At 51.3% G+C, this 68,542-nt stretch overlaps 4 protein-coding genes, 1 long non-coding RNA gene and 1 pseudogene across 13 annotated transcripts in view; 3 read left to right on the top strand and 3 right to left on the bottom strand.

Moving 5' to 3' along the window:
- OVOL1 (ovo like transcriptional repressor 1) overlaps positions 1 to 8,289 on the bottom strand; it is a 10,116-nt gene extending 1,827 nt beyond the window's left edge. Inside the window, exons 1-4 of the mRNA XM_003274203.3 lie at positions 7,875 to 8,289; positions 1,139 to 1,356; positions 662 to 851; positions 1 to 343 (exon numbers count right to left, since the gene is read on the bottom strand). The exon at positions 1 to 343 is cut by the window's left edge and continues 1,827 nt beyond it. Coding sequence (XP_003274251.1) covers positions 48 to 343; positions 662 to 851; positions 1,139 to 1,356; positions 7,875 to 7,974 — 804 coding nt within the window. The 5' untranslated portion in view covers positions 7,975 to 8,289 and the 3' untranslated portion in view covers positions 1 to 47. The remainder of the gene's footprint in view (positions 344 to 661; positions 852 to 1,138; positions 1,357 to 7,874) is intronic.
- LOC105740608 lies at positions 4,102 to 6,332 on the top strand. The gene is made up of 2 exons (XR_001116677.2): positions 4,102 to 4,617; positions 5,946 to 6,332. It is a non-coding gene; the product is annotated as an uncharacterized LOC105740608 (long non-coding RNA).
- Positions 8,290 to 14,403: 6,114 nt separating the features above from the next.
- Positions 14,404 to 17,758, top strand: AP5B1 (adaptor related protein complex 5 subunit beta 1). Its single transcript, XM_003274011.4, has 2 exons — positions 14,404 to 14,949; positions 15,049 to 17,758. Exons 1-2 carry the CDS (start codon positions 14,800 to 14,802, stop codon positions 17,533 to 17,535), a joined length of 2,637 nt encoding a protein of 878 aa, XP_003274059.3. The 5' UTR covers positions 14,404 to 14,799; the 3' UTR covers positions 17,536 to 17,758.
- Positions 17,759 to 41,876: 24,118 nt separating this feature from the next.
- On the bottom strand, positions 41,877 to 43,009 carry LOC100579984 (annotated as a pseudogene).
- A 7,148-nt stretch (positions 43,010 to 50,157) lies between these two features.
- RNASEH2C (ribonuclease H2 subunit C) lies at positions 50,158 to 53,418 on the top strand. 2 transcript variants are annotated; one of them, XM_003274200.4, is made up of 4 exons: positions 50,158 to 50,508; positions 50,677 to 50,852; positions 50,930 to 51,049; positions 51,285 to 53,418. In XM_003274200.4, the coding sequence occupies exons 1-4, from the start codon at positions 50,337 to 50,339 to the stop codon at positions 51,309 to 51,311; spliced, it is 495 nt and encodes a 164-aa protein (XP_003274248.1). In that variant the 5' UTR covers positions 50,158 to 50,336; the 3' UTR covers positions 51,312 to 53,418. The 2 variants fall into 2 exon arrangements, with proteins under 2 accessions (XP_003274248.1, XP_012353920.1); XM_012498466.2 differs by having other exon boundaries at positions 50,283 to 50,852; positions 51,285 to 51,413.
- Positions 51,493 to 59,324, bottom strand: KAT5 (lysine acetyltransferase 5). Of its 8 annotated transcripts, XM_030811218.1 has the most exons (14): positions 59,063 to 59,324; positions 58,897 to 58,963; positions 58,504 to 58,572; positions 58,280 to 58,416; positions 57,835 to 57,990; positions 57,671 to 57,745; positions 57,490 to 57,564; positions 56,591 to 56,839; positions 56,424 to 56,513; positions 54,283 to 54,423; positions 54,110 to 54,203; positions 52,350 to 52,509; positions 52,139 to 52,220; positions 51,493 to 52,046 (listed from the first exon to the last, which is right to left on the bottom strand). In XM_030811218.1, the coding sequence occupies exons 1-14, from the start codon at positions 59,072 to 59,074 to the stop codon at positions 51,912 to 51,914; spliced, it is 1,542 nt and encodes a 513-aa protein (XP_030667078.1). In that variant the 5' UTR covers positions 59,075 to 59,324; the 3' UTR covers positions 51,493 to 51,911. The 8 variants fall into 8 exon arrangements, with proteins under 8 accessions (XP_030667078.1, XP_030667075.1, XP_030667082.1 ...); XM_030811215.1 differs by having other exon boundaries at positions 51,493 to 52,220; XM_030811222.1 differs by lacking the exon at positions 57,835 to 57,990.
- Between the last annotated feature and the right edge of the window lie 9,218 nt (positions 59,325 to 68,542).

The following is a 68,542-nucleotide window of genomic DNA, read 5'->3' as shown; positions in this document are numbered from 1 at the left end:
CTGGACCCTCTCGGGGCCTCCAGGAGCACCCCCAGGGCTCGAGCCACTCACAGGTGGGGGCTGCCCTGCAGCAGGGAAGTGACAGTGTTCTGTAGTGCCACGGCCACCTTCTTGGAGGTCTTGCGCAGCAGCGGGCTGTCAGGGTGGTGTTCCTTCAGGTGCAGGACGTGGCCCTCCTGGCTCTCAGACGTGCAGCCGCACTCCTCACACACGTACAGCTTGGCCCGCCGCTCCTTGTACGCGTACTTCTGCTGCACGCCATGGATCTTCTTGAGGTGAGACTCCAGAGAGCAGCGCTGCGTGAAGGCCTTGTCACACAGGCTGCACTTGTAGGGCCGCACGCCTGTGGGGAGGACAGGGGCCAGCATCAGAGACCTGGCAGGGACTTTAGAGGCTGTCGGCTGCTTCCAGACACAGAAAGGACAGGACCCCTGCCTCTAGGGCCAAGGGATGGATGGAGGCCTGTCCAACACCAGCCTCCCGAGTGACTCTCAAATCAAAACTCCTAACTGATGAGCTCAGGAGGACTTTGGCCCTGAGCTCCGGGATGCCCTCCCGGGCTGCCTGTCACCGAGGGAGAGCAGGGGGTGCTGGACTTTTCCCACACGGCCGCGGCCAGGTGGATTCAGCGTGCTCCTCCCAGCCATGGGCTTCCACTTACCAGTGTGAGTTCGGACGTGTCTCTTGAGGTCGAAGGTGTCATTGAAGCCCTTCCCGCAGTACGTGCAAAGGTGCCTCTTGACATCGTTGTGACACTTCATGTGGCGGTTCAGCATGCGCTGGTAGGTGAAGGCCTTCTGGCAGATGTGGCAGGTGAACAGGTCTCCACTGGGACTGTCCCCAAGGGTCACCTGTGGGTGAGGACGGCATTGCTGACAGACATCCAGAAGTTGGGGCCACAGGCTGGCAGATTGGGAAGATGTGGATGCCAGCCCCCAGTGCCCGAGGAGGGTGGTGCCCACCTCCCAGAGACCACAGCTCTGTGCCATCTGCCCGGAGATTGGCATTCCTCTGCAGAAACCTTGGCCCAGGTCCCAGGTCAGTCTCTGCCTACATCTCATTTGTGCCATGTCTCATGAGCTGGACTCAGGTCTACACGCACGCCCCTGGCCCTCGGAGACAGCGTGACTGGCATTACCTTCATCTTGGTGCGCAGGAAGCCATGGTCTCTGCTCTGGGGGTCTGTCAAGTGGCCCATGTCTTCAGAGGGCAGCTGGGCCACCACACAGGGCCCAGGGGCCATACTGTAGCTAGAGTCTCGAAGGCTCATGTTCAAAGCCAGGGGGCAGGAAGGGGGTTCGGCCACAGAGGGTTCCGGCTCCCGGTAGGGCTGTGGTGGGCAGAAGCCCAGGCTGACTGGGGAGAGAACAGACAGGTGAGGGGCTTGTTAGAGAACAGAGGATCCAGCAGGTTTCTGGAAGCTACCCTAGCCGTGAGACGGCGGGAACCTGGAGACTCCGTCCCTCCCATCGCAGGCATGCAGCAGAGCGGGGCTGCCCCGACCACCACTGCTGCACCGCCCTCCCGCCCTATTAAGGTAATTGCAGGTGATGCCAGCCAAGCGCCACTGCCCGCTGAGTAATTTGTGTCTTAGCGGAACTGGGAGGACCGAGCTGCCCTGCCAATTATCCCTCCGGAGTTGTCTGCCTGCCCCACCTGGGCAGGTCCCTCTGAATTCCAGGCCTCATCCACTGTCCTGCAGGGACAAAGGGCACCAGTGGAGACCTTCTGCCCAGGGACAGCTCCTGGAGCCTCATCAGAAGGGTCCCTGGTGGTCTGGGCCACTCCAGGCCTCTCCTCCAACAGATTTGACTGCTAGCCTTGGGGGTTTGGGTGGTCCTTGCCCTGCCTCCCACACCCACCCCAGCAGGCCGGTCCCTGCTGTTGCACCCCAGGGCTCCAGGCTGTCCACTCCCAGCTGGTCCCAGCTCTGCAGGGAAACAGGCCAGGTGGGTGGAACAGGGAGGAGGTCAGGGAGCCGCAGGTGGATGCAGCCTAACAGTCTCGGCAGCCTGCCCAGGCTTATGCAACCCTCCCCCTCGGCAGGACCGCTCGCCGGGGCATGTTGGGCTGGGGCTCCCTCAGCAGCGGCAGCACCGATACCTGGCAGCCCTTGGATGCAGCCACGCCCCACAGCAGATACCTCACACCGAACGGGCCGGGGAGGCTTGGCTTCAGACCCTGAGCCCAGTGCTGACTAGAGAGAAGCAGAAAGAGAGCACTCTCGAGGGACACAGACAGACAATTCTCAAAGCCAACAGAGCTGGGGCAAATTTTTCAACTTAATATTTTTCTTCCAAAGAGCCTGAGCTCAGTACTTGAAACCTGTAAGCTAAGGACATCTTCCAAGCTTCAGAAGGAAAAATCACGAGGGGCCTATGACCAAAAGGATAAGTGAGCTTCCGAGGGAGGCTGATGTGGGATTGCAGAAGCAGGAGCACGGCCCTGTGCACCCTGCCATCCCGCAGCCGGCGAGACAGAGAACGGGCTTGGGCCCGGGCAGGAGGGCTGCCGCCCTCACCTCTTCTCCCAGGAGGACAGGGATGTGGGGGAAGCAGAGGAATGTGATTGTGGAGCAAGGGTGCGTTTGACAGTGCTGAAGTTTCGGGAGAGGCCCCAGCTCTCGCCCCCTCAAAACACAACAAAGGTCTGAGAGAGAAGAATGCACCCGCCGCCGCCCAGAACCCGTCCTGCAGGCACTGGCGTCCGTCTGTCCGGGGACCTTTAATGAGCCACCTCATTCCTAGGGTTGATTCACCAGTGCCTGGCCCCGGCCTGGCCTCTGGGCTGGCATTGCACCTTTCTCTGAGCCTGAATGTCAGGCTCAAGTTGTCGGGGTCTGGCTGTCTACCCAGGCCTGTTCCCCTGCCGCAGGAGCTGTCTGTGCCCACAGGGCTGGGGGTGTGCAGGGGCGATGGTGAGTTTCTGATGCAGGCTCACCAGCTATTGGAGACCTTGGCTGAGAATTCAAAGCTAGATGACAGCTTCCATTTCTCAGTCCAGGTGGAGACAAACAGGAACCTCTACCCTCCTCTGCCTGTCAGTACTGGATGGTGTGAGCGAGGTCCCCCAGCTACACCACAGCAGGGCAGGAGACAGCAGGTTAGGGACAGGCTGAGCCCACAAGGGTGGCTGCTCTGGGCTGCCTTGCTCCACGAGACAGGAGGCTCATGGTTAGGGTCCTGAGATCCATGCATTTGGGAGGAGACCTGTGTCCTTTGCCCGCCTCTGCTGTTCCACACAAACCTGGCTGAGCTGGTGCTGGGAGACCGGGGCCAGGGAGTGGGCCTGCCTGCTTTGGCTCTCTGGTCCACCTCCACCCTGAGCGAGGGGCAGAGGAGGCTGGATGGGCGGCCACCCGCTGCCAGGGTGGGGACGTTTGCCTCATCCCACCCACCCCGCCAAACCTGTCTCCCTGCCACCCCCATGAGCATGTCCCTTCTGTGGCCACACGCACAGGGAGTGCGCACTGGCGTGCCACCTGGCACTGAGTGTCGCTGAGTGGCAGGAGGCAGGAAGCAGAACTGGTTGGGCCCTGCTTGTGGTGCTCTCTGTCCCTAATTAGATGTTTCCGGCAAGGCGGTGGCGCTATGACCACTCATCACCCGCCCACAGCTGTGGAGTATGGCAAGGCCAAACTAGCTTGGCACTCTTCCTACTGCCTGGGGATTTATGGGTCCCCTCTGCTGGCCCAACTTGCCTCTACCTTGACAATATTGAGGGCCAGGCCCAGAGCAGAGGCACGGACACCAAGGGACCATGTCCAGGGCAGCTGCCCATCGAGGCCTGTCTCCTGCCTTAGCCTCTGTAAGTCCTCCATCTCTTGGATGGAAAGCTGCTGGCCCAGATGTTGGGGAAAGTGCTAGGTCCCCCATCTAAGGCCTCAGGACAGGGCTGGGCATGAGGCCTGTCCCTGGCTCTCTGGGGAGAGTAAGTGAAGCAGATGCAAGGATGACCCCCTCCTGGGCCCCACTGACCACATGGGTGCTGCCCCAGAGCATGAGGGTCAGCCCAGTTCTGAAGGTGAGATGGAGGCCCAGCATGTCAGCACAGTGCAGCTGGTTCTCAGCAGCCTTGCACCCTTATCAGGAAGGGCTGGTGCCCCCCGTGCCCATCTCCTCTGGTCCCTGTAAGTCAGCTAGCAATCATCCAAAAGGACCCAGCACCAGCCAGAGGCAGGCCGGCCTGGAGACACATGGGCCAGTCTCTTGGCCTTCTGTTTCCATGCTGTGACCTGTCACAGGTCCCCTCAGACAGTGTATTTTCCCTCTTTCCCAACCACTTTTCAGTGGGTATCCACAAAGAAGTTAACACTGTGCCTCGGCCCTCGCGCCAGGGTGCCCGCCCAGAACAGTGCTTCCTGTTGCAGCCCTCACCCGGCCAGGCACAGGCCCAGTGCCTCTGTGGGACTCTGTCCAGGACTTGTTGAAATGGCCGATGATACAAAAGAGCCCCGACTTCACCCATGGCCATCTTCCCTCGCCATCCTCCCTGCGGGCAAAGGACTCGCCCTCACCTGTTCTTTCTGAGACAAATCATCTGCCAGGTTTCCGCCTCAGGACACCCAAGCTCAGCACAGACAGCCTAGCAGCCTGGTGACAGGATCCCGGGGGACAGGTAGGAGTCTCATCTAGCTGGCTGCCCAGGCCCATGCTGCCCTTCTGTCTCTGTCCACTGTGTGGCTGTCCACTCTCCCAGCCCCGCTCCCTGGCGAGCGCAGCAAACATCTCCTTCACTGCCAAACACGGCCCAGGGATGACTATAGGGTAACCATCCCATCGGAGGCCGGAGCTCTCCCTATCCTCACCCCCGACACATCCTCGGGCCCCAAAGCTCACTCTCAGCCTTCCTGAACAGCTGGAAAGAAATCTGCCCAAGTGCCCACACTACCTAGTGGTAGAGCCAGGCTGGACCGCATTCCTTGAAGGAAGCTCCAGTGTCCCACCGCCCAGCCTGCTGGCCTCCCTGAGCTCGAGTGTCCACCAGGCGAGTGGCAGAGCAAACCGTGGCCAGCCCAGTGACAGAGGGGAGGCTGGGAAGCAGTGGTGGGAGGCCTGGAAGAGGCCCTGGGATGCTCCTTGACTCCAGCTTCCAGCCTCAGTCTGTCCTCAGGTGCTTTCCGGACCTGGAGATTTCACTCGGCATAGGGTGGGGCTCGGGGGAACCAGCTTCAACCCTGTTCCTGGAGCCCTTCCCTGGTCAGTCCAGGAGGTAGAATTTACCCCCTGGGTACAGGTGCCTGGGTTTATCCTCAAGGAACCAGCATTACTCCCTGTCACTCCAAGTCAATATTGACATAACAAAGGAAGGTGAGGAGAGGGTGGTTGGGGGGGCAGCGGGGGGAGCGGTTCAAGGTGGCTTCCTAGCCAGTAATCCTTTCAAGTCTCCAGGGTGCTTGGAACCATCTTCACCTCTTCCCAGGGGAAAGATTCTGCCCTGGGAGTGAGAAGCTCTAGAATTCTGCCTTGCGGGGAGAGGCTGATGCGATTGTCAAACTGGGGCCCCGGAATCAGTGCTGTCGGGCTGGGGCCCAGCGTCTCTGGCCAGTAAAACCTTCTCCTTCCAGGTGGTCTCTGGGAGGCTTTGAGGGTCTCAGAGGAACCTGGCAGGAAGGTCAGAACTCAAACACTCCCACGTTCCTGGGCCCTCCACTGGAAATGGGGTCAACGCTTAGCTGGTCACAACTTACCAGGAATCTGTGAGGTGAATGGAAACGTGCCCAGCTGGCTCTGGGGTCATGGTTGGCTGGTGATGGAATGGCCCAGCCAGGGGACAGGCCAGCACAAAACACACCCCCACTCTCCAGCCATCTGAGGCACCCAAGCGTGGACTGAGGACATTCCCTTTCTCATTGCCAAAAACTGTGGGAAAACTCTCCAGTGGGCCACATGACTCTCAGAGGTAAAATTAAGTTCTCTATCTTCTACCCTTTATTTGACCCACAGGATTCTCTCCTTGCCATGGGGATGAGGACAAATTCTCCCTTCATCCTTGAGATTGGACTCCCGCCACACATCCTGGAGGAGCCTACGGAGAAGCCGGCAGGTCTCCCTCACCTGGATGGTGGCAGCGGGTGGCCTGGACCACCCAGAGGCCCTCCCCTGCACCTGATGGGAAGCCCCTGGGGCATAAGTCTCCTCTGCCACTTCCACTGTGGCCACTAGAAGTGTGGCAGAGAAAATCGCTAGGACAAAAAGAAGTCAATGATTTCAACCAACGGAATTTCTTTGTCCTTTGTAAAAGTCAACACATGATCTGTTACTGATTGGGATGTAAAATAAAACTAAAAATAACAGCACACTGAGCCTGGCTCAGGGCTCAGCTCACCTTTACCACGGTCCAAGTTCAGTTTATCAGATCCCAAGGAGCAGCTAAGCAGCAAGTCAAACACAGGTGAGGGTGGAGGGCGGAGGGCGGAGCGGGGAGGGGGCTCTGGCCCTCTGTGTGCCCTCACCAACCCCCAGGTAGAGAACCAGCCAGCTCACCAGGGAGCGTGGCCAAGCAAGAAGCTATAAACAGAATTCTGAGCCCACACCCTAATATGCCTCAGGTGAGGAGGCCACTCACTTCCCTTTTTGCCTCAGTTTCCCCACTGGGGTTATCAGGGTCTTTTGGCACATTCCCTTGTTTTAAGGGACTGTGGAAGAGGGGTCCTCTTGAGATCAGGTTAAGCTGTGAAACATCCTGCCAGCGCCACGGGCCACTGGGTCCTGGAAGGTCAGGCCACAAAGACCTCACCAGGACACTGTCTCCAACAGCTTATTCAGGAGGGAAACTGAGCAAGAGCCCTCACAGGGCCCCTCACTGCTGCCCTAATTTCCCCACTTTCCTACAAGGCCTGGGGCGGTGCCAGGGAGTCTGCAGATCAAGGGTCAAAGTCAGTTGGTTAATTACTCCTCCCCTCCCCCCTCGGAGGGGCTGGGCTGGGCGTTCAGAGCGTCCCCGCCCCGCCCCCAAGGCCTGGGGAGGGGGCGTTCGGAAGGAAGCAGGCTTTCTCCAGACCAAAGACTTTGTTGGGGGTGGGGGAGGGCAGAAGGGGTAGGAGTGTTCTTGGGGCGTTCAGGGGAAGATGCCGCTGGAGGAAGAAGCAATTCTCACAGTCGACGCTGTCTAGGCGTCTGCCAAAAATAACTGGGTACACCAGCTTCCCCGGGCCTGGCCCTCTGCTGTGGGGTGGGCTCCCTGCAGCTGCTTTCCATGCAGTTGTGCCCTCCGCAAGGTGAAGGAAGTGCGTTTCTAGCAGAGGTGAGACCCGATCCCACCTCTGCTTTAAGGGCAAGCGGGGCGCAGCGGGCGCCTGCCCCACCGTCTCGGCTCACTGCGCGGGACCAGCAGCCGGAGCCCAACGAAAATTTGGGGGCCCAAGCCCCCCACTGGCCTGACCCTCACTCCGACCCGGCCACCAGTGTTGTGGGGGAGGAGGAAGGACCTGTGCGAGCGGCCGAAACTCCAGCTCGCTCCCCGCCCCCCAAAGTGGCATCGCTCCAGTGCCTTCCTCCCGCCTCATGCAAGTCCCGGTTTTCTGGATTTACGACGTCGGAGCCGAGGGTCGCCTGAGCAGTGACACACCCCGCTGCCTCCTCTGTGCCGCGGTTCAGGGGGCGGGGGTAGGCGTTTCCGCGCCCCCCGGCCCTGGGAGCGGCTCCCCTTCCACCATGCAGCCCCCGCCCCGACCGGCGCTTTTCCGCCGGCCCCGCCCCCGCCCCCCGAGTCCCGGGTCGGGAGCCGCGGGCCCACCCAGCCCAGGCCGCGGCCGCATTCAGCCCCGGCGCCCACACCGCGCCTGCCGCCTGGCTCCGCGGACCTGCGCCCGCCCGCCCGCAGCCTCGACGCCGCCGCGGGCGCCCCAGGCCGGAGGGCGGCTGGAGCCTCACCTGGCACGTAGATCTCGCCGCGCTCCTCGTCGGGGAGCTCGCTCCAGTTCCTCTTGCACGTGGAGACGCACGGCTTCTTCACCAGGAACGCGCGGGGCATTTTCGAACCCTCGTCGCTGGACACGGGCCGCTTCCGTAACTGAAACCGGGAGCCGTCCCACTTTTGCGGGGCCGGGCTGAACGCCGGGAACGGGGCACGGCAGGGAAGGAGTCGCTAAGGCGCCCCCACGTTCCGGGGAAGGTCCGAGCCCGGACGGCGCGCGCCGGTTCCAACTGCGCGGAGTGTCGCCGTCTTCCCTGCGAACGAGGTCCCTTGCGGCCAGGTGCACCCGGCGGCGCGGAGAAGCGGCAGGTAAGCGTCTCCCGGCTCGACTGGCGTCCCCGCGGCCGCTCGGGAAGTCTTAAAGTGCGAGCCGGACGGACGGGTTCACGCTTTATTGGCTCGCGGCGGTGTGTGTTGGTGGCTGGGGCGTGGGGGGTGGGGGTGGGGGGCGGTGATCTGATCTAATTAGCTTGGGGTGGCCCGGGGAGCGACGGCGCATGCGTTGGGAAATAACGGTGACAAACCACCTATTTGTTACCTGTCGAACCGGTTTCCATTCCGCTGCGGGTGAGGTGGCCTCGCGGCCCAGGCGGGGCGGCCGGGCGGGGCGGGGTCGGGGGGCGGGCTTCGGGCACTCAGCCCCTGGCTGCCCAGCTGGACCGGCCCCCGCGGGACCTCCTAGCCAGGCGTACTGGCGTTTGCAAACAGGAGTTTCGGAGCAAGCGGAGCAGGGAGGGAGGGGGCAACGTTATTTGCACCGGCGCTGGCACGCTCCGCGGGTGATGACACGAAACTCGTCCCACTAGGGCCGGCCCAACCCGGCGCGCCCGAGGCTCCTGGGGAGGCGCGAAGCCGCCGGGCGGGAACGGGCGGCCCGGTCCGCACTTGTTGAACCGGGCCTGGGCCCAGACGGCGCGGGATCCCAAAGGCTTGGCTGAGCAATTCGTGGCTCAGCAACTCGTGGCTCAGCCGGGGAGGTGTTTGCTGGGCGCCGGCTTTGTGCGAAAAGGCACGCAGGGCCGCAGGAACGGCCCCGGCCGGTGTGTGGGGAGGCGCGGACCGCGCGACCGAGTACCCGGCGGAGAACCCGCCTTCTGCCCGGAGGGCTTCACGGAGGAAGTGGCTTCAACTGCGCAGAGTGCGCCGAGAGCCCGACAGAACCCCGCGTCTTGGCCACTGGGACCTATGCATCCTCAAAAACTCTCCTCCTTGTCCCAAATGGGTGCATTTCAGGTGCAGCCAGGCTGGTGGAGCGCGGAGGGCTGGGGACCTCAGACCGGGAAAGGCCCAGCCGCCTTTGCCCTGCTGCGGCCACCGCGGAGAGCTTCCTACCCACGGCCTGCCCTGGGCTGAGGTTCAGCCTGGGACCTGCGCCCCCAGCCACTCTTCATACTCTCCTCAGGCCCCAGGCCCACGTGGAGGGATGCCCCCGCTCCTCAGAGGCCTCCATGAAGCCCACACTCTCATCGTGACACTTTGGCGCTGGCTGGGCTTCCTTCACTCGCTGACCTACTTAAGGGCAGGGATGGGGCGTTCGTGTTTGCCTCTTTCCCTGCCTTTCCAAGGGCTGTGACCTCCACCCTGATCCCAGCCAGACCTTTGAGTTCAACTGACATTAAGTGAACACTTGGTATGTGCCTATCTTTTGAGGTGAATCCAGGAGAAACAACCTTAAACACAATCTGTTTAGGAGAGAGGTTCAGTTAGTTCATTCATTCAACAAATATTGATTGAGCAGTTTTGTTGTGCCAAGCCCTGATGGGCTGGTACACAGAGGGTGCTCGGTGGATACTACGGTGAAGTCTTCACAGATGTCCCTAGACACAAGGGTCAGTCTTCCCTATCAAGGGAGCAACTCCAATGTCCAGAAGGACAGGACACTGGGTAAATAAAGTGAAGCCGGCCAGGGGATCCCCTCCCTGCACAAGTGAGTTACAGGATGTGGAATGGGGCCCCAGGTGGGAGGCGGTGTTGTCTACTGCTATATCTCCAGCATCTACAGCTGTGCCTGGCACAAAGTGGATTATCAATAAATGTTTGTTGAATGAATGAATATCCTCTTTTCTTGACTCCTGTGATCCATTCACCTTTCACAGTCCAACTTTTGGTAGAGACATAGATATGGGAAGACAATACTACAAATTCAGTGATAAAACACAACTGGCCCTGGCCGTCGGGGAGAACAGAGTGGGGGGGACAGGAGAGAATGTGCCTATCTAAATGGCAGTCACAATCCTGTCATTCAGGTGCACAAACCCCACGGGGCCACAGCTTTCCATTTTCCAAGAGAAGCCAGAAGTCCAGATTTGTAAGTGAAATCAACTAATTTTTAAATGTTAGCTCAATTTTTTTATTTTTAAAATAATTTTAAGAGTTGGGGTCTCACTAGGTTGCCTGGGCTGGAGCACAGTGGTGCAATCTCGAATTACTGGGCTCAAGTGATCGTCCTGCCTCAGCCTCCTGAGTAGCTGGGACTACAGGTGTTTGCCACCACACCCAGCTAATCAAAAAATTTTAAAACATGGAATGGGTCCAACAAAACACCTTTGTGGATTAGGTTTGACCCACAGGCCGCAGTGTGTGGTGTGGCTGTCTTCACGGGCAGCTCAGGAGACAGACGATGTATGTGACGGGGGGGAAACATGGAGTTGAACTGTGAGTGCCATGAAGGCTGGCGTCCTGTGCTCTGTTCACCACATCTAGCAGCACATCTCTGTTCATCTAGCAGCACAGTGCCAGCTAGATGGCGTACATTCATCCCTTAATTCATCCCTTAATTCTTGAGAATCTGCTGTGCCAGGCACTGAGATTCTACAAAGCAAGGCAGACAAAGAAATAGGAAACAAGTAAGCAGAAGCATAAAATGCACACAGAACATTTGGCGAGAGAATGTGATGGTGGCAGGTAGGGGTGCTGAGGCCTGAATGAGAGGGAGGAGCCAGCTGTGCAGAGTGGAGAAGACCATGACCAGCAGAAGGAACAGCTGATGCCAAGGCCCCTGAGCAGGAGTGAGTCTAGTGTGTACCGTGAACCCAAATGCAACCTGGCCGTGTAGTGGGGGGAAGAGAGGGTAGGGGAACTGAGGTTGGAGAGGCAGGTGGGCCACACGAGGTGCTGTTAAAATCCGGGCCAGGCCTCCCCTCAGCTAACACCCTCCAGTGGCTTCACTGCAGCTGGAATAAGAGCCTGAGGCCTGGCGTGCTGGGGCCACCGCTGACCTCCCAATTCCCTTCCAGCTGGGTCCCTGTATGCCAGCCACACTGCTGTCTCCTGCGTCCCCTGAACAAGCCTTGGCCTGTTCCCAGCTCTGGCCCCTCCTCCCGATGCTCCTTCTGCCTGGAACACTTTTCCCTACTGGATTACTGGCCATCTTTCTTCATTCAGGTTTCAACCAAATGTCCCCTCTTCTGAGGGGCCTCTCCATCCACCCCAGCTAAATCCTTGTCCCCTGCCACCTCTGTCCCACTATCCTATTTTCTTTGCCACAACTTTCATTCCATGGCGTTTTGTTTTGTCTTTCTTGTTTATTGTTGGTTCTCCTCCCCATCAGTGCAAGTTCTGAACTTGAGGGACCCCTTTTTATTTTTATTTTTATTTATTTATTTATTTATTTATTTATTTATTTTGAGACAGAGTCTGGCTGTCTCCCAGGCTGGAGTGCAGTGGCGTGATCTCGGCTCACTGCAAGCTCCGACCCCCTGGTTCACGCCATTCTCCTGCCTCAGCCTCCTGAGTAGCTGGGACTACAGGTGCCCGCCACCATGCCCGCCTAATTTTTTTTTGTATTTTTAGTAGAGACGGGGTTTCGCCGTGTTCTCCAGGATGGTCTTGATCTCCTGACCTCATGATCCGCCCGCCTCAGCCTCCCAAAGTTCTGGGATTACAGGCGTGAGTCACCACGCCTGGCCTTATTTTTTATTTTTACTTTTTGTGCCCCTGCTGGTCTGGGGTGGGACCCCTTTTTAAACACCATTTTAAATAGCTTTGTTTAGATAGAATTCATATACCATCAAATTCACCCTTTTATAAGATGTACAATTCACCAGTTTTTAGTAACCTCACAGAGCTGTACAACTGTCATCACTAAATCTCAGAACATCTTCATCGCCCCAAAGAAAACCCTGTACTCATTAGCTGTCACTGTGTCTCCCCTCCCCCTGGCCCAGCACCCACTATCTGCTCTATTTCCGTGGCTTTGCCTATTGACTCGTTCTTTCCTAAGCCTTCCTGTATCCCCAGCAGCCAGTGCTGCGAGGGTGTGTTTGCTGTAGCCCGATTTTACAGATGAGGAAACTGAGGCTTAGGACCCCTTGGGAAACTGACTTTTTTTCCTTTTACAAGCGTTGTATTTAGTGTCTGCCCACAACTGGGCTGCATGGGGAGGACAGAAACTCAGCAGGAGAAGAAATGAGGGAGGGCATGGAGTGGGGAATTCCCAGCTCAGCATCCGGCAGTGGCCCACACCTGGGCCCTCGGCTGGGATGTTGCTGTCCCGGGTGAGTCTGATGACGGTCTCAGCTCAGCTCCATGCCTGGCCTTGCCAGGGACAGAGCCAGCACCACCCACCCATAGGGGAGCAGACAGGTGAGAACAGGGCCCATCCAGGGACCTGGACACCCAAGAGGGCCGAGGGTACCTGGTGTTGGGGGAGGACCAGGTCAGATGCAACAAGGGGCTGTTTGTGGAAGTCGAGGCTCCACCTCTGAGGGACTCTGTGACTGAGAGACCGCACCTCTGTGGGCTTCCCTTTCCTCAACTGGTACCCACCCTCGGTACTTGGGGTTGCTGTGAGCCTCAGTAAGTCCATGCGGATTCGTCCATTGCAGTATTGGAGACCACAAGTGGGTTCCCTCCTTCCAGACCCTCAGCCTCAAGGAGCCAAGACTCAGGCAGGAGGTGTGCAGAGGCCACGCTGTCAGAGGCTGAGCCGGGGCTAGAGCCAGTGTCAGGCCCCCTGACCCTTGGAAGCCTGTCTCTTCAACTCTGCGAGGAGTTTAATAATCATTCCTGCCTCACCGTGAGGGTGCTGAGGGCCGGGGATGTGCAGTTACCAGCACCCTCTGGGCTCAGACAGAGAAACCAGACTGGCTCCTACTGCAGGCTGCCTCCCCTCCCCAGGGCTGTTCTCGTCCTGCCTCTTTCATCTTGGGTTTAATTAGCCGGGCTGCCTCACCCCACACACAGCCTCTTGGGTGGGAGTTATCACTCCCATTTTATAGATGGGGAAACTGAGGCACCTAGAGGGAAGTGGTTTGGGGCTGCCGCCTGTGAGTCAACTGTGGAGCCAGGGCCTAGAGGAGCCGGGACCGGGCCTTCTGGCTGGACCTGTCCCTCCGGGTGGGTCTCTATCTCTCCATCCCCAAGGGCACCCAGACAGCCTCCTTTTTGGCACTCTCCACCCCTCAACTCTCCACCACCTCCCATCTGGAGCAGGATGGGGTAGGGAGAGGCCAGCTGGCAGTGGCTTTCATGGGGGCTCAGGCCTGTTTCATCTTCAGAGCGGCTAATTGGAGCCAGAGGTGGGTGGTGGGGTTTGGGCGCCGGCGGTTCTGTGCCCTGCAAACCGGTGGTCTGTGGGGCACCTGCAACCTGGGCCTCTGGCCTAGGAGAGACCGCGGCCCAGACCCCCGAATGCCCCCAAACAGCCAGAATCCGGCCCACTGAAGTCAAGAGTGCTGGGTTCCGGCCCTGCTTGGCCCCAGGTCTCGGTTGGCAAGGCCGCCCTCCTCCCGGGCCTGTTTTCCCCATCGCTAGGCATGCCTCGAGCCCCGTGACCGGCCAGGCCCTGACAGCCCGCACTTCCCGAGTATGGATCCCGTTGTTTTCGACTTAGGGCCCCGCCCCGCCCTCGCCGTCACGACCCCTGCGGGCCGCCAGCGCGGCCTGGGGCAAACAAAGGTCAGAAGCTCCTGGCTGGCCGCAACCGCGGCGCCGGCTCCTCGCCCCCAAGCCGAGCGGGCTGGGGGCCCAGGCAGGCGTCAGGGAAGCGAAGCCAAGCCCTGCGGCGCCCGCCGGACCGGTTCAGCTGGGGCGCTCTTCCTGCGGGCGCCCTGCGACCGCACCTTGCTCACCCCCAGCGGCCACTCCGGGAGCCCCAGGACCCGCACCCACGCCCCCCGGGGCCGCGCGTCTGGCGCAGGGTGCGGTGTGCCCGAGCGCCGGCGGGGGGCGCGCTGGCTGCCGCCCTGAGCGGCTTGGCAGGCGCTGGTGGGGCCGGGCCGATGTCCGCCGAGGGCCGCGGGATCGCAGCCCTGCGCCGCGGGACCCTGCATCGGGGGCCCAGGCCCACCCCGCTCCGCCGCCCCTACCCACTCCCTTCCGCCTTTTCTGCCCGGGCCTGCGGCGGTTTCGGGGAAGGGGGCCTGAGCGGCGGGACAGTTAGTCAGCCCCCGCGAAACCGGCGAGTCGGCACCTGCGGGAGGCGGCGGCCCCGTTACGCCCCGCCCCTCCCCGCCCGGCCTCGGCCGCCCCCGCGCCGCGCCCCGCCCCGCGCCGCCAGCCCGGAAGGAGCCGGCCGGCCTGAGCGCCCGCGGCGGCTGAGTCAGGCGGCGAGCGCGGCCCGTTACCGCCGGCGCCGGGGGCCGGGGTGGCGCTGTGGTTTCGGTGCGGGCCGCGGGCGGGAGGGCGGCAGCCTAACGAGCTCTCGGCACGCACCCTCCCCCGCCCCGCTCCTGTCCCGTCCCGCGGGGGCCCCGGCGCCCAGCTCCGGCGTCGGCCCCGAGAGCCCTAGTTTCACCGTGGGAGCCGGGCGCGGGTCCCGCCGGCATCTGCGCGGCGGCCGGGGGTGACCGCAGCCCCTTGGGGTCGGCAGCGGGCCCCACGCTGCCGGTGGCTGCGGCCTGAGAGTCCCTCTCCCCTGCGCAGGGGCCCGCGCGCCTCACCATGGGGCCCCTGAGCCGGGACGCCTGGGCCCAGCGCTTGGGGGCCTTCCGGGCCAGCCCGTCCGCCTTCATGGCAGGTCCCGAGGGGGAGGATTTGGGTCGCGACCTGCTGGGCGACCTGAGAAGTGAGAAGCTGAGCGAACAGACCAAGGTAGGCCCCCACGCGTCCCCTGCCCCGGCCCGCAGGGTCACCCCAGCCCGCCGCGTCCTGAACCTCATCTTCGTGATTCCTTTCTAATTCCCCATCCAGGTTTCCCTGGTGGCCCTGAGCTTGGAGTACCCTGCGCAGCTGTGGCCCGACGCCTCTGCGGCCGAGGTGGCCGCCACCTCCCTGTTGGACACCTTGGTCCTCCTACCCCCGCGTCCCTCAGCTCTTCGTCGGCCACTGCTGCTGGCGGCCACCACTGCCCTGGCGGCGGGCGGCGCGCTGGGCCCCACCTCGGGCGCCTCCTGCCGGCTCCTGCCCCTACTGCTCGGCCTGGCCGCGGGCAGCGATCTGGGGCGAGGCTTTGTCCCCGCCTCGGAACAGCGCCCCTTGCGGGCTACCGCCTGCGAGTGCCTGCGAGAGCTAGAGAGCTGCAAACCTGGGCTGCTGGGGGGCTCCCTGGGGTTGCTGCGGGGCCTGCTGGGGCAGGAAGGCCCCGTCCAGCCACTCAGCCTGTTGCTGGCCCTTGCTTTGCGCAACACCTTGGTGCTCCAGTCCCGGGTTGGGGCTGGCCTGGGGGGACTGCTCACGGATAAGGTCTCCCCAACTGGGGGTGGTCCCTGGGATTGGACACTAGTGGAGGAGGGCGATGGACGCCTTCAGCCCCAGGCACCCAGCTGGCCGGCAGCTGAGGAGGGAGAGGGGGAGCGTAGTCTTACAGCACAAGAGCACAGCCCTGAGGAGGCGCGGGAGCTGCGGGCTGCGGTGATCCAGCTTCTGGACACCTCCTATCTGCTCACTCCTGTGGCCCAGGCCCAGCTCCTGTGGCTGCTGGGCTGGGCCCTGCGGGGTCTGCAGGGACAGCCACCGGCACTCTTCAAGCCGCAGCTGGTACGGCTGCTAGGCACAGCACAGCTGACACTGTTGCACGCCGTGCTTGCGCTCAAGGCGGCCTTTGGTGAGGCCCTGTTCACAGCCCAGGATGAAGCGCTGCTGCTCCGCCGGCTCACCTTGGCTGCCCAGCACCCTGCTCTGCCTCCGCCCACCCATCTCTTTTACCTGCACTGCCTCCTGAGCTTCCCTGAGAACTGGCCGCTGGGCCCTGAAGGTGAGGAGGCTGCCCCACTGCTGCTAGGGCCCCAGCTATGCCGTGGTCTCCTGCCCAGTCTCGTGCATGACCCAATGGCCCTCCTGGCCCGCCTGCATTTACTGTGCCTGCTCTGTGCCGAGGACGAAGAAGAGGAGAAAGGCCAGCTTCCAAGCCCACGGCACTACCTGGAAGAGCTGCTGGCTGGCTTGCGGCAGCGGGCAGCCCTGGATGGGGGCCCCCGGGCCTTGGCCACTCTCTGCTTCCAGGCCTCATATCTGGTGGCCCGCTGCCTGGCTGGGCAACCTACGGTGCTGACCCCCTTGATCCACGGACTGGCCCAGCTGTACCAAGCCCAGCCCATTCTGGCTCCCCACTTTGTGGACCTCTTGGATCAGGTGGACTCTGAGCTGAGGGAGCCCCTGAAGGTGGTGTTGCGGCAGGTGGTGGTGTCCAGGCCGGGCAGGGATGAAGCTCTTTGCTGGCACTTGCAAATGCTGGCAAAGGTGGCAGATGGAGATGCCCAGAGTGCTACCCTCAACTTTCTACAGGCCGCAGCTGCCCACTGCACGAACTGGGACCTACAGCAGGGCCTGCTGCGGGTCTGCCGGGCGCTGCTGCGGGCAGGGGTGAGGGGTGGCCTGGTCGACTTGCTGCAGGTGCTGGCCAGGCAGCTGGAGGACCCTGATGGGCGTGACCATGCCCGCCTCTACTACATCCTGCTGGCACACCTGGCAGCACCCAAGTTGGGGGTGGCCCTGGGCCCCTCACTTGCCGCACCTGCACTGGCGTCTTCACTGGTGGCCGAGAACCAGGGCTTTGTGGCAGCACTGATGGTGCAGGAGGCCCCGGCCCTGATACGGCTGAGCATGGGGTCCCATCGGGTCAAGGGCCCACTCCCAGTGCTGAAGCTCCAGCCGGAGGCGCTGGAGCCCATCTACTCTGTGGAGCTGCGCTTCCGTGTGGAAGGACAGCTATATGCACCCCTGGAGGCTGTCCATGTGCCCTGCCTGTGTCCTGGCCGCCCTGCCCGCCCTCTGCTCCTGCCGCTGCAGCCCCGATGCCCGGCCCCCGCACGGCTGGATGTCCACGCCCTTTACACCACATCCACTGGTTTCACGTGCCATGCCCACTTGCCACCCCTGTTCGTGAACTTTGCCGACCTCTTTCTGCCTTTCCCTCAGCCCCCAGCGGGGGCCGGGCTGGGCTTCTTTGAGGAGCTCTGGGATTCCTGCCTGCCAGAGGGTGCTGAGAGTCGTGTGTGGTGTCCACTTGGGCCACAGGGCCTGGAGGGCTTGGTGTCCCGCCACCTGGAGCCTTTCGTCATGGTGGCCCAGCCCCCTACCAGCTACTATGTAGCGATCCACTTGCCCCCGGACTCAAAGCTGCTGCTGCGGCTGGAGGCAGCCCTGGCAGATGGAGTGCCTGTGGCCCTGCGGACCGATGACTGGGCCGTGCTGCCCCTGGCAGGGGACTACCTCCGTGGGCTAGCGGCTGCTGTCTGAGCCCCGGGAGACCAGGTGGCAGGACTGTGGCCCTTGTGGGGGCCAAGTCACACTCCTGTAGCTCTTTCCCCAAAACCCTGCATTCTGCAGCGCCCTCGCTGGCTTGTTTTCTTGTGGGCCCCAGTTGGGAACAGGCTCATGGGGGTGAGGGTCTGTCTTAGTCTGTTTTTGCTGCTCTAGCAAGATACCTGAGACTGGGTAAGTTCTAATAAACAGAAATGTAGGCCGGGCGCGGTGGCTCACGCTTGTAATCCCAGCACTTTGGGAGGCCGAGGCGGGCGGATCACGAGGTCAGGAGATCGAGACCACGATGAAACCCCGTCTCTACTAAAAATACAAAAAATTAGCCGAGCGTGGTGGCGGGCGCCTGTAGTCCCAGCTGCTCGGAGAGGCTGAGGCAGGAGAATGGCGTGAAACCGGGAGGCGGAGCCTGCAGTGAGCCGAGATTGCGCCACTGCACTCCAGCCTGGGCGACAGAGCGAGACTCCGTCTCAAAAAAATAAATAAATAAAAAATAAATAAACAGAAATGTATTGGCTCAGAGCTCTGGAGGCTGAGAAGTCCACAGTTGAGGGCCCAGAGCCCAGTGAGGACCCTTCTGCATCATCCCATGACAGAGGACAGAATGGCAGGAGTGAGGGGAGAGAGCGAACCCACTCCCAAGATAACGGCCTGAGTCCACGCAGGAGGGCAGAGCCCTCGTGGCCTGACCACCTCTTAGGATCTAATCTTACACTGTTACAGTGGCAATTGCATTTCAACATGAATGTGGGAGGGGACAAACATTCAAACCATTGCAGGGTCATAGGCCCCAAGAAGGCTTCCAGACAGAACCCAGCACTGCAGAGCTACAGGGTTCCTTCTCACCCAGACACACTAGAGCTCTCCAGAAGCCCTGCCCAGGAGGCAGGGGAAAAACCTCCTTTCTGCTTCCCAGAGAGGGTCTGGCCTTGCCCAAGGCTGCTCAGTGATTTAGGAAGGCAGCTGGAGCTAGAGTGTGGACCTGACCTGTCGGACAGTACTTTTCTTTCTTTTTTTCGGGGTGGGGGGGGTTCAAGACAGGATCTCTGGCGCTCTGGAGTGCAGTGGTGTGATTAGGGATCGTTGCAGACGCTGCCTCCCAGGCTCAGGTGATCCTCCCATCTCAGCCTGCCTCCTGAGTAGCTGGGACTACAGGTGTGAGTCACCGCTGTATTTTTTACAGACAGGATCTCCCTGTTTCCTAGGCTGTTCTCGAACTCCTGGGCTTAAGCGACTCTTCTGCCTCAGCCTCACCAAAGTGTTGGGATTACTGGTGTGAGCCACCACACCCGGCCAAGCCAGCGCTTCTCAACTCCCAAGGTTTGCAGGCTCCCTACCCCAGGGAGCTCACGCCAGGCAGGCCAGTGGGCCTAAGCCAGAAACAGAAAGGCTGCAGTGGCCAGGTGGTTTCTTCTCCAGAGAGAGAGCTTCCCAAGCTGTGCCGATTAGAGCCAGCTCTAGGAAGGTCGTGCTAATAAGGTCTAGGGACTGAGACTAAGCTTTTTCTAATCTCAGCCCCTAAGAAACCTAATTTGTGCTTAGGAATCTTCCCAGGTAAGAAGAACTAGTTCCTCTAGTTGTTGTTTTTTTTCCAAACATGCACACACTGAGGATTGAGCTGTGTGGGGTCAGCTCTGCTGCCAGGCACATGTACATTGCCTCATTTCGTCCTTGCAACAGCTCTGCAGGGCCCCGCAGATGAGGAAATCTGTAGGCAGAAGCGGTTGAGTGATTTTCCTAAGGTCACCCAGCTGTTTGGTAATAGTGTTTTGTCATCTGGTAGCAGGTTTCCATTACCATGCCATCAGAGCAGACCTCAGCCAGGGCCACAGAGGTCCCAACCCTCTCTGCCCTCTTCTGCTGCCCTGCCTCATGGGGCTCCCAGCCACAGGTTCCCCATGGGCCAGCTTTACCCCTCCTGATCCTTCTGATTGGGGCAGGCTAGGAGAGGAAAGACGAGCCTGGGCTGGGTGCGGTGGCTCATGCCTGTAATCCTAGCACTTTGAGAGGCTGAGGTGGGTGGATCACCTGAGGCCAGGAGTTCGAGATCAGCCTGGCCAACATGGCGAAACCCTGTGTCTAATAAAAATACAAAAATTAGCCGGGTGTGATGGCATGTGCCTGTAATCCCAGCTACTTGGGAGGCTGAGGCAGGAGAATTGCTTGAACCCGGGAGGCAGAAGTTGCAGTGAGCCGAGATCACGCCACTGCACTCCAGCCTGGGCGACAGAGCAAGGCTCTGAATCAAAAAAAGAAAAAAAAAAAAAAAGGGCATGGGACAGTGGGACTGTTATAGGTGGAGTCAGGAGGCCTGTTTCAAACTTGAGATGTGTCAGTAACTTGCTTTGTCACCTCGGCAAGTCATTTCCAAATCAGGAAGGGGTCAGTTTCAGGAAACAGAAACTTCTCCAGCTGTTTTTGGCAGACGGGGATTTAAGGGAATCAGGGTACTTAACAAAGTACATGGGAAGGCTAGAGAAGTCGCCTCCAGGAGGCTCCCACTGGAGCTGGGATCAGAACATACTGTCCTGCCTGCCATCCACCCCCTCTAAGCACCCAGGAAGCTGGTCTTGGGCCCTGGGACATGGGGTGGGACTGCCACTCCTGCCTCCTGATACCCACAAAGCCAGAAGCGTGATGTTGCTGCAGAAGGACTGAACATCTCCAAGGCTGGGCCCGCAGAGCAAACTTCCTTGGCCCTGTTTCCTCTGTCCATATCCTTCAAAGGACATCTCATTAGTGAACTCCATTTCTCTCTTCCACAGAACTCCAGTGGCAAGGGAATCCAGAAATGTTTTCTTTTTGCCTGGAGATGCTAATCCTTAGCCTAAGAGAAAGGAAACTGGTCCATGTGAGGACTGACCATCCTTTCACCATCTGTCTGCCCACTTGTGCATCCATCCCATTTTATCCATCCATTCCTCCAGTGGTGGACACCAGATGACCTTCAGCTCCCCCCACCCCAACCAGAACTGTGCTGCAATGGCCATTCTTATATGCCTCCATGGACCCATGGGACAATTTCTCTGGGAGACATGCTAGGAGCAGAATTGCTGAATCATAGGGAATGCATGTGCTTAGCTTGGCTAAGCAATGTTGGAGTAACAGCTTTTGGTTTTGCATCTTCTCAGCACTTCTAGGGAGGCACCAAGAGGGAGGATGGCACTGACTGAGCCCACCTGAGATAGCTCCTAGACCCCAGCCCTCTGTGTCCTCAGAATCACACACTGCTGCTCATCACTTCAGCTTCCCGAAGATCATGGCAATAGCAGCATGCCTGTAACTGTCCCAAGTACAACCAAAAATTCTTCCTAAAGAGAGGGAACCAAAGTCACATGGGTCACCTTGTCCACCTGTGTGGACGTTGCTCATGGTCACATACCCTTCCTTACCTCCTTCAAGGCAGATCTGGCCACAAGCCCAGCTCTGGCTAATGAAATGTGAAGGGAGTCAAGGGCTGGGCGCAGTGGCTCACATGGTGAAACCCGTCTCTACTAAAAATACAAAAATTAGCCGGGTGTGGTGGCGTGCCCATAATCCCAGCTACTCAGGAGGCTGAGGCAGGAGAATCACTTGAACCCGGGAGGTGGAGGTTGCAGTGAACTGAGATTGGGCCACTGCACTCCAGCCTGGACGACAGAGCAAGACTCCGTCTCAAAATAGAAAAAAGAAATGTGAAGGGGTCAGTTTTGGGGCGAAATATGTCATTGCCGGTGCTCAATTTTCCAGCCCTCCCTTCCTCTGCCATGACCGTTGGAGAAGTACGTGTTGAGATGGAGGTGCTAAATAGTTGAGTCATAATCTCACCTTGGTACACTGTAACAAATGCCCTGGATTATCAAATTAGTTATGTAAACTAAAAATCCTAAAACCCCACCGACTGAATAGACGCCACCTCGTGGCCAAGGGGATCTCAGAAGAAACTTAAAACAATTCCTAGCCCTGATGGGCTGGGAGGTCAGATGCAACTTGTTATACCCCGTCCCTTTATGGTTTAGACACAACTGCCCAGCATGAATGAACAAAATAGGGATCATGAGATGGACAGAACAGACTGTGGCAATACGATACCAAATTGTAAACAGGACCTAAGGCCATGCCAAGTAAGGGTTAAGTCATGTAGGGCCCCCCTTCATGCCCAGCCTCCCCTGCCCCCACTTATGAATAAACTATGTTCTAACTGCACAAGGTTATTTTTTTTCTGTAGTAGCTAAAAAGCTTAAAAACAGAACAAAACAAAATCCACTTTTTTGTTGTTTTTTGTTTTTTTTTGAGACGGAGTCTTACTCTGTCGCCCAGGCTGGAGTGCAGTGGCATGATCTTGGCTCACTGCAACCTCTGCCTCCTGGGTTCAAGTGATTCTCCTGCCTCAGCCTCCTGAGTAACTGGAATTACAGGTGTCCGCTACCACGCCTGGCTAATTTTTGTATTTTTAGTAGAGACGGGGTTTCACCATATTGGCCAGGCTGGTCTTGAACTCCTGACCTCAGGTGATCTGCCCGCCTCAGCCTCCCAAAGTGTTGGGATTACAGGCATGAGCCACCGCACCTGGTCCAAGCACTGGCTTTGAGATAAGCAATATTAAAAACATTTTCAGCTCCACCAGATGCTGACTAACTGACCTCCAGCCACTGTTCCACCAGCCATAACTACAGCTTTGGTTGGACAAGAGACTGATTTCAGTAACTTTTTCCTGACAAGATGACCACCCACCATGGACTGGTTCTGGCTGGCTTACAGAGCTCCTGCACTTGCATGTCTTTGTGTCCTGAAAAGACCTTTTGCCATATAGGGCCTAATTGTAATACATTTAAATGTTAAGTCTCGGCCGGGCGCGGTGGCTCACGCCTGTAATCCCAGCTCTCAGGGAGGCAAGAGGCGGGAGGATAGCTTGAGCCCAGGAGTTCGAGACCTGCCTGGGCAATATAGCGAGACCCCGTTCTCCCGAAAAAGAAAAAAAAAAAAAAACACAAAAAAAAAAAAATAAGCGTAAATGTTAAGTCTCCACCCCAAAGTGACCATGGGTTGTATGTTACATGAGTGTTTGTTCAATATGCATGTGTCAGAACCACCTTCATGAATATTCATAGCTCCTCATGTAACCTATTGAATGTGTATGTTTAGTCAATCCATTGAGCATGAAGCTCCTATCCTAACGCCTCCTCCTTTGAAGTGCCTGTCTCTGGTCTTGGCTGGAGACATGCTTCCCAGCGGGTCTCACTCCCTTTCTGAGGCTGGAGTGCAGTGGTACGATCGTAGCTCACTGCAACCTCAAACTCCTGGGCAAAAGTGATCCTCCTGCCTCAGCCTCCAGGGTAGCTAAGACTACAGGTGCATGCCACCACACCTGGCTAATTTGTAAAATTTTTTGCAGAGATGGGGTCTCACTATATTGTCCAGGCTGGTTAAGGCCTCCTGGGTTCAAGTGATCCTCCTGCCTTGGCCTCCCAAAGTGCTGGGATTATAGGTGTGAGCCACCAGGCTCAGCCTAACCCTTTATAAGAAATAAAGTCTCCTCCTTTCAAAATTTATAAATTGTGTATCTTGAGTTTCTTTTTTTAGCTAACAATTATCGATAATACACTTTATATGAAACAAGGGAAAAGATGGGGAAAGATATCGGTTAATCTCTATTTTACATGCAAGGCAGAAAGTATGAATCTTTTGTGCAATGTGTTACGAGGCCCTAATTAGGGTTCCTAGGTTTAGCAAATAAAAATATTATATAGGATGTGCATTTAAAGTTGAATTTTGGAGAAGCAATGAATTTTTTAGTTGTTAAGAGGACATACTTATACTAAAAAACCAGTAGTTGTTTCTCCAAGGTTCAGATATAAGTGGTGGGTTTTTTTTTTTGAGACGGTCTTGCTCTGTTGCCCAGCCTGGAGTGCAATGGCGTGATCTTTCCTCATTGCAACCTCCGCCTCCCAGGTTCAACCTATTCTTGTGCCTCAACCTCCCGAATAGCTGAGATTACAGGCATGTGCCACCACACCTGGCTAATTTTTGTATTTTTAGTAAAGTCAGGGTTTTGCCATGATGGCCAGACTGGTCTCCAACTCCTGGCCTCAAGTGATCCACCTGCCTCAGCCTCCCAAGGTACTGGGGTTACAGGTGTGAGCCATTGTGCCCGGGCTATAACCAGGGTTAAATCATGTTTATCCTAAAGCTGCCTCCTTATGTATTTTAAGTTTGGCCTAAAGGTTTCTCTGTACATCATAAACTATAACCTAAATGGACTTGTAAACAGGCTGTAGCCAATGCTTGTGGCAATCACAGAGTTTTGGCTAATCAAAGGTGGCCAACTGTTCAAACTGTGTTCAGATAAGGCAAACACCAATCTGGCTGGTTTCTATATCTCATTTGTGTTTTCTGTACTTCATTTTCCTTTCTGTCAATGGATCTTCCACCACGTGGCTGCACTGGAGTCTCTGAGCCCACTCTGGCATGAGAGGCTGCCTGATTCTTGAATTGTTCTTTGCTCAGTTAAACACTGTGAAACTTATCTGGGCTAAAGTTTTCCTTTTAACACTGAGCATCCTGTATTTTATCTGTTAACCCTGGATTAATATTTACAACTTCTTTCTTCCATACCCATTCTATGTTCCTTTAGTTCCTTTACTTCATGAGGTGACCCAAACTTCATTCCTGAAAGGTCTGAGTCCTTGGTTATTCTGCTTGTATTGGGTCACTTGAGGCTTTCATTAACACTGTCATTGAACCCGGCAATCCTCAGAGATGTTTCAGGGGATCCCCTGGGTACGATGGACTCCTTGTCTCCGTTGTATGGCAGCAACAGCTTCTCGGTGGACAGTCAGGGTCAGTCTTCCTCTTAGAGCTCTTGGTCCCAAGGCAAAGCGACAGCAGGGCAGCCTTTACTTCCAGTTCAAAAAAAGCCATGCAGCGTCCATTCCTGGCAGCATTCTCCCTTGGACACTGAGGCCTCTAAACCTTCGATGGAATGGGAAGACAATATTTTGTCAGAGGCTTTCAGGTAGGAGGACAATGATAGCAGTGTAGGTCCCCAATGTCGCCTAGAAAACCAATATGGAATGAGGAGAAAAGATAAAATTATGCAACAGCAAGCCCTCAGGATAACTTGGAGACAAGAATGCTCAAACTTAAACAGAACAAGAAAAACAAATAACATAGAAATTACCTGGCCGGGCGTGGTGACTCACGTTTGTAATCCCAGCACTTTGGGAGGTTGAGGTGGACAGACTCCTTGAGCCCAGGAATTGGAAACTAGCCTGGGCAACATGGTGAAAACCTGTCTTTACAGAAAATACAAAAATTAGCTGGGTGTGGTTGTGTGCACCTGTAGTTCTAGCTACTTGGGAGGCTGAGATATGAGGATTATTTCAGCCCAGGAGGTCCAGGCTGTGCTGAGCTTTGATTGCACCACTGCACTCCAGCCTGGGTGACAGAGTGAGACAAGAAAGAAAGAAAAAAGAAAGAGAAGAGAAGAAAGAAAAAGGAAAAACAAGTGACAGCTCAGACTCTCTTTCCCACGCACCCATTCCAGCCCCACCTGCCACAAGACTGGCTGAGGAAAACTGGGGCAAAGGAGAGGAGGGAGTTGTAATGGGGCTTAAGCTTGATCTAAGAGCTCACCAAAAACACTAAGTACACCTTGAGCCTGAAAATGTTCAAAAGTGTCTGCAGTAGTGTCAGAGCTGGGACAATAGGTGGGGGGTTTAAAAGTACACGTGAGGCTAGGCACGGTGGCTCACGCCTGTAATCCCAGCACTTTGGGAGGCCAAGACGGGTGGATCACCTGAGGTCAGGAGTTCGAGACCAGCCTGGCCAACATGGTGAAATCCCATCTCTACTAAAAATACAAAATAGCCAGATGTGGTGGCATGTGCCCGTAGTCCCAGCTACTCAGGAGGCTGAGGCAGGAGAATCGCTTGAACCCAGGAGGTGGAGGTTGCAGTGAGCTGAGATTGTGCCACTGCACTCCAGCCTGGATGACAGAGCGAGACTTTGTCTCAAAAAAAAGTTACACGTGAAATGTGAAGCCACAGTCTTGGAAACACATAGATCCTTGGGGAGCAACTACCCACAAAAGAAGGGAAAAGTGTCCTTTGGCATTTGGGTGTGAAAAGAGAAGCAAATGGAGAAGTTGAATTGCCGTCCAAGACAAAAAAAAAAAAAAAAGAAGAAGACCCACAACCCCCATCGCTGCGAAAACAAATTCACTAAAGCATCTGGACTTCACAATGTTGCCAGAAGAGGGCGCATTATCTAGGGATCTTGTAAAACACCCAATACCACAAAAATGAATAATAAAAAGATAGGTTCATATAGTTATTGTAAAATATCAGAAAATGAATTTCATCACATATGAACCAAGGAAAATTCACACAAACCTCTGAAACAATAGCCATGAAGAAGAAGAAAGCTGTAATACAACACTAAACAGAACCAAATATATGCAAAACAAGCATTTGAAGACATGCAAAACCACTTTGGGTGGGAAATTTAAAAACAAAGAACAGAAATAGACAAAACAGAGGAAGAAATAAAAATAGATTTGATTGAGCTCAGGAAAGAAATGGAATAAACACAAAATTATCTAGAAGTAAAGATTAAATTATAAGATGCCCAAGGAAGAATAAAGTCAAATAAAAATTTAATAAGGAGCATTGAAGGAATACAGGAAACCAAGCAAGAGAATGAAAATGAGATAAAGAAGTAGGCTGGGTCCAAAGAAAGTAACGGAAACAGAATATACTCAAAGAAAGAATCACATGTGTATTACTGGAGTCTCTGAAGAAAAAATAAACAAGTAAACCAGAACTAATATTTAACACTGTAAGGAAACTGTCCAGGAGCAAAAACTCTGCACATTGGAAGAGCCCACTGGGAATGTGGGAAAATTCACTCAGTGTGATCAACTTTGAAACATATTCCTAGTAAAACTCTAATTTCAAAGACTTTTATTTTTTATTTTTGAAATGGAGTCCCACTCTGTCAACCAGGCTAGAGTGCAGTGGCATGATCTCAGCTCACTGCAACCTCCGCCTCCTGGATTCAAGTGATTGTCCTGCCTCAGCCTCCCGAGTAACTGGGATTACAGTCACCTGCCACCACGCCCAGATAATTTTTGTATTTTTGGTACAGACGAGGTTTCACCATGTTGGCCAGGCTGATCTGGAACTCCTGACATCATGTAATCCACCCACCTCGGCCTCCCAAAGTGCTGGGATTACAGGTGTGAGCCACCGTGCCCAGCCTCAAAGACTCTTCTAAAAAAACCCTCAAGGACTCCAGGCAAAAAGATCAAATAACTCACAAAGGCAAAATAATGAAATAATGAGCATGACAGCAGACTTTTTTTTTTTTTTTTTTTGAGACGGAGTCTTGCTCTGTCGCCCAGGCTGGAGTGCAGTGGTGCATCTCGGCTCACTGCAAGCTCCACCTCCCGGGTTCACGCCATTCTCCTGCCTCAGCCTCCGGAGTAGCTGGGACTACAGGCACCCACCACCACGCCCAGCTAATTTTTTGTATTTTTTTAGTACAGACGGGGTTTCACCATGTTAGCCAGGATGGTCTCGATCTCCTGACCTCATGATCCGCCCTCCTCGGTCTCCCAAACTGCTGGGATTACAGGCACTGAGCCACTGCGCCAGGCCGACAGCAGACTTTTTAAACCAGCATACAAAGCAAGACAGCAACGGAGCAGCAGGTTTTAGACATTACACCTTTACAAGTGCGAGCCAGGATTTTATATTCAGACAAACTATCCTTCAAGTATCATGGTTATGGGAAACAATTTTCTGTTTTTCAATAAGTACCTATGGAATTCTGCACCCATGAGCCAGTCTGATGAGATGTGTTTCATCCACACCAAAGGAAACAATTATAAATACTATATATAGGCTGAGCGTGGTGGCTCACACCTGTAATTCCAGCACTTTGGAAGGTCAAGGTAGGAAGATCGCTTGAGGCCAGGTGTTTGAGAACAGCCTGGGCAACATAGTGAGACCTTGTCTCTACAAAAATTTAAAAAAGAAAAGAAAAAACACAACAGCCAAGTGTGGTGGCGCATACCTGCAGTCCTAGCTGCTCAGGAGGCCGAGGCAAGAGGATGGCAGCTTGAGCCCAGAAGCTCAAGGTTGCAGTGAGCCATGATCACACCACTGCACTCCAGCCTGGGTGACAGGGTGAGGCCTTGTTCAAAAAAAAGAAAAAGAAGGCCGGGCATGGTGACTCATGCCTGTAATCCCAGCACTTTGGGAGGGCAAGGCGGGCAGATCACTTGAGGTCAGGAGTTTAAGACCAGCCTGCCCAACATGGTGAAACCCCGTCTTTACTAAAGATACAAAAATTAGCTGGGTGTTGTAGTGGGCACCTATAATCCCAGCTACTCAGGAGGCTGAGGTAGGAGAATCACTTGAACCTGGAAGGTGGAGGTTGCAGTGACCGAGATTGCACTATTGCACTCCAGCCTGGGCGACAAGAGCGAGACTCCGTCTCAAAAGAAAAAAAAAAACACATTTTCCATGCCTTGGCAAATTGTCATACTCCTTTCTAAGTTTGGATAAACTTTCAACATCTTATCCTTTGTACTTCCAATGTTGTGAAATATCTCCAAGTTCTTTTAAACTTTTTGCCAGCGGCATTTCTTCTAGGATATCTTTATCCTTTTTGTAATCACTGCCTGCCTTAATAATTATCCTTGATCCTCGTTAGTATAGTGGTTAGTTAAAAAAACAAAATCAGCTGGATGTGGTGGCTCATGCCTATAGTCTTAACACTTTGGGAGGCTAAGGCGGGAGGATTGCCTGAGCTCAGGAGTTCAAGACCAGCCTGGGCAATATAGTGAGACCCCATTTCTAGAAAAAAGTTTTTTTTTGTATTTTTAGTAGAGACGGGGTTTCACTATGTTGGCCAGGCTGGTCTCGAACTCCTGACCTGGTGACCTGCCATCCTTGGCCTCCCAAAGTGTTGGGATTACAGGTGTGTGCCACCACACCTGGCCTAATTTTTGTATTTTTAGTAGAGACGGGGTTTCACCATGGTGGCCAGGCTGGTCTTGAACTCCTGACCTTAGGTGATCCGCCAGCCACGGCCTCCCAAAGTGCTGGGATTACAGGCGTGAGCCATCGCCCCTGGCCTCTAAAAAAATGTAAAAAACTAGCTGGGTGTGGTAGCACATGCCTATCATCTAAGCTACTTGGGAGGCTGAGGCAGGAGGATTGCTTGAGCTCAGGGGTTCGAGACTAGCCCGGGCAACAAAGAAAAAAAAATTAAAAGAGAAAAAAAATAAAAAAATATGTTGAAGCAACTTTACCTTGTTTATTGTATGTATTAGTTTATTTTGTGTTGCTCTAAAGGAACACTGGAGACTAGGTAATTTACACAGAAAGAGGTTTATTTGGGTCACGGTTCTATAGTCTGTATGAGAAGCATGGCACCAGCACCTGCTTCTGGTGAGGCCTCAGGAAGCTTACAATCATGGCAGAGGGCAAAGAGGGAGCAGTGTATCACATGGCAAGAGAGGGAGCAAGAGAGAGGGAGGGGGAGCTGCCACACTCTTTTAAATAACCCGTTCTTATGTGAATTTACTACCACTCATTACCTTGAAGAGGGCACCAAGCCATTCCTGAGGCATCCACTCCCATGGCCCAACACCTCCCACTAAGCCCCACCTCCAACTTTGGGAGGATCACATTTCAACATGAGAATTGGAGGGGATAAGCATCCAAACCATATCATGATATTCATCAGACTTTCAATATAGTTCATGCCACAGCTTCATATACAATTTCACTTCCAGTCTTATCATCCTCATTTTTTTTTGCTGCACTTTTATATTTGTTAGCCATTCCTCCTTCCAATTATCCATCCGATTTTTTTATTTTTTATTTTTTATTTCATTTTTTTGAGATGGAATCTCGCTCTGTCACCCAGGCTGGAGTGCGGTGGCATGATCTTGGCTCACAGCAACCTCCGCCTCCCAGGTTTAAGCGATTCTCCTGCCTCAGCCTCCGAGTAGCTGGGATTATAGGTGACCGCCACCACACCTGGCTAATTTTTGTATTTTTAGTAGAGACAGGGTTTCACCATGTTGGCCAGGATGGTCTTGAACTCCTGACCTCAAGTGATCCATCCGCCTCGGCCTCCCAAAGTGCTGGGATTGAAGGTGTGAGCCACTGCGCCTGGCCCAATCATTGAATTTCGTAAAATGTTATATCTGTTGATCACTGAGAGATGAGGAGGCAACCCAACTATACACTTGTCTGACATCTGCATGAGCTGAATAACACACCGGCACTGACCACCCAATCACCACTAGTCTTCAAAACCAGTGACGTCCTAATCATGATGCCCATCTGTTATTTATGTCATTCTTTTGGACTAAGGAGCCAGCAGCAAGGTTTGCACCTTACACAATTCATTAAAATTCTATGGTAAATGAAGTTTGAACAATGCTGGTGGGGAGGATTGGAGTTATTTAACTAAAATGTGGTAAGCGAAATACATCCATATGGGGACTGGGCAAAGCAAAGACTGCCCACATACAGCACCTTAGCCTTTGTATGAGTTAGGAAACAATGGACTGTTTTTCCTTCTACATTCACACTCAACACAGAATGCTTCTGACCACCAAAATGTGTGGGTGATCAAACCCACACACCAAACAATTCTCTAGTGGACACTAACAGGGTGTCTTATAATTTAATTCAATTCTGACACCATCTACCTGGAGTTAGAGTGAGAACCCACAGGTTAAGGGCTGAGTCCCACAAGACTGCCCACACCTCAGAGGCCAGTCACAAGCTGCAGGCTGTGACCTGTGCTTCTGTCCAATGAGCTATAAATAGGGGTTCCCAAAACCCCATCCTGGGGTTTGATAATTTCTAGGACAGCTCACAGAACTCAGGGGAACTTTACTTACGTTTACCCATTTATTCTAAAGACTATTAAACAGGATACAGATGAAATTGATGCACAGGGCAAAGCACGCGGGAAGAGCTGCTGAGCTTCCCTGCCCTCTCTGGGATATGCCACTGTCTAGGCACCTTCACGTGTTCAGCAGCCCAATAGCTCTCCAGACTCTGTAGTTCCAGGATTTTTATGGAGGCTTCATCACCCAGGCATGGTTATTAACTCGATCTCCAGCCTCTCTCCCCTTCCTGGAGAATCGGGGGTGGGACTGAAAGGTCCAAGCTTCTCATTATGGCTTGATCTTTCTGGCGACCAGGCCTCATCTAGGAGCCACCAAGAGTCGGTCCTCTTGTTAGGACAGAAGATGCTCCTACCCCCACAATAATATTGCCATCTGGGGGAAAAAGGACTTGTTAGCAGTTCGTGTTTGTACTCCTAGAAGTACTTTCAAGAAGTATAAAAATGAACACACAGATATTTAAATATTAAAACATTTGTGTTTGTGGTCAGTCAAGTTTCTACATAAGAGCGAGGTGCAGAGTGGTAAACCAACTTTAAATAACATGACCATTCTCTGATGTAATGTTGCCCATTCTAACAAGGTGTTTGTGAAACCTTAATCACTTGCTCTATTTGGTGAGAATTAGGCAATGAACAGAGAATCACATTTAACATGGATATAGAAAATATTTCGACCGGGCGCAGTGGCTCACACCTGTAATTCCAGCACTTTGGGAGGCTGAGGCCGGCAGATTACAAGGTCAGGAGTTCAAGAGCAGCCTGGCCAATATGGTGAAACCCCATCTCTACTAAAAACATCTCCACTAAGTGGAGAATAAAAGATTTAAAAGTCAGAAAATCATGTCTTGGCCTTTGAAAGATATCAACAAATGATATTTTTCAGTTGACTATGATTGTTTATTTGGAGGTCAACTTCTTATAACATTGAGACAATATATCAAGGCTATGAGAATTCTATCTGATACTTCTGTAGTATGATTTGCTACTAGAATCATGAAAATTCATTCTTCCTAATAAATAGATTTTAGGGGAAAATAGATGCTCCTATAGCTCAAGAAATTCCAAAGGATTAGAAGTTCTATGCCAGAAAATGGGACAGAATTTCTTATTATATCCCAACATCACAGCTTTAGCCAGCATCTTACTTAATAGGGAAATACTAAAAGCATTTTTCACTTAGCTCAGAAGCAAGGCAAAGATGCTCACCATCTCTGCTACTATTCAACATTGTCTAGAGGTATTAGCCATGGCAATTCAACATGATAAATCAATTCAAAGCATAAGATTGGTAAAGAGGAAGTAAAATTATCTCTATTTGCCAACAATGCTGGAAAAACTCAAATCAAAAATAAAATTAACTAAAAAATTCAGTAAAGTGACAGCATATAAAGCTAACATACAAAAATCAATAGCTTTCATATAAGCAAACAATAATCAGAGGGCATAATGATAAAATTCGTTTAAGTAGTATTGAAAAGATTGAATACTTAGAAGTAAAAGTATCAGGAAATGTGCAAAACTTATATGAGGAAATTTTAAAATACTTCTGAAAGTCACAAAGATAGACTTACATAAACAGGTAGAACTCAACATTATAAAGATGCTGGCTTTTCTTAAGTTACTTTATAAATTTAATGCAATCCCAATAAAAATACCAATAAGCTTTTATATGGCATTACATAATTGATAACTAATATTTACATAGAAAAAAATGCAAGAATACCCAGAAAAATACCCCCCCCCAAAAAAAGAATAACTATGGTGAAGACTAGCTCTGCCAGACATTAAAACAAAATATATCCACTGAATTTCTGACTGCTTAAAACAAATAGGTCAGATGCAGTGGCTGATGCCTGTAATCCCAGCACTTTGGGAGGCTGAGGTGGGAGGATCACTTGAGGTCAAGAGGTTGCCTGAGATCAGCCCAGGCAACAGAGCCAGATCCTGTCTCTACAAAAAATTAAAAAGTTATTCGGGCATGGTGGCACATGTCAGTAGTCCTAGCTACTTGGGAGGCAGAGGCATGAGGATTGCTTGAGCCCAGAAGTTCAAAGTTGCAGTCAGTTAAAATTACGCTACTGCATTTCAGCCTGGCCAACAGAGTAAGACTTCGTGTTAAAAAAATAAAATCCACTAGGCACAGTGGCACACGCCTGTAGTCCCAGCACTTTGGGAGGCTGAGGTGGGCAGATCACTTGAGGCCAGGAGTTGGAGGCCAGCCTGGCCAATACAGTGAAACACCTTCTCTACAAAAAGTACAAAAATCAGCTAAGCGTAGTGGTTTCTGCCTGTGGTCTCAGCTACTCAGGAGGCTGAAGTGGGAGGATCCCTTGAGCCTAGGAGGCAGAGGTTGCAGTGAGCCAAGATTACACCACTGGGTGACAGAGGGAAACCCTGTCTCAAAACAAAAAAAAAATCCACAGACAATAAAATAAAAGAATGATAGCTTGACTATATTTTTTAAATTGCATGGCAAAAATCACCATAAACAAACTAAAAAGACAACAGAAAACCTCCTAGAACTAATTGAGTTCAGCAAAGTTGCAGATGAAGAGTAACATAAAAATCACTCATATTTTTATATACTAACAATGAACATATGGAAACCAAAATGTAAAACACAATACCATGTACAATCATTTCAAAGAAAATAAAATGCTCAGGTATAAGCCTAACAAAATATGTGTAGGATATGTATGCTGAAAATTATAAAGTGCTAATGAAAGAAAATCTTTAAATAAATGGAGATGCATATTGTGTTCCTGTATTTGAAGATGTAACATAGAAATTATCAATTCTCCCTAAATTGATCTGTAGGTTTTTTGTTTTGTTTTAGAGTCGGGGTCTTGCTCTGTCACCCAGGCTGGAATACAGTGGTGCAATCTCAGCTCACTGCAACCTTGGCCTCCCGGGCTCAAGCGATCCTCCCACCTCAGCCTTCCAAGAAGCTGGGACCACAAGCATACAGCACAATGCCTGGCTAATTTTTGTATTTTCAGTAGATACAGGATTTTGCCATGTTGTCCAGGCTGGACTCAAACTCCTGAGCTCAAGTGATTCACCCACTTCGGCCTCCCAAAGTGCTAGGATTACAGGTATGAGCCATCACGCCTGGCCGAGCTTGGCAGTTTTTTTTATAAAGCTAAACATGCAACCACCATACAACCAACCAGTTACACTCTTGGGCATTTATCCCAGAGAAATGAAAACATATTAACACAAAACCCACACATGAATGCTCATAGCATCCTTGGTCATAATAGCTAAAAACTGGAAACAAATCAGATGTCCTTCAATGGGTGAATGGTTAACAAATTTTGTTACATCTGCACCATGGAATACTACTCAGCAATAAAAAAGGAACAAACTACTGATACACATGACAACCTGAATGAATCTCCAGAGGATTATGTTGAGTGAAAAAAAGGTAACCCTACAATATTACAAACTATATGATTCCATTTATAGTCCATCCTCAAAATGACAAAAATCATAGACATGGAGAACAGATTAGTGATTGCCAGAGGTTAAGGAGCAGGTGTGAGTGAGAGGGAAGTGATCATGGAAATGATCAGTATCTTGATTGTATCAATACCAATATCCTGGTTGCGATATTATACCATAGTTTTGCAAGATGTTATTATTGGGGGAAACTGGCATAAGGGTAAAGAGATCTGTATTATTACTTACAAGTACATAGGAATAAAAAGACAACTGATGAAATGGGAGAAAATATTTACAACAGACCAAGGGCTAAAGAACTCTTAAAACTTAAGGAAAAAAAAAATGATCATCTCAACTGATGCAGAAAAAGTATTTGATAAACTCCAACCCCCTTTCATGATAAAAAATGTTTACAAATTAGAAATAGAAGAGAGCTTCTTCAACATGATAAAAGGCACTTATTAAAAAAATCTCGGCCGGGCGCGGTGGCTCACGCCTGTAATCCCAGCACTTTGGGAGGCCGAGGCGGGTGGATCGCAAGATCAGGAGATCAAGACCACCCTGGCTAACACGGTGAAACCCCATCTGTACTAAAAAATACAAAAAATTAGCCAGGCGTGGTGGCGGGCGCCTATAGTTCCAGCTACTCGGGAGGCTAAGGCAGGAGAATGGCGTGAACCCGGGAGGCGGAGCTTGCAGTGAGCCGAGATGGAGCCACTGCACTCCAGACTGGGCAACAGAGCGAGACTCTGTCTCAAAAAAAAAAAAAATACAACAACAACAACAAAAACTCATACTCAGTGGTGAAAGACTGAGAACTTTTTGCCTAAGATCAGGAATAAGACAAGGATGTCTTTTTTTTTTCTTTCTGTCACCTGGGCAACAGAGCAACACCCTGTCTCAAAAAATTAAATTAAATTAAAAACTCATTGCAGCCTGGATCTCCCTGGGCTCAAGTGATCCTCCTACCTCAGCTTCTCAAGTAGCTGGAACTACAGGCACAGGCACACACCACCATGCCTGGCTGATTTTTTTGATTTTTAATAAAAATAAGGTCTTGTGTCCAGGTGCAGTGGCTCACGCCTGTAATCCCAGCACTTTGGGAGGCCAAGGTGGGTGGATCATGAGATCAAGAGATTGAGACCATCCTGGCCAACATGGTGAAACCCCATCTCTACTAAAAATACAAAAATTAGCTGGGTGTGGTGGCACGTGCCTATAGTCCCAGCTACTCGGGAAACTGAGGCAAGAGACTCGCTTGAACCCGGGAGGTGGAGGTTGCGGTGAGCCAAGATCACGCCACTGCACTCCAGCCTGGCAACAGAGCAAGACTCCATCTCAAAAAAAAAAAAGAAAAAAGAAAAAGAAATCCTCTCACGTTAGCCTCCCCAAGCACTGGGATTACAGGCATGAGCCACTGCAGCTGGCTATGAGGTGGGCATTTTTAGATCTTGCATATAAGTGAGATCATGCGGTATTTGTCTCTCTGTGCCTGGCTTACTTCACTGAACATAATGTTCTGCAGGTTCATCCCTGTTGTTGCAAATAATAGAATTTCCTTTTTTTTTTTTTTTTTTTTTTTTGACACAGTTTCACTCTGCCTCCCAACCTGGAATGCAGTGGTATGGTCTTGGCTCACTGCAATGTCTACCTCCTGGTTCAAGTGATTCTCGTGCCTCAACCTCCTGAGTAGCTGGGATTACAGGTGGGCACCACCACGCCCAGCTAATTTTTGTATTTTTAGTACAGACAGAGTTTCACCATGTTGGCCAGGCTGGTCTCAAACTCCTGACCTCAAGTGATCCGCCCACCTCGGCTTCCCAAAGTGTTGGGATTATAGGCATGAGCCACCGCGCCCAGCCAGAATTCCCTTTTCTCGAAAAAAAAAAAAAAGGCCAAATAGTATTCTGTTTTGTATATACACCACATTTTCCTTATTCTTTCATCCACCGACGGACACATAAGTTGATTCCATATCTTGGCTATTGTGAATAATGCTGTGATGAATATGAGATTGTAGATGTCTCTTCAACATATTCATTTCAGTTCCTTTAAATATATACCCAGCAATGGGATTGCTGGATCATATGGTAGTTCTATTTTGAGTTTTTTAGGAACCTTCATACTCTTTTATATAAGGGCTGCACTAATTTACATTTCTACCAACAGTATACGAGAGTGCCCTTCTCTCCACATCCTCGCCAACACTTTTTCTTTCATCTTTTTATTTTTTTATTTTCTTATTTTTATTTATGTGTTTGTTTTTTTGAGATGCAGTTTCACCCTGTCGCCCAGGCTGGAGTGCAGTGGTGAGATCTCCGCTCACTTCAAACTCCGCCTCCTGGGTTCAAGTAATTCTCCTGCATTAGCCTCCCAAGTAGCTGGGACTACAGGTGTGCATCACCACGCCAGGCAAATTTTTTTTTTTTTTAAATTTTTAGTAGAGATGGGTTTTCACCACGTTGGTCAGGCTGGTCTCGAACTCCTGACCTCAGGTGATCTGCTTGCCTCGGCATCCCAGAATGCTAGGATTATAGGTATGAGCCACCATGCCCAGTCTCATCTTTTTATTAATAGCCATTCTAACACATGTGAGGTGATATCTCATTGTGGTTTGCATTTCCCTAATGATTAGTCACGTTGAGCATTTTTTCATATACCTTTGGCCATTCATATGTATTTTGAGAAATGTCTGTTCAGGTCCTTTGCCCATTACTTCACTGGGTTATTTGTTTTCTTGCCATTGAGTTATTAACTGCTTATCAGATATATGGTTTGCAAATATTTTCTCCCATTCTGTTTTTGTCGCCACTCTGTTAATTGATTCCTTTGCTGCCCAGAGGCTTTTTAGTTTGATACCATCCCATTTGTCTATTTTTGCTTTTGTTGCCTGTTCTTTCAGGGTCATTTTCAAAAATTCATTGCTCAGACCAATGTCATGGATCTTTTCCTCTATGTTTTTTCTATGAGTTTTACAGTTTGTTTTATATTTAAGTCTTTAATCCATTTTGAGTTGATTTTTGTATATAGTGTAAGAGTCCAGTTTCATCTTCTGCATTCTCAATACCATTTATTGAAGAGACTATCCTTTTCAAATTGTATATTCTTGAGATCTTTGTCAAAAATCAATTTGCCATAAATGTATGGGTTTATTTCGGGGGCATTATATCCTGTTCCATGTGTTGATATATCTTTTTTTAATGCCAGTACCATGCTATTTTGATTACAGTAACTTTATAATATATTTTGAAATCAGGGAGTATGATGCCTCCAGATTTGTTCTTTTTGCTCAAGATTGCTTTGACTATTTGGGGTCTTTTGTGGTTCCATGTGGATTTGAGGATTGGTTTTTCTTTTTTATAAAAAAAAGACTTTGGAATTTTGATGAAGATTGCATTGAATCTGTGGATTTGGGTAGTTTGGTTACTATGGACATTTTAACAATACTAATTATTCCAATCCATGAACATGGGATATTTTTCCATTTATTTGTGTTTCCTTCCATTTCTTTTTTTTTTTTTTTTTTTTTTTTTTGAGACAGAGTCTCACTCTGTTACCTAGGCTGGAGTGCAGTGGCACGATCCCAGCTCACTGCAACCTCCACCTCCTGAGTTCAGTTGATTCTTCTGCCTCAGCCTCCTGAGTAGCTGGGATCACAGGCATGCACCACCACGCCCAGCTACTTTTTGTATTTTTAGTAGAGACGGGGTTTCACCATATTAGAAAGGCTGGTCTCGAACTCCTGTCCTCATGATCCGCCCACCTCACCCTCTGAAAGTGCTGGGATTACAGGCGTGAGACATCGTGCCGGGCCTCCTTCCATTTCTTTCATCAGTGTTTTATAGTTTTCAGTATACAGACCCTTCCCCTTCTAACAACAAAAGCATTTGACATAATTCAACACCTCTTCATGATAAAAATAAACACTCAACAAACTAGAAACAGAAGTATACCCCCTCACCATAATAAAAAGCCATATACAAAACACCCACAGTGAACACCATACTCAATGGTGAAACATTGAAAACATTTCCTCTAATATAGGAACAAAGCAAAGATGCTTGCTTTCACTATTTTCATTCAACATAGCACTGAACATTCTAGCCAGAGCAATTAGGCAAGAAAAAGAAATAAAAGGCATCCACATTGGAAAGGAAGAAGTAAAATCATCTCTGTTCACTGATTATATTGATCCTTTTTTTCTTAGTTGGGGTTTTACTCTATTACCCAGGCTAGAGTGCAGTGGCACAATCATGGCTCACTGCATCCTTAAACACCTGGCATCACATGATTCTCCCACCCCGGCCTCCCAATTTGCTATGATTACTGGTATGAGCCACCAGGCTCAGGCCTGATATGATCTTTTATGTAGAATATTCTAAAGGTTCCACACACCAAAAAAAAGCTGTTAGAATTAATAAATGATTTCAACAAAGTAGCACATACAAAGTAAACACACAAAAAGTCACATTTCTATATGCTAACAATCTGAAAAGGAAATTTAAAAACAATTCCATTTACAATGCATTAAAAAGAATTAAATATTGGCCGGTTGCGGTAGCTTATGCCTGTAATCCCAGCACTTCGGGAGGCTGAGGCGGGTGGATCACCTGAGGTCAGGAGTTCAAGACCAGCCTGGCCAACATGGCAAAACCCCGTCTCTACTAAAAATACAAAAATTAGCCAGGCATGGTGGCAGGCACCTGTAATCCCAGCTACTTGGGAGAGTGAGGCAGGAGAATCGCTTGAACCCAGGAGGCGGAGGTTGCAGTGAGCCAAGATCATGCCACTGCACTCCAGCCTGAGCGACAAGAGGGAAACTCCGTCTCAAAAAACTAAACTAAACTAAAATAAATAAATAATAAATAAAATTAAATTAAATATTTAGGAATTAACCAAGAGGTAAAATGACTTATACAATAGAAACTACAAAACATTGCTGAAAGAAATTAAAGAAGACATAAATTAATGGAAACACATCCCATGTTTGTGGATTGGAAGAGTTAATATTGCTAAGATGTGAAATACTACCCAAAGCAATCTACATATTCAATGCAATCCCTATCAAAATCACGATGATGTTTTTCACTGACATTTCTTAAATAACCATCCTAAAATGTATATGGTATCTCAAGGTGACGCAGGGCAAGTTCTTGGCTTCACTCAGGAAGGAATTCAAGAGCAAGCCGGGGGTAGAAGAAAACAGCTTTATTGAAGCAGTGGCAGTGTTACAGCTCTGTGACTGCTCCTGCCATGCAGGGCTACCCCACAGGCAGTGTGCTGAGAGTAGCAGCCTAGGGGCAGTTTTGCAGTTATATTTATACCCACTCTTAATGGTATGCTAATTAAGGGGTCAGTTCTTTTAAAATAGCTCAAAAATTGGCAGTAACTTTCAAGTATTGCCATGGCAATGGTAAACAGTTATGGCGTTAGTGGGCATGTCTTATGGAAAGGTGCCTTCAGTGTCTCTTCCCAGTTTCTTTGTTTTTGAGATGGAGCCAGGCTGGAGTGCAGTGATGAAATCTCAGCTCACTGCAACCTCCGTCTCCCAGGTTCAAGTGATTCTCCTATCTCAGCCTCCTGAGTAGCTGGGACTACAGGCGCCCGCCACCAAACCTGGCTAATTTTTGTATAATTTTTTTATATTTTTAGTAGAGACGGTGTTTCACCATGTTGGACAGGCTGGTCTTGAACTCCTGGCCTCAAGTGATGCGCCCGGCTCGGCCTCCCAAAGTGCTGGCATTACAGGCATGAGCCACCACACCCAGACTCTTCCCAGTTTCAACCAGTCTTCGACCTGGCCCAGAGTCGAGTTTCACCTGCCTCCTACCTCATTCTCCCCTCAGAGATCAGATACTCCTCCTTAATCTGAAAGGGGTTGCAAAAGGGTGGAGGTCCATGTTCTGTAACTGCTCCCTGCTGAGTTTATGGGACTAGGCGCTGCTTAGCACTAGAGGAGTAAAAATCTCCAGATACCTGACCCAAGGCGGCCCAAAGGCAGGATGCTTTCATTCTCTAGGTCAGAAGATGGATGGGTTAGAAATCTTGTGCCAGCATTGTCTTTACCTGGAACTGTTGTAACCTAGAAGACACAAACTTTATTAAGAGGTTAAACAAGCAGGCCGGGAGTGGTGGCTCATGCCTGTAATTCCAGCACTTTGGGAGGCCGAGGTGGGCAGATCACCTGAGGTCAGGAGTTCGAGACCAGCCTAACCAACATGGTGAAACCCCATCTCTACTAATGATTCAAAAATTAGCCAGGTGTGATGGCTCACACCTGTAATCCCAGCTACTCGGGAGGCTGAGGCAGGAGAATCGCTTGAACCCAGGAGGGGGGAGGGTGCAGTGAGCTGAGATCGTGCCATTGCACTCCAGCCTGGGCAGCAAGAGCAAAACTCCATCTCAAAAAAAAAAAAAAAAAAAAAGAGGTTAAACAAGCAAGGGCCAAAGATTAGTAATAACAAGACAGCTATCAAAGGTCCTAGGAGAGGTAAGAACCAAGTGAGACCTAGGAGGGCTTTTTTTTTTTTTTTTTTTGAGATGAAGTCTCGCTCTTGTCGCCCAGGCTGGAGTTCAATGGCGCAATCTCAGCTCATTGCAACCTCTGCCTCCCGGGTTCGAGCAATTCTCCTGCTTCAGCCTCCCAAGTAGCTGGGATTACAGGCACCCGCCACTACGTATGTCTAATTTTTGTATTTTTAGTAGAGACAGGGATTCACCATGTTGGCCAGGCTGGTCTAGAACTCTTGACCTCAGGCAATTTGCCCGCTTCGGCCTCCCAAAGTGCTGGGATTACAGACATGAGCCACCGTGCCCAGCCGGGAGGGCATTTTTGATAATCAACCAGATATAGCTGGAGTCAGTGACCCAGCATCTACGTGACCAGATAGATTGCTGATAGATCGTTTGAATGTTAATCTCAACCTGTCCAGGTTTTACTCATAACTGCACAGGCTCCACCTTGTTCAGCTAGTAAATAATCCAATGCTAGTCTGTTATCAAGAACTACATTTGCCAAAGAGTCTAGGAATCCTTGAATTCTTTTTAATGCCTGACTTGTGTTGGTGGCTAATGATTCCAGGGTTTGAGTCAGTTCTTTAGGGTTAACTCATGGTAGGCAAAGCCACCCTAGGGGGGCCACTAGTTCTAATGCCACTCCAGTTCCTGTCAGAATTAATCCTATTGCTCATTCATTTCTGGTATTCCTCAGTCTTACAGGGTTTTATATGGTGACCCCCGGAAGGCCAAAGGGTGGCCAACATACACTCACCCCTGTTCCAAGTTTTTGATATACAAAGGAAAGCTACTCCTAAAAGAACAGGAGGTCCCCTGGGGAGTTAGGAGTGGTTATGGGATGTGACTTCTTCCCACTTATGACCACAAATGAAAACGAACCCATCTGGGGTGCAAGAGAGGCCCTATGAGGTGTGATGCCTATCTTTTGCCACTAAGTTGGGTCTGTAGAGATACAAGATATCTACCCCCATTCCAATGGGGGGGACCAAACAACCCTGGTAGGGTTTTCTGGGTTTTGTTTGTTTTTTGCTTTTTGACAGTTGGCAGAGCTAGCTGAGGCTTTATCTTGAAAAAACAAAACAAAACAAAACAATGGAATTGTTTTGTGGTTGGAGGCATGGGCAAGGGAGTTACCCCGAACAAGTGGGCTGTGGAGAAGGGCTGAGCCTCAAGTGGGTCTCCTGCAATTTCCTGCACAGCGGCCTCCCCCACAAGCTCTGGGGCAGCTGCAGGAGGGGGTAGGCTGGGAGGGACTGCCATAGTTGTTCGCTTGGGCAGTCCCTCCCAGGACATCAGCGGACTCGGACACCAGCTCCCCAGCCGTGGTCCTGGAGGAGCTGGTGTGGCTGAAGGAGCTGAAATCCCTGCCAGAGTCAAGGCTGGAGCCCAGGCCGTAGCTGAGGCCAGGGTTTGTGAGGCCCCCAGGGGCCGAGCTCAGCTGTCTACTCAAGCAGCTGTGGCGCCAGGTCCTGCTTGGCCTGCTACAGGGCGGCCTCCAGCTCCACCAGCTCCCCACGCTGCTCAGCATCTGCGATGGCCTCTGAGGCCCTCAATCTCAGCATGGACCCCGCTGATGTTGCAGATCATCTCAGAGTTCTCCATCTTCCTGCGACGCAGGTCATCCCCGTGCTTCCCAGCCAGTGTCTGCAACTCCTCATCCTTGACCTGGTGCACTCTTAGCCTTGCGCGGCCGCAGTGGGCGATCTCCTCGTACTGGGCCTTGACCTCCGCGATGATGCCATCCACGTCCAGGGAGCGGCTGCTGTCCATGGACAGCACCACAGACCTGTCCAAGATCTGGGACTGCAGCTCCCAGATCTCTTCTTCACACAGCTCTCCGGGGAAGTTAATCTTGTCAGTCAGCCCTTCCAGGTGAGACTCCAGTGCTGCCTTGTTCATGTAAGCTCCATCCACATCCTTCTCAATGAAGGCAAATTCATTCCCCATCTCTGTCTGCTCGTTGATCTCATCCTGGTACTTATCCTTGAAGTCTTCCAGCAGCCCCTGTGTGTTGCCAAGCTCTGCCTCCAGCTTCAGCTTCTCCTGGCCCAGTGTCCAGCTGCTGCCCAAGGTTGTGGATGTGGCTCTCGAACACGCTGTCCATGTTGCTCCCAGCTGTCTTCTGCTGCTGCAGGAGGCTCCACTTAGTCTCCAGCATTTGTTCTGCTGCTCCAGGAACTGCACCTTGTCGATGAAGGAGGCAAACTTGTTGAGGGTCTTGATCTGCTCCTTCTCCTGGGTGTGCACAGCCTGGATGTTGGGGTCCAGGTCCAGCTTAAGGGGGCTCAGCAGACTCTGGTTCACCATGATGGCTGTGTCGCCCACCCCCACCCCATACCACTGCCCCACCATAGCCACCACCCAGACTCATGCTGGTGCCTAGGCCACTCCAGAAGCTGCTGCTGCTGCCCACTCGGGAGAAGCTCAAGGAGCTGATGTGGGCACCGGGACCGCTGGTGTAGGAGCGGCTACTGAAGGCCCAGAGGCCAGAGATGGATGCCTTGTAGGGCTTCTGGGTCACCGTGATGGACACAATGGAGGCAGGAGTGGAGGTAGGCAGGCCGAACCAGATGTAGATTCAAGGAGTGGAGAAGCTGCCTGTAGGTTAGCCCTTGTTTTCCAGAAGGGGGCGGTAATCCCACCTTCCCAGATTAGGCAGTTGTTTTTTTCTCTGTATGTTCCGATCTGGGAGAAGGCACTGTATATGGTCTCCTTGATCACAAGTGGAATCTTATTTATCTTGCTATGGCCTTGGGAACTTGGCAACTAGAGTTGGGTCACAGCATTGCGGGGAAGCTTCCACTTTTGTGTCATTAACACAACAGTGGGTGCAAAAGATAGAATCATTAGTGCCCTAGAGATCTAGATACATGCCTTGATAGAATCATTAGTGCCCTGCAGATCTAGACACACACCTTCCCAGGTCCAGGCAGTAGTGGTGGGGGGTTTCAGGTAGAATCCATCAAGTGCGCGAGAGAAAGTTCCACCTAATGGTCGGGGTCTGGGTACTTTGAGATTGCTATGGATGGTGAAGAGGGCCAGGGAGTTAGCCATGAGAGTTTTTGGATTGGCCAGAAGGTGAAATTCTCTATCCTGGGGATGTTGATGGCAAATCCAGCAACCATGAAGATGATTTCCTAAAGCTATAATTTTTGAAATATTTACTATAAAGTTTTGTTCCCACTTACATGGGATTAGGTTAATTGGGAGAGCAAACAGGATTAATGGTGGCACGTGGTATCCACTTGGGCCTTAGAGTGGCCTCTACACCCAACAAGGACAAAAGAGATGTTTCCTGGCAGGAAGTAGTTGCCCAAAGCGACAGAAAAGAAGTATTACAATCAGGAAGAAGAGAAAAACATTCCCACCCACAGCGTCACGTTACCACTTATGGCTGAATATTGATTTTTTTAAATAGGTAGCAGAGGTCCTCCAAAGGTTCACAGATGTGGGTCGTGGTATCCTGCTTTTGTGCCTGTGACTCATAAGAAACAGGTTTAATCCTAGACAGGTGTACCCAACAAGTTATTCCCTGGAGTTTAGCAGCAGAGGGGATACTCAACAACACCTGACAGGGGCTCTGTCATTTCGGTTGTAATTGATCCTCGGGGGAATCTTTCTTTCCAAGTTTTTATTAAGACTAAGCCTCCTGGCCGGGTGCGGTGGCTCACGCCTGTAATCCCAGCGCTTTGGGAGGCCAAGGCTGGCGGATCACGAGGTCAGGAGATGGAGACCATCCTAGCTAACACGGTGAAACCCCGTCTCTACTAAAAACACAAAAAATTAGCTGGGCGTGGTGGCGGGCGCCTGTAGTCCCAGCTACTCGGGAGGCTGAGGCAGGAGAATGGCGTGAACCTGGCAGGCAGAGCTTGCAGTGAGCCGAGATCGCGCCACTGCACGCCAGCCTGAGCGACAGAGCAAGACTCTGTCTCAAAAAAAAAAAAAAAAAAAAAAAGACTAAGCCTTCTGGTTGAATGGTGGAGTCAATTTCTTCTCTTGTGAGATGAGCCAATATTGTATTTCCATATGCTTGGAGGATTCAACCTGGCCTAAGTTGATAATATGAGTGAGCATTCTATGTGCCTCTTCATCAAACAAGAGGTCTAAAATTAAAAAGAGCCTCTCATAAGTCATTTCAAATGTGCTAAGCTTTAAGGCTCCTCTTGGAGCTGTCCTCATGTGCAGAGAAGCTAGGGTAGGAGAGAAACCCAGCCCTCTGAGATCTCCTGACAGGATTTTGCTACTGTCCTTTTATTTTTTATTTTATTTATTTTATTTTATTTTAATTTTATTTTATTTTATTTTTATTTTATTTTATTTATTTTTTGAGACGGAGTCTGGCTCTGTTGCCCAGGCTGGAGTGCAGTGGCGCAATCTCGGCTCACTGCAAGCTCCGCCTCCCGGGTTCATGCCATTCTGCTGCCTCAGCCTCCTGAGTAGCTAGGACTACAGGTGCCCGCCACTATGCCCGGCTAAATTTTTGTATTTTTAGTAGAGACGGGGTTTCACTGTGTTAGCCAGGATGGTGTTGATCTCCTGACCTCGTGATCCACCTGCCTCGGCCTCCCAAAGTGCTGGGATTACAGGCTTGAGCCACCATGCCTGGCCTTTTTATTTTATTTTTATTTTTTGAGATAGAGTCTCGCTCTGTTGCCCAGGCTAGAGTGCAGTGGCGCTATCTCAGCTCACTGCAACCTCTGCCTCCCGGGTTCAAGCGATTCTCCTGCCTCAGCCTCCCAAGTAACTGGGATTACAGGCACCCGCCACCATGCCTGGCTAATTTTTGTATTTTTAGTAGAGACGGGGTTTTGCCATGTTGCCCAGGCTGGTCTCAAACTCCTGACCTCAGGTGATCCACCCACCTCGGCCTCCCAAAGTGCTGGGATTACAGGAGCGAGCCACTGCACCTGGCCTGCTCATGTCCTTTTAAAAACATGGTTGGGGCCAGGCGTGGTGGCTCACGCCTGTAATCCCAGCACTTTGGGAGGCCAAGGCAGGCAGATCACGAGGTCAGGAGATCGAGACCATCCTGGCTAACACGGTGAAACCCTGTCTCTACTAAAAATACAAAAAAAAAAATTAGCCAGGCGTTGTGGCAGGCACCTGTAGTCCCAGCTACTCGGGAGGCTGAGGCAGGAGAATTGCTTGAACCTGGGAGGCAGAGGTTGCAGTGAGCCGAGATCTTACCATTGCACTCCAACTTGGCTAACAGAGTGAGATTCCGTCTCAAAAATGAATAAATAAATATAAAAAACCAGCTGGGCATGGTGGTGGGTGCCTGTAATCCCAGCTACTCAGGAGGCTGAGGCAGGAGAATGCTTGAGCCCAGGAGATGGAGGTTGCAGTGAGCCGAGTTCGTGCCACTGCACTCCAGCCTGGCTGACAGAGTGGACTCTGTCTCAAAAAAAAAAAAAAAAGGAAAGGAAAAAAATGCATATTTCCTAGCTTTGTCCACTGGAAATATCTAGAAACAAAGGCTAACCCAGTAGCAATGAATACATCTAGTATCAGATCGGATTACTAAATATCATTTCCCACTGAAGGGAACCAGGGATCTTTGGAGAGATGTATAATTCCAAGTCTGGGGCAGGAAATGTACAAGATGAGCCAGGAACATCTTGTGGTACTGGAAAACAAAGATATGTATAAAAGATCACTAGGGTCACATCAAAAGATTCAAGAGATAACTTGAAGACTGGCAAAAGATGGGGAAATTTGCACCTCAATAAGATAACCACAATTATGTGAAACATAAAACTGTTAATCCATTATTATTTTTACTTATACTTATTTATTTATTTAATATTTATTTAACATTTTTAAAAGGTCACCATTGGAATATGCTAGGGCAACAAATCATTATTTTAAGAACTGGAAAATAAAAGGATCTTTTTTGAGATGCAGTCTCGCTCTGTCACCCAGGCTGGAGTGCAGTGGCTCCATCTCAGCTCACTGCAACCTCCATCTCCTGAGTTCAAGCAATTCTCCTGCCTCAGCCTCCTGAGTAGCTGGGATTACAGGCATGCGCCACCACGCCCGGCTAATTTTTGTATTTTTTAGTAGAGACAAGGTTTCACTGTTTTGGCCAGGCTGGTCTCGAACTCCTGACCTCAAGTGATCCACCCACCTCAGCTTCCCAAAGTGCTGGGATTACGGGCGTGAGCCACTGTGCCCAGCCTAATTATTTTGTCTTTCTTATCCTCACTGTACCAACAGGCAACCAAATGATGATGGGGAGAGTTTTTCTTTATAGACCTATTTCAGCTAGTAAATGAAGAAGAAATGGGAGGACTTAGAATATCAGTTTTAGGCTGGACACCATGCCTCACACCCGTGATCCCAGCACTTTGGGAACCCAAGGGAGGGGAGCAGATCACTTGAGGTCAGGAGTTGGAGACCAGCCTAGCCAACATGGTAAAACCCCGTCTCTACTAAAAATACAAACATTAGCCTGGTGTGGTGGCAGGCGCCTGTAATCCCAGCTACTCGGGAGGCCGAGGCAGGAGAATTGCTTGAACTTGGGAGACAAAGGTTGACCTGAGTGAGCCGAGATCACGCCACTGCACTCCAGCCTGGGTTACCAGGTGAGACTCTGTCCCGAAAATATCTATGTGTGTGTGTGTGTGTGTGTGTGTGCGCGCGTTTTAACCTCTAATGAATTAAAGGATCTAGGCAATGATCATCTATGGCTGCTAACCTCACAAAAAGAGGGAAAAACACAAAACCACCCATGAAGTAGTCTTGCCCCCTCCCCTCCCCAAAGAATCAAATTAAGCTTCTAGATGGAATTACAGAAAATACAGGTATAGATTACCTTGACACTATAGGAATGCAATTACTAATATCCAGACTATGGGAAACTTGCAAAACCGAAAACATAAAAATAAAAAATAAGACCCAACATCTACTCCCAATTTTTAAAAGCTCTTAGTAGTACAGCTTTAATGAGACGTATATAACAAGTCAAAAGGCAGTTTCATGATTATTGGTGAAACAGCAGAAGCACTCTCATGAAAGTTTCAGGAAAAAGACAATGTTGTCCTCTGATACCAGTAACATTTGAGAGACTGTTCTGCAAGTACTGGCCAAGGCAATTAGAAAAGAAAACAAATTACAAGGTGTAATGAAAACAAAAAGAAGATGTAATGATGAGGTAAAATTATCATTATTTGAAAGAGAGGTGACTAATTCTGGGGATCTTAAGAAAATAAAATAAAAATCATTAGGAACAAAATAATTCAGTCGATATCTAGTTTAAAAATGGATTTATAAAAACCAACAGGTCTGCTATAGACAAGGGGTCTGAAAACTATGGCCTGTGGTTCAAATCTAACCCCTTGTCTCTTTTTGCAAAGATTTACTGGAACACAACAACGCTCATTCATTTATGTATTATCTATGGTTGCTTTCATGCTATAACGGTGAAGTTGAGTAGCGGCGACAGAAGCCATAAAGTCCACAAAACCTAAAATATTTACTATTTGACCCCTTACAGAAAAAGTTTGCCAACCCCTGCTACAAATTTAAAAAAAAAAAATCAGTCAGAAAATAAAATGAAAAAAATAAAAGCCCCAATTTTGGTTTGTAGAGAAAGGGTCTCCCTCCGTAACCCAGGCTGGTGTGCAGTGGTGCAATCGTGACTCAAACGGCAGCCTCAAACTCCTGGGCTTAAGTGATCTTCCCATCTTAGCTTCTTGAGTAGCTGGGACTACAGGCACATGCCACTGTGCCCCACTCATGTTTAAAAAAATGTTTTCTCTGTAGGAACGGAGTCTTGCTATGTTTCCCAGGCTGGTCTCAAACTCCTGGCCTCAAGCAATCCTCCCCTATCTTGGCCTCCTAAAGCACTGGAATTACAGGTGTGAAGCATCATGCCCAGCCCCTCAGTTCTTAACAGAAACAATTATTAATATAAGCTAGGAAGAAATAAACTTTACAATATGTATTAATAACTATTATATGTGAAAAAAACCTCACAACTGTACAGATATCCAAGGAGATGTGAATAAATGGAATTATGTCTTTCCTGATAGAAAACTAAAGCAAGCCTTTTTCTAAATTAATCTGCCACTCTAGTCAAAGACCAACAGGAATACATCTGCAGTTGAACAAACTGGGTATATTACTCCTGCACTCTGGGGAATTTCAGTAAGAGGGTGCTAGAAAGGACTTAAAGGAGGATTTGTGCCCATGTTCAGTGATTTCAGTCAGGGTTTAGGGAAGCCAGGCTGCTCTCTGGCTTGGATGCTGTCAGAGGTGGGGGTATGTTTATGACAAACTATCTTAATGAATCCTGCCCAGAAGGAGAGAAGATTAGTTGGAGGTTAATGCTGTAATTGGTAAGGAAACAACAGTCACTCTCTTATGGGAGAAAGAGGGATGTTTCATGCCTTTTGTGGTTTGGACAGTGTTCACCTTTGCCAGCGTTCAGATGTGACGATGTAGTAGTTCTGTTTCTGTCTTGCTCCCTCATGGTCACAGAGTGACCTTGTCCGATGCTGATGTTCTCTGAAATTGTTTATGTTCAACAGAATACAAAGACCAGCTCCCAGATGTCCAGGGATGTATAAATTCAATGCAATTTAAATCTAAATTTCCAGTTTTGTGTTTGTTTTATGTGAGAACTTGAAAAAATATATCTAAGTTGGGTGTCTGAGCAAATAAACATTAGAGAAGATATGAGAAACCAAAGAGAGAGAATTGTGAAATCTAAAAGACTGAAAAATGTTGATAAATTTGGCTACAAAAACTTAGTCTTTGTCCTGGAGGCAGTGGCTCACGCCTGTAATTCCAGCGTGATTTGGGAGGCCAAGGCGGGCAGATCACTTGAGTTCAGGAGTTCAAGACCAGCCTGGGCAACATGGCGAAACTCCGCCTCTACCAAAAATACAAAAATTAGCTGCGTGGTGGCGCAGGCCTGTGGTTCCAGCTGCACCAGAGGCTGAGGTTGGGGGATGGATTAAGCCTGGGAGGTCGAGGCTGCAGTGAGCCAATCAAACCACCGCACTCCAGCCTAGGCGAGTGAGACCTTGTCTAAAAAACCAAACAACAACAAAAATAAGTCTTTGTCCAGCAAAAATCACCTTTACACAGGTTTGCAAGACAGACCACAGATAAAACAGTTTCAATGCTTTTGAGAAAAGGGTTGATGTCCCTAATAAACTAAAAATGAATAACCTACCTACTAATCAATATAAAAAGAGTACTTTTCAGAATCCTTTTAGATTTTTACAACGACATGTGCCATTAAAAACAATAAAAAAAACCCGGCTGGGCGCGGTGTCTCACGCCTGTAATCCAAGCACTTCAGGAGGCCGAGGCTGGAGGATCACCTGAGGTCAAGACTTTGAGACCAGCCTGGCCAACATGGCGAAACCCCGTCTCTACTAAAAATACAAAAATTAGGTGGGCGTGGTGGTGCGCGCCTGTAATCCCAGCTACTCCGGAGGCTGAAGCAGGAGAATCGCTTGAACCCGGGAGGCAGAGGTTGCAGTGAGCTGAGATCGTGCCACTGCAGTCCAGCCTGGGCGACAAAACGAGATTGTATCTAAAAAAAATAATAATAATAATTAAAAGAATGAAAGAGGGAAGGAAGGAAAGGAAAGGAAGGGAAGGGAAGGGAGAAAGGAAGGGAGGGAGGGAGGGGGGAAGGGGGGAGGGGGGAGTGGGGAGGGAGGAAGGAGGGGAGGGAGGGAAGGAAGGAAGGAAAAAAGCAAAACAAAACTGGAAAACTCTAGGACTTGGACCCAGGCAAAGTGTTAGGGGTAAGGGGACTACACTTCCCGTGAAGCTCCGCGGCGGCTTCCCGTGAGGCTCCGCGGAGGCTTCCTGAGAGGCCCTGAGCGCTTTCCGCGCCAGCTTTAGCGTCAGCTCGCGAGCCCTGGCGTCGCGTAGGAGCGAGGATGGAGAGCGGCGACGAGGCGGCCATCGAGAGGCACCGCGTCCACTTGCGCTCCGCTACATTGCGCGACGCCGTCGCCGCCACACTACACCTGCTGCCCTGCGAGATCGCGTTGGACGGGCCCGCCCCAGTGGGGCGCTTCTTCACCCCCGCCATCCGCCAGGGCCCCGAAGGTGAGCGCCGCGGCCTGACTACGGCTCCCGGCAGCCCCCGCGCCGGCCCGCGCGCTCCTCATCGCCTGGGCTCCTGGGGATCGTGTTCCGTCCGGAGGTGGCGGGAGGGCAGCTCCGGGCTCGCCCCTAGGGGCTCCTGCCTGAGGCCCTTTGCGCCTCCCGCTCCAGGACTCGAAGTGTCGTTTCGGGGCCGCTGTCTACGGGGAGAGGAGGTGGCGGTGCCGCCTGGCCTCGTGGGATACGTGATGGTGACGGAAGAGAAGGAAGTGTCGATGGGGAAGCCAGACCTCTTGCGGGATTCCGGGACTGACGACCAAGCAGAGGAGCCGCTGGAGCGGGACTTCGTGAGCAAAAGGATAGGGTTGAAAGGGGGTGCGGGCGGGAGCTGTAGTCCCGATGCCGAGCCAGGCCCCTTCCCCAGGATCGCTTCATTGGAGCCACTGCCAACTTCAGCCGCTTCACCCTGTGGGGTCTGGAGACCATCCCTGGCCCGGATGCCAAAGTGCGTGGGGCCTTAACTTGGCCCAGCCTTGCAGCAGCGGTGAGTAGACGAGGAGCTCCGTCTTGCCCCCGGGTGGATGGGCTGGGGAGCACAATTGGGCAGACGGAGCCTGGAGGATTCTACTGGGCAGTGCGTGGGAAGCGTAGCTCCCTGACCACTCTCCCTAGCATGTCTAGAAGGGGTTATTCTCAACAGCTGGGTCCTTCCTCGGGTATGGGGGCCAGCCTGCCGCCCTGTCTTACAAGTCGAACAGTAGAGGCGACTCCTGTTGCAGATTCACGCACAGGTGCCCGAGGACTGAGAACCAGAGCTTGAAATTCAAAGCTGCGATCCCTTCACAGCAGTAAACCAGCTCTTTGGAACCACTGATTCCATCACCCCAATAAAGGAGCTCTTCACAGCACCTGTGAGTCTGGGCGCCTTAGAGCCCCTAAGCCAGCATGGGCCCCTTTCCCCCACCCCTCAAGGACTTTGCATGGCTCTGGCATATAGAAACAATTTATTGCCAGGGGCAATATGGGTAAGAGAAGCCAGAATTTTTTGCAGCCAGCACCCACCCCACCCCCAACTTCTACTTTACAAAAGAAATTTTTACAATCACCAGCCCTCTGTACAGAGCTCCCCCACCCCCCATCTCACTGTACACAGCTGCCTGGCTCCCTTTGGTCCCTGGTTCAGAGCAGGCCTGGGCCTGTGGCCAGCTGACCTTGGAGGTGGCCTGAGCCCTGAGCTCGCCTTGCTGCCAGGCACCAATGGGCCCCTGCCAGGCCTGTCCCCTCCTTTTGGAGCTGTCCTCAGCGCCATCTCCCTTAGAGTGCTTTGTGGGAGCTACAGTGGGGGCGGGGTGGGCTATCAGCCCCAGTCCTGCTGCCGTCTTGGTACTGCAGTGGGCAGTGCCTGGTCACCACTTCCCCCTCTTGCTCCAGTCCTTGGGAGTGAAGTGCAGACACTTGGAGTCAATCCGCAGGAGCCGCTTGAGCATGGCCCGCTCATGGCCATCCACGATGTCCTCTGACAGTGTGAGGATGTACTGGCCCTGGGCAGAGGAGATGGGTTCAGCAGGTGGTCAGCCCACAGGGGCCTGCACTCTACATCCCACACACCTGTCTCCCCTGCCTGCCTCCCTACCTTGTAGTAGTTGATGAGATTGAGGTACTGCAGAGTGGAGATGACATCCTCCTTCTTGATGCTGGTGATTTCACTAATCTCACTGTGGGAGAGCAAAGGTCAGGTTCCCTGAGGACCTTCATCTGTCCCCAGGAGCCCCAAGAGTGAGTGAGAAAGCCCAGGAACAGACAGGCCATGCCATGTACCCCCAGGTAGGCAGCGCCAGGCTCACTTGATGGTGATCTGTGGCCTCTCCCCGCTCTCCGACTTCAGCCCCATCAGGATCTCCAGGATGGTCTGGGACCAGTAGCTTCGATAGGATAGGAGGCCAAGGTCTGAGAGGGGCTTCTCAGGGGTCCCTGTTTTCCCTTCCACTTTGGAGAGTTCATAGCCTAAAGCAATGGAGCAGGAGAGGGTAAGAGGTCACAGATGAACATAAGCAACATTTGAAAACACAGGTCGCCAAGGCAGGTTGCCTAGTTCCCATCATGGCCCTGCCACTTGGCAGTTCTGTGCCCTCCGCTTCTCTGTGCCTCAGTTCCCTCAGGAAGAACTGAGTATTCACTCTTCCCCTGTGTGCTGAGCACAGTGGAGGGCATGAGGGCACGGAGAGGAGCAGCTGCAGTCAACCATGAGGGTGATCAGAGGCCAGTGAAGGCTTATGGGCCGGGGATGCAGAGAAAATGGCTCAAAGCTGCCTCCAATTTTCCTTTGCCATCCCAGGCTCCATGTCTGGGCATGTAAGGAAGTGGAGACAGATTCCTGTCTCTAATCCAGACCTGAGAATGCTTCAATTCTCAAAGTCCTCCTAGCTGGGATCTTGGGAGTGTCAGCTGCTGTTAAGACCTGAGTGGCCTGACTGGGTGGTTGTGAGGATGCAAGGAGAAAAGGTGCACCAAGGTGCCTCCCAAGTCGGGGAGACCATTCCTGGGAGCCAGGTGACTGACCCCCACCGTGGGTATTTCCCTCCAACTAGTGCTGATAGCTGGGCACTGGGAGGAAGTCCCAAGTGAGATTCTCAGACCCTGCACAGCCCTGAGTGGCTTCACATCTCTTGGTCAGTGTCTTCATTCTCCCCAGTCAGGGACCTGGGATGTTTGTTACTTCTAGAAGCCCTTCCTCACCCTCAGAATGGACCTTAGCCCCTTGCTGGTCCTACCCACATCCCGTCTCCATTGCTGTCTGAGCTCCAAGACTGAGTTTCTTCAAGGATCCATTTGTGCTACCAGGCTGAGAAGTTCTGAGAATGTGACCCCATCTGCGCATCATTTAACCAATAAAATGTCTCAAATGGACCATAACCTTGATCAGGTAAAGCCTCTGTGTCTTCACCAGGCCAACAGCTAGAACTTCCTCGTTTCTCAGGTCAGAGCTTGGTTATTCCAAGTGAGTGGTGAGACAGACAGAATGGGAGGTGATGGGGAATAAGAGGCTGGGAAGGAGAAGGGGCTTCAGGGTTGAGGAGGGCACTGAAGAGCCCATGTGTGATGAAGGTCAGAGTCCCTTCTGGCTTTAAGAGACTGACCACTGGACACAAGGAGCAAGGGACAAATCCATGCTTACGTCTATCTGTTGACAGCATTTTGGACACCTGCCTGCAAGGCTCAGGGGACAACTGCGGACATTAACCACTGGTCCTTGCCCAAGGACTTGTATCATGGCACACGTTACCAGATACATGAGCACCAGCGGCTCACTAACCTTCTGCCTGTGGCCCCAGGCAGGAGCATGTAAATCAGATTCGGGGAAAGCTAAGTGGCACTTAGAACCCTGGCTAAGGAGCAAACTGTGGGGCTGAGAACCTACCCCAGATAAGCAGGGCAGTCAGCCTGGATGGAGAGAACCCCGAGAGAGTGCCACTGTTATTACTGGCTGGCTCCCCTAGAGGCTGGGCTGCACAGCCAGGGTTGAGAATCATGGTAGCCCGGCACATCTGCCCGTGAGGCACCGATCATGGGTGCACTACCCCCTGGCCGCAGCACACATACTCACTGAACTCGATCAGCAGCTTGCCGTAGCCCCGGCGCTGGTAGGGAGGCAGGGTTAGGATGCAGGCCACATTGTAGTCTTCTGTTGATTCTTTCTCCTGGAAAAGGTGCAGGTGAGTGTCAGAGAAGGGACCTGGCTCAGGACAGGGCACAGGGACAGCCTGGGCAGGCACTGACCTTGGAGAAGTAGCCCACGATGTGGAAGCCCTTACAGTCATACTCTGTCATGACGTAGAAGAGGAAAGGGTCTGTGTCATAGTACAGTGTCTTATGGTCAAGGAAACACTTGGCCAAAAGACACAGGTTCTGGGAATAACTCTGCAAGAGAAAAGGCTTGTCACCACTCTAGGTATCCCGCCTTGAGCCTGGCCAGTGGTTCAGGGTCAACCAGGAACCAGGAACAGTGGTTCGTGCTATGCCCGAGGCTGATAGGTAATGAGTGTTCTTCCCTGGCTGGGCCTGACCCACTCCACCAGCCCACAGCTTAGGCAGGGCTGCTTCTCAGTGTTGAAAAGCCTGTGTGCCAGATGTGTGATGGTATCTTAAGTGCCTCCCTGCTCAGTCGGGCAAGTTTCCCGCCTTGCTCCGCACACCTCCATCTAAGCCTGGCCAGGAGAGACCACTGCCCTTTAATGTTTTCAACAGCAGTCAACAAACTAATGTGTCCAAAGTCAGACTCTGACCACGGCTCCTTAGAGAAGGTCTCTCCCTATCTGACAGTCTTGAGAGTCTAGCTGTTAAAACACCTAGCATTCTACATCCACAGTCACACCTCCTGGGAACTGACCTGCTACTCTACAACAGAGTTAAGGAGTTCTGGAATTTAACAAAATAACTGCCTTAGGGGTTACCCCAGCAAAATTATGAATCCTGCTGCTTTATTTCTGCACACGATTTCTCCTGCATTTCAGGCATTGTGTTTTGTTTTTGTTTTTTTTTTTGAGACAGGGTCTCACTCCTGTCACCCAGGCTGGAGTGCAGTGGTGCAATCATGAATCACTGCAGCCTTGACTTCCCAGGCTCAGGTGATTCTCCCAACTCAGCCTCTGAGTACCTGGGGGTTTCTCCATGTTGCCCAGGCTGGTCTCGAAATTCTGGGCACAAGTGATTGGCCCACCTCGGCCTCCCAAAGTGCTGGGGTTATAGGTATGAGCCACTGTGCCCAGCCAGAAATTGCTTATTATTATTTTTTTTAGACAGAGTCTCGCTGTCTCCCAGGCTGAAGTACAGTGGCACAATCTTGGCTCACTGCAAGCTCTGCCTCCTGGGTTCATGCCATTCTCCTGCCTCAGCCTCCCGAGTAGCTGGGACTACAGGTGCCCGCCACCACGCCCAGCTAATTTTTTGTATTTTTTAGTAGAGATGGGGTTTTACCGTGTTAGCCAGGATGGTCTCGATCTCCTGACCTTGTGATCAGCCCGCCTCAGCCTCCCAAAGTGCTGGGATTACAGACATGAGCCACCACGCCCAGCAATTGCTTTTTTTTTTTTTTTTTGAGACGGAGTCTTGCTCTGTCACCCAGGCTGGAGTGCAGTGGCGCGATCTCGGCTCACTGCAAGCTCCGCCTCCCGGGTTCACACCATTCTCCTGCCTCAGCCTCTCCGAATAGCTGGGACTACAGGCGCCCGCCACTGCGCCTGGCTAATTTTTGTATTTTTTTTAGTAGAGACGGGGTTTCACCGTGGTCTTGATCTCCTGACCTCATGATCCGCCCGCCTCGGCCTCCCAAAGTGCTGGGATTACAAGCGTGAGCCACCAGCAATTGCTTTTTAACTGCCTGCTGCTACGTACGGCCACTTGGATGCCCAGGTCCATGTTAATAATTACAGAATAGTGGTTAACACAGCATCTTCATCACCTGAGCTCTGTCTCATGTAAGAGCCTTCCCTCATCCTCCCTTTTCTGCCTCCCAGCCAGAATGATCTTTGCCTTTCACAAAGACCATCTTTGTGCATCCATGCCTACTCAGAACACCACTGTGAGAAATTCCCTCAGTCACTTTGTCATCCACCAAGGCTCAAAGGTAACCCTCTACGAAGCTCTGCTGACCACCTCCTTTGGGTGCTGCTAACCTACCCTCTGTTTCATGACACTTAGGACACTGGGAGCTAGAGGTCATTGGTATGTCTGTCTCTCCCATGGACTAAGCTGTCAGAGAACAGAGACTGTCTCATTCCTGGCTACCTGCACCTGCCACACAGCAGGAACTCAATAAAAATGGACTGAACTGATCTGCTGGCTTGACTGGTCAGTGTTTACCTGAGCAAGAAGCTGTCATTTGATTCACCCCAGCACCCCACTGCCTCTCAGACACTAACCTTGTTCTTACGTCCATCAATCTCAAAGAAGGAGATGGTGCCCTTTCGGTAAATCTCATTGCCTGGAGGATGTCGTAGGTCGCACTTGGTCTGGGGAAGAGAGGAGGATCAGGAACAAGGGCAACGTGGAGAGTGCTGGGAAGGCAGCCTCCCTGGACCCCTCATACCAAGTGACGCTGAAGACACTTGAGGCTACGGCCGTACTTGAGGCAGAACTCGCACAGGTAGAGGACAGGCAATGTGGTGAGTTCCTGTGGGTACGGGGAGAAGTACCACGGCTTAAGGCGGTGCCGGCCGAGCTCAATGCACTCAATGTTCTTCATCCGGGTGACGATGTCGTCGTGGCTTCGGTCAGACACCAGGCTGCCAGTCATGCGTGGTGCTGACGGTATTCCATCTGAGCTGTCCTGGGAGTCCTGCCCAGGGCCAGTGGAAAATACCAGGTTATAAGAGAGAGCTCAGCAGGACACCATAGCTCACAGCCCTTTGACAGGTTTCCTTCAAGCCTAACAGCAACTCTATGGGGGAGGTACCATGATCCCCAATTTCCAGATAAAAAACCTGAAACCCTAAGGGATTGATGATGTGGAAAAGATCACCCAATGACCCTGTTTTTGAGATGCAGTCTCACTCTGTCGCCCAGGCTGGAGGGCAGTGGCGCGATCTTGGCTCACTGCAACCTCCACCTCCGGGGTTCAAGCAATTATCCTGCCTTAGCTTTCTGAGTAGCTGGGATTACAGGTGCCCGCCACCACGCCTGGCTAATTTTTGCATTTTTAGTAGAGACAAGGTTCCACCATGTTGCCCAGGCTGGTCTCGAACTCCTGACCTCAGGTGATCCGCCCACCTTGGTTGGCCTCCCAAGGTGCTGGGATTACAGGTATGAGCCATGGTGCCCGACCCCAATGACTCATTTGAACTATGTTCTGCCTGGCTCCTAATCCCAGCAACACTAGCCCTGTCTACCAACCCTTCTTTATTTTTAAACTCATCACTAAATAACTCTCCACCCTGCCTGCATCCCTTCCTTTTCACCCAGCTCCCTTCTGCTGCTCCCCAGACCCACCTCATCAGTGCCCAAACAATTCGATTTTCGCTTCCGTCCTGGCTGGGCTGCCACTGCCCTACGGGCTGCTCCATTCTGCCGGGATAGTAGGTAAAGAAGGGATGGCTGTGAAATGAGCCTGAAAGAGGCCACCAGAGGGTAGAAGAGAGGAAGGGAACAAGAGATGATTTGGGGAACTCACCTGGGGAAAAACCGAGGCCGGGGCTGTCTCGCTGGGCACTGGAGTTGCTGGTGAAACCACCTCCACCTTCCGTTTCTGCAGAGAGAAACCAACAAAGGTGGGTCAGAAGGTAGAGAAGGTGGGACCTGAGAAGAAAGCAAGGTCCCTGGAATTGCTGAGGGTACCGTTGAGCGGTGGTTGGGCTGCAGGCAGGAGCTGGAGGAGAGCGGCTGGTCAGGCTCGCCACCGGGAATGGCCTCCCGCTCCTTGGGCAGGTTGAAGCGGAGTGTGATCTGGACCGGGATTGGCAAGGTCTTCCCGCTGGCCTGGGCCGAGGCCGGCTGTAGAGATAGGTCCAGGGTCTTCCTCTGGGGCGGGGATGGCAGTGGGATGGGGAAGGGGAAGAGGGATCCCTCACCTCAAAATTATCAAACCCCACCCTCGCCTTCTGAAGGACACAGGACTAGCTACTGGACTCTGGGAGCTACATGTGCAATTTGGCCCCCATCCTTTGCAAGATGAAGTCAGGGTGAGAGGGAGCCGCCTCCTGCCCATCCAGGAGCCCCTAATGCCAACAGATAAGAGAAATAGGAGGCAGGAGAGAAGAGGTGAAGTGGGGGACCTACTCACCACCTCTCTCTCTGGAGAGCCGGGACGGGACCCAGGAAGTCCGTTCTTGGTGGGGGTCTTGGCCTCTTTCTTGGGGAACTGGATCTTCTTTAGGTCCAGCCGCTCGTGCGTCACCCATTCATCCAGACGTTTGTTGACTGTAGCAGTGGGGATGGCTCAGGACAGAATGCCAAAGGCTGTCCCCCAACCCTACCCTGATGCCCCACCTCAGGACCAGAACTCACAGTCAATGTAATGGACGTAGAAAAGCTTTCGGCCACTGATGTCCTTCACGCTCAGGATCTCGGCCAGGGCTATGGGAATAGCATAAGCAGGGGCCTTAGACGGGCTAGGCTATGAGACTCCACCCTTCCACGACCTGAACTCCACCCCCAGGCCGGATCCCTAAGCTCCGGCACTTAGGTCTCTCCTAAGCCTCCTTCAGTCACAAGTGCCACCCCTTTCCAGGCCCCGCCCTGTACCTCTCGGAGCAGCTAAGAGCCACGCCCCTTCATCAGAGTATCTGCTCCCCGCCCGCCCCATAATTCCAGAGGCCCCTCCCCATCCCGGGGGTTCCGTTGACTCCCTCCCGCCCCTCGCCCTCAGGTTCCTTAGCCCCGCCCCCCAACGTCACTCACGCCACTCATCTTCGTTGTCCTGGTTCCGCCGCAGCACGGGTAGGCGGCAGCCCTCGATTATCTCCCCCTGGGGAGACAGCGCGGCGCCAGGGTCGGCTACTGGGGGGCCTCGGGCTCTACCCACCTCCCCTGGCTCCCTCCGCCCCGCCCCGGGCACCGGACTCACCACCTCCGCCATCTTCCCTCCCTCCACTGCCACTTCCGGCCCCTCTGGGATACGTCACTTCCGGAACCGAGCCCCCTGTGGGCCTGGGCCTCACGGAGCCCCTGTAGAGGGGGACCTTTGAGAGACACCGCGACCCAGCTGCAAGGGGCAAGACTGCCCCTGTGACTTGGGGGAAAACGGAGTGTTACAAGCCTCAGGCCAAGCCCTAGGTGGAAACCCCACAACGTGCACGGCGATTGGGGAACTACTGAGTCCGTCACGTGACGCCCACCGGGGTCGACGCTGGTCACGTGAATGCGGAGCGGGTCACGTGGCAATACCGTTTGGGCTTTGACGGAGGGCAGTCCTCGGGCGTCTCCTTGTGGCGGCGGGAGGTATTGCCGGGAGTCAACTGCGCGCCAGAGGCTGGAGAAAGAAGTGGGCTTAGAGGGGCTCGAAGGCTCCCCAAAGCCTGTGGACTTCATTCCGTAGGCAAGAGGACTCAGGGAAGATTCCTAGCTTTATTTTGTATGTTAGGCTTTTTAAAATTTTTTATTTATTTAATTAATTAATTTATTTATTTATTTATTTTTGAGACGGAGTCTCGCTCTGTCGCCAGGCTGGAGTGCAGTGGCGTCATGTCGGCTCACTGCAAGCTCCGCCTTCCGGGTTCACGCCATTCTCCTGCCTCAGCCTCCCAAGTAGCTGGGACTACAGGCGCCCGCCACCACGCCCGGCTAATTTTTTGTATTTTTAGTAGAGACAGGGTTTCACTGTGTTAGCCAGGATGGTCTCGATCTCCGAACCTCGTGATCCGCCCACCTCGGCCTCCCAAAGTGGCGGGATTACAGGCTTGAGCCACCGCGCCCGGCCTGTGGGGGTCTCTTTTCATTTTTACTCCTCAGCCAGGGTGGGGGGTGGTGGGGGCTGGGACATGTGCTCTTCCGGGGGACACCCCAACTCCTCTGCTCCTTTCTACAATCTCTGCTGTTCCTCTCTTCCCCTTTCCTCATCCTTTCATAATCGCCTTGGTGGGCAGTGGCAAGGTGACTGGCTCAATATCTGAGCATTTATTCTTCCGAATCTTTTTGGGTTTTGGGGAGTTTTTGTTTTGTTCTGTTTTTTAGACAGCATCTCACTCTATCTCCCAGGCTGGAGTGCAGTGGTGTGATCACGGCTCACTACAGCCTCAACCTTTGGGGCTCATGATCCTCCCCGCTCAGCCTCCCAAGTAGCTGGGACCACAGGTCCATGCCACCACACCTGGCTAATCTTTGTATTTTTGGTGGAGACAGAGTTTGGCCATGCTTGCCTAGGCTGGTCGGAACTCCTGGCCTCAAGCCATCCACCCGCCTCAGCCTCCCAAAGTGCCGAGATTACAGGCGTGAGCCACTGTGCCAGCCCATATCTATTGTTTATGACACTGAAACCGGCATCGTGAGTTCTTTTGTTCTACTGTGTCCTGAGTCAGGGACTGGAGTGGGAGGGTCACAGGACAACAGGAAATGTGTGTGTGTGTCTGTGTGTGTGTGTGTGACCTGTGATATGATCTCACACTGTGTTCTCCTGTTCAGATGTCTGTTAGAATCAGGTTAAGGGGAGTGAGGGAGGGTGGAAGTCTTGGGGGGAATAGTGCTGATGCTTGATTTTGGACCCTAGCAGGGCTGGAGAGAGATTTTGGAGGTAAAAGAGGCCCGAGATAGGGGGAGAGTGTGAGAGTGGGGAGGAAGATGTCTTGAGAATAGGTAAGCCAGATTTCAGGCTGGAGAAGGCAGAATGGGAGTTTGGTCAGAAATGCCCATGGGCGCTGGCTAGAGGAGGCAGCAGACAGGGAGGGAGCTCCAGAGTTTGGGAGGAGGTGGGGAGGCCAGTGGATTGGGCCTGTCTTGCTGTCTGCTTATTTAGTGTTTGGTGATGGGGAAGCAGGATTTTTTTTTTTTTTTCCTTTTTACTAGAATTTGGCCAGATTAAGTTCTAGGACTGCCCTGGACATATGACCTCTCCAAACCCTGGGATCAGCCAAGACTTCTTATGTAGGGTCACCCCAGCCAGCCCCATGGCCCTGTTCTTCATGTGGCTGCCTTATCTGGGACCACATTTCCAATGGGTCTCCGATCTAGAAAGCTGGAATGATCCAGAGAGGCTCTAGATCAAGGGGGTGGGGCATGTCTCTGCCAACATGGGACTTAATTACTGTCTCTTTAAAATGTCAGCTCCACCAGGCCTTGTGACTTCTTCTTGTCCACTCCTCTATCCTGGGCACATTGTGGACACACAGTAAATATCTGCTGAGTGAATGAGCCAAAATCTGAGGGGATTCCCTAGGGTGGGAAGGAGCCATGTGTCTTTTCTACAGCCTCAAAGGGCAGAAGGCTGACCATCCCATGGAAGCTAAAGGGGGATAGATTTGACCCTACATCACAAAGGGCCTTGACCAGCCAGAGCTGTTGAGAGCATCCTGTCACCTGAGCTGACCATGCTGGGGCCAAGGGTGGACCTGGAATGACATTATGGAAAATGGCTTGCTTCAAGCAGACCTGAAGGGTCCCTGAGAGTCCTTGCAGCCACTGTGTCCAGAACTAGGCTTCTCGGTCCCATTGTGGTAGGTAATGGCAATTGAGATGGCAGCTCTCAGCCAAGAGCAGTGGCTCACACCTGTAATCCCAACACTTTGGGAGGCCAAGGTGGGAGGATCACTTGAGTCCAGGAGTTCAGGACCAGCCTGGGCAACATGGTAAAAACCCCCATCTCTACAAAAAATACAAAAATTAGCCAGGGGTAGTGGTGTGGGCCTGTAGTCCCAGCTACCCGGGAGGCCGAGGTGGGAGGATCGCTTGAGCCCAGGATTTCAGGATCAGCCTGGGCAACATAGCCATTCCCCGTCTCCATTTTTTTTTTTAATGTGAAGAAGAGAGAGAGAGATGGCAGTCAGACAGATATAGGTTTAAATCCTGGGTCCTCCATTAATCTGTGTGATTTGGGCATGTTACTCAATGTCTCTAAACCTGTTACCTCGTCTACAATGTGAAGATACTAATGGTATCACCTCAAAGGCTGGCTGTAAGCATTAGATTCAAATAATAACCTTTTTTTTTTCCTTGAGTCCGAGTCTTGCTCTGTAACCCAAGCTGGAGTGCAGTGGCTTGCTGCAACCTCAAACTCCTGGGCTCAAGCGATCTTCCCACCTCAGCTTCCCGAGTAGCTGGGACCACAGATGTGCACCACCATGCCCAGCTCTTTTATGGGTTTGTTTGTTTTTGTATAAACAGGTTCTCAGTTTGTTGCCCCGGCTGGTCTTAAACTCCTGACCTGAAGCAATCCTACTGCTGCAACCTCCAAAGCGCTGGGATTACAGGCATCACCAACTGCACTCAGCCTCAAACAATAGCCTATTATTTAGAGCAACATCTATTTTAGATCAACATCTGGCACACGGCCTAGATTCAATAAACATTGGCTATTGTTACCATGCTGGAGATGGGCCAGAGGGGGCTGGTTCCTAGGGCCCAGTGAACCAGGACGGACCACATGTAAACAAACTCGTTGGCAGACAGAAAGGTGCATGAGTGCTTCTTTAGATACCCAAAGTGCACTTTTCTAGTATGATACAATTTTTTTAAGAGACAGGGTCTTGCTATGTTGCCCAGGCTGGAGTACTGTGGCTGCTCACAGGCACGGTCCCACTACTGATCAGCTCAGGAGTTTGGATCCACTCCTTTCCAACTTGGACAGGTTCACCCCTCTTAGGCAACGTGGTGGTCCTGCTCCCGGAAGGTCACCCTGTTGAAGCTGAACTTGCTGCAGACACCCAATGGGCATAGTGCACTGTCGCCTAGAACTCCAGGGCTAAAGCAAGCCTCCCGCCTCAGGCTTCCCAGTAGCTAGAACTGTAGACATATGCCACCATAGGGGTGTGCCTAGCAATTTCATACAATTTGGATTCATGTACTTCCAAATAATCATGGGGAGTGGGGAGCAATATCCAGAGATGCAAAAGGTGGTGTTTTTAAAAGAGCTACAGAAACAGATACTAAATCCATAACTGGTACTGATGTTTCTCATTTGTGTTAAATACAAAATGACAGAAATCTTGATTCTAAGTCGCTTATGCACACAGAAAGGCTTCAGGCCTAGTTTCTTCCCTCTTAGAACAAACATCTCCAACAAAAAAGCTATCTAGGGCTGGGCACAGTGGCTCAGGCCTGTAATCTCAGCACTTTGGGAGGCTGAGGCGGGCAGATCACTTGAGGTTAGGAGGTCCAGACCAGCCTGGCCAACATGGTGAAACCCCATCTCTACTAAAAATACATAAATGAGCCAGGCGTGGTGGCGCACACCTGTAATCCCAGCTACTAGGGTGGCTGAGGCAAGAGAATCGCGTGAACCCAGGCTGCGGAGGTGTCAGTGAGCCAAGATCACACCACTGCACTCCAGCCTGGGCAGCAGAGCAAGACTCTGTCTCAAATAAAAAAAAAAAAAGAAAAGAAAGCTCTCTAGATTGTGCTACTGACAATACTTACATTGTTTTATTAACCTAAACTCTGTGTTAAACTGGATCATTTGTGGAAATAATAAGTACATCAATAATGACAATAAACTTTCAGGGTTTTTTATCATTTTATTTTTTGAGACAGAGTCTCATTCTGTCACCTAGGCTGGGGTGCACTGGCACAATCACAGCTCACTGGAGCCCCAACTTCCCAGGCTCAAGTGATTCTCCCACCTCAGCCTCCTGAATAGCTGGGATTACAGCTGCATGCCACCAAGCCTAGTTAATTTTTTTTTTTTTAGAGTTGGGGTTTCACTATGTTACCCAGGCTGGTATCAAACTCCTGGACTCAAACTGTCTTCCTGCCTCAGTCTCCCAAAACAGTGCTGTGATTTTAACCAAGTATTCCCATTTTTCTTAGAAAAAGAATAAGTTACTATTTTTTTTCTTCTTTTCTCTTCTTTTCCCTTTTCTCCATTTCTCCTATTCGCCACTTCCTAATTAACCAATACAATTATAACCTTTCAGCTCCCCTTCACCAGACACTCCCCACAGGGCAAGTTCATCTAACCATGTGCTTAGAGGCTCCAGGGCAGAACACTCTCCCACCAAGCGACTGTCTCAGAGATAATAGTCAATTTGCAACCCAAAGTATGCCCACTATGAAACTCTCTCCCACCAGGAGGTTGCCTCAAAAGACAACAGTCCGTCTACGACCTCAAGTATGCCCACTACAAGACTGTCTCCCACCTGGAAAGTCTTTGGCCACTTTTACAACCCATGAAGGTGCCAGCAGTTACCAACTTGACTGCCCAGTAGATAAGGCACCAAAGGGAGTCAGCAGATCCCCCACCTGCTTGCTTCCTCTCGCATGTGCCATGCATGCCAGCATGCCAGCCTCCCCCACATTAAAAGCACCCACTTTCTGCTCCAAAGCCAAAGCAGTGCCCTTAAGGCAGGAAGCTGGTACTTCTTCCCCTAAGTTAGCTTTGGAATAAAAAGTCTCTTTCTTTATACCAGACCTTACTCTCATTAACTGGACTCTGCAAGCAGCAAGCGACTGAACCTGCATTTCAGTTACAATTTTGGTGACCCACATGGGGAAGTGCTGCCTGCTCTAGGTGACTCCGAGCTGGATAGCCCAGTTATGCTCCTGGGTGAGGCATGGGGTCACCTGTGAGTGCCAGCTGCTCATAGCTAGCGGACCCCATGACAGGAACATCATGGAACTTCCCGGCAGCTGCCAAAAATGCTTTTGTTTTTGGAGGAGCCTTTCTTTCACCTCCCGGCATGACATCTGCCACCTTCAGTGTTTCACTGGTACAAAGCGCAAGTGACCTCTGAAGAAGACAGCAAACTTTGGAACTGGGTGACTTATTTGGAGTGCACCTGACTACCCTCTTCCTCTTTTTTTTTTTTTTTTTTTTTTTTTTGAGATGGAGTCTTGCTCTGTCTCCCAGGCTGGAGTGCAGTGGATTGATCTCAGCTCACTGCAACCTTCGCCTGCCGGGTTCACGCCATTCTCCTGCCTCAGCCTCCTGAGTAGCTGGGACTACAGGTGCCCACTACTGCGCCTGGCTAATTTTTTGTATTTTTAGTAGAGACAGGGTTTCACCGTGTTAGCCAGGATGGTCTTGATCTTCTGAACTCGTGATCCACCCGCCTCAGCCTCCCAAAGTGCTGGGATTACAGGCGTGAGCCACCGCGCCCGGCCCACCCTCTGCCTCTTTTGGGGTGTCACTGGGGGCCCTGCTCTGCTTAAGATGTGGCTGCTATTGACACCATTTGAGCATTTTATGCATTTATATTTGTTTGTGCATGTGCAACCATAAGAGCTTTGCTTAGCTCAAACTCAGCTGCCCATGGAGGCATTTGGATCTGAGGAGGGGGATTCAGGACCTCACCCAGCCCCTCAATTGGAGACTCATTGGGAAGCACACTGTTTGCAAATGTGAATGTATGACTGTGTGTGGGCTCTGGCCCTTTTCTTGACTCTTTACCTTCAATTTCACCCTCCTGACTATCCAGGAGAGCTGCCCACATGGGCTACTGAGACTTTCCCTCATGGAAGACAAACAAGAATGGTGGGTTTTTTTTTGTTTTTTATTTTTTTGCGACAGAGTCTTACTCTGTCATCCAGGCTGGAATGCAGTGGCACGATTTCGGCACGCTGCAACCTCTATCTCCCAGATTCAAGCGATTCTTCTGTCTCAGCCTCCCAAGTAGCTGGGATTACAGGCATGCACCACCATGCCTGGCTAATTTTTGTATTTTTAGTAGAAACGGGGACTCACCATGTTGGCCAGGCTGGTCTCGAACTCCTGACCTCAGGTGATCTGCCCACCTCGGCATCCCAAAGTGCTGTGATTACAGGCGTGAGCCACTGTACCCAGCCTCATCTATTTATTGATATTACTATTTAGCCACTTCCCAGCAGTGTGACTGCTGTAACAAGAACAGGACTCAATTTCTAAAGGTAATAAAATAACAAGGCCATCATAGACAGAACATTGGGAACACTCCTTATAGGGAAATGGATTTCTTTTCCAGCCAGGTGCCAGGTAGCATTCCTGAACACCTGCCTCCTGGTCCCGAACAGAGGCACATCTTCGCTCATCTCAGCCCTGGGGTTGGGGGGCAGTGGTATTCTGGACGGCCATCTCCCTGCCCCTCCCCGCACCACCTGACCTTCTCAGTTCATCTGGATAAACCTGCTGTGCTTCCTGTCCAGGAAGTGAGAAGTGAGGTGCTCGCGAAAGGCTGAGCCAAAGTCTAGTAACTGTGGTGGCTGGAAGGATCATGAGTTTCCTTTTGGTCACTTTACCTTTCTTTCTTCCTCTCCTTTCTCGTGCCCCACTTGTGAATCCGGCTCCTATGCAGAGGCCTGCCAGGTTGGCTTTCTCTGTCTTCTTTTCTGCCTGCTTTACATTTGCTGTTACTAAGCTGCTGGTGCTGAGATAAGACTCATTGTTTGCGGACTAGCTAGAATGTGAACACCGGAAACGAATTTGAAACTGAAGGAAAAATGAGCAAAAGAGGTGTTTTAAAAAACCAAACCGCCATAGAGGCTGCTTTACCCAAAATTTTTTTTAATTTTTTTTTTTTTTTTTTTTTTTTTGAGACACAGTCTGGCTGTGTCACCAGGCTGGAGGGCAGCGGTGTGATCTCAGCTCACTGCAATCTCCACCTCCCGGGTTCAAGCGATTCTTCTGCCTCAGCCTTCTGAGTAGCTGGGACTATAGGTACATGCCACCACACCCAGTTAATTTTTGTATTTTTAGTAGAGACGGGGTTTCACCATATTGGCCAGGCTGGTTTCGAACTCCTGACCTTGTGATCCACCCACCTCGGCCTCCCAAATGGCCCGGATTACAGGCGTGAGCCACCATGCCTGGCCTACCCAAATTTTAGTTCATAGCTTTCATTGGATTATATACTGGGGCGAACAAAGTTTAGCCATATAAACATTCCAATTTCATGAAAGAATAGTGTGGATTCAGCTATCTTTTATAAAGTGGTGAGTCTGGATTTTTTTTTTAACAAATGAGACTAATTTGTTATTACTAGTTCAATGAAAACAGCTAAATCTTCTGAGTTATCAACAGAATGCCTATGCGTTTGACTTTAAGGTTCTTAAACACCCAGTGCTCACAGCCTTTAAAAATGGTTAACAGGGAAATAATTTTAAATAATGACCACCTTTGTGTAATATCTTAGTTTTCAGAAGTAATATAAATAAAGGATTAAAAATGGGAAAATTGGGTACATACAAATGAGATACATTCTTGTAAGTAAACTTTTGTATAATTTAAAATCTTAAAATCATGTTGGATGCTTATCGGATGTCTATGTCATTTCCAATTAAGAAAGGGTTATCGTATGGAAAACGTTCCAAAAGTTGTTGAATGGTTCTCATCTATAAAATGCTAATATCTGATAGGCAGTTCAGGATTCTTGCTTCCCAAGTTTATATAAAATGTGCCAAAGAAGATGTGTTCTTAGCCAGGCGCGGTGGCTCACGCCTGTAATCCCAGCACTTTGGGAGGCCAAGGCGGGTGGATCATGAGGTCAAGAGGTCGAGACCATCCTGGCCAACATGGTGAAACCCCGTCTCTACTAAAGATACAAAAATTAGCTGGGTGTGATGGCGCGTGCCTGTAGTCCCAGCCACTCGAGAGGCTGAGGCAGGAGAATCACTTGAACCCAGGAGGCGGAGATTGCAGTGAGCCCGGATCACGCCACTGCACTCCAGCCTGGGCACAGAGTGAGACTCCGTCTAAAAAACAAAAAAGTGTTCTTATTGAGAAAAAGTAATTTTGTCTAATTCAAAAGTTATCTAAAAGCTCATTCAGGCTGGGTGCCGGGCCTCATGCCTGTAATCCCAAAACTTTGGGAGGCTGAGGCGGGAGGATCACTTGAACCTGGGAGTTCGAGGCTGCACTGAGCCATGTTGCATCACTGCACTCCAGCCTGGGCAACAGAGCAAGACCCTGTCTCAAAAAAAAAAAAAACTACTTCAAACTATGGACTTGGAAAGGTTATTACATGCATGTAACCTTCTGTATTGCTTTTAAACCGCTTGTGCTGTTAAGTTACAGGGCTTTGATTCTTGGGTCTGAAAAGGGCACATGATAATGTCATGTTCAGCCTTAATTCATTTGAGGAGTTAAAATCCTTCGCAAGCTCACCGGTGACTGCTCTAGGCTCCTTCTGGGAAGAACAATGGTGTCTCCCCCATGCTGCAGCTCAGTAGTTAAGGTTCACCCTTTCACAATGGCAGCCTGGGTCCAATTCATGACTTAGGGAATGAGTGTTTTCTGGTTTGTTATTTGTTGACCGTTGCCATTTATTGATTCATTTTCCCTCCGTGGACAGATTCTGATTTCCTGTCTTGAAATTTTTCTTTCTCTCAGCTACCTCTGGGGCAACTCTAGATTGTGTAAAAAACGCTTACCACAGCCGGGCGCAGTGGCTCACGCCTGTAATCCTAGCACTTTGGGAGGCCGAGGCAG

This window comes from Nomascus leucogenys, chromosome 4 (assembly GCF_006542625.1).
Source record: "Nomascus leucogenys isolate Asia chromosome 4, Asia_NLE_v1, whole genome shotgun sequence".
Classification (NCBI taxonomy): domain Eukaryota; kingdom Metazoa; phylum Chordata; class Mammalia; order Primates; family Hylobatidae; genus Nomascus; species Nomascus leucogenys.
Note: the sequence above shows the minus strand (reverse complement) of the source record. Positions and strands in the feature narration are given on the sequence as shown.

Coding starts and splice junctions, on each gene's coding strand:
- RNASEH2C (XM_012498466.2), top strand. CDS start 50,337: ATGGAGAGCGGCGACGAGGCGGCCATCGAGAGGCACCGCGTCCACTTG. Junction 50,853..50,929: donor AGCCGCTGGAGCGGGACTTC/GTGAGCAAAAGG, acceptor CCCCTTCCCCAG/GATCGCTTCATTGGAGCCAC. Junction 51,050..51,284: donor GGCCCAGCCTTGCAGCAGCG/GTGAGTAGACGA, acceptor CTCCTGTTGCAG/ATTCACGCACAGGTGCCCGA.
- KAT5 (XM_030811214.1), bottom strand. CDS start 59,074: ATGGCGGAGGTGGTGAGTCCGGTGCCCGGGGCGGGGCGGAGGGAGCCA. Junction 56,514..56,590: donor AGTGTCTTCAGCGTCACTTG/GTATGAGGGGTC, acceptor TCTCTTCCCCAG/ACCAAGTGCGACCTACGACA. Junction 54,204..54,282: donor TCGTGGGCTACTTCTCCAAG/GTCAGTGCCTGC, acceptor CACCTTTTCCAG/GAGAAAGAATCAACAGAAGA.
- AP5B1 (XM_003274011.4), top strand. CDS start 14,800: ATGGGGCCCCTGAGCCGGGACGCCTGGGCCCAGCGCTTGGGGGCCTTC. Junction 14,950..15,048: donor AGCTGAGCGAACAGACCAAG/GTAGGCCCCCAC, acceptor TTCCCCATCCAG/GTTTCCCTGGTGGCCCTGAG.